This window comes from Mobula hypostoma, chromosome 6 (assembly GCF_963921235.1).
Source record: "Mobula hypostoma chromosome 6, sMobHyp1.1, whole genome shotgun sequence".
NCBI lineage: Eukaryota > Metazoa > Chordata > Chondrichthyes > Myliobatiformes > Myliobatidae > Mobula > Mobula hypostoma.
In genome coordinates, this window is record NC_086102.1 from 151,994,178 (window position 1) to 152,055,125 (window position 60,948).

General features: G+C 42.8%; 2 protein-coding genes across 2 annotated transcripts; both read left to right on the forward strand.

The window, feature by feature from the left end:
• The first annotated feature begins 18,019 nt into the window (after window positions 1-18,019).
• On the forward strand, window positions 18,020-60,498 carry nemp2 (nuclear envelope integral membrane protein 2). Its single transcript, XM_063051983.1, has 9 exons — window positions 18,020-18,195; window positions 24,257-24,360; window positions 28,098-28,332; window positions 34,882-34,954; window positions 35,418-35,508; window positions 49,097-49,199; window positions 49,356-49,581; window positions 53,142-53,312; window positions 56,937-60,498. Exons 1-9 carry the CDS (start codon window positions 18,099-18,101, stop codon window positions 57,130-57,132), a joined length of 1,296 nt encoding a protein of 431 aa, XP_062908053.1. The 5' UTR covers window positions 18,020-18,098; the 3' UTR covers window positions 57,133-60,498.
• Window positions 36,018-43,185, forward strand: LOC134347755 (zonadhesin-like). Its single transcript, XM_063050161.1, has 2 exons — window positions 36,018-36,121; window positions 42,297-43,185. Exons 1-2 carry the CDS (start codon window positions 36,018-36,020, stop codon window positions 43,183-43,185), a joined length of 993 nt encoding a protein of 330 aa, XP_062906231.1.
• Window positions 60,499-60,948: the final 450 nt, after the last annotated feature.

Consider the following 60,948-nt stretch of genomic DNA (forward strand, 5'->3'; position numbering starts at 1 on the left):
CTGCTCCCCTGAATCTTGAACCTATATCCCTAGATATAGTCTCACCTACCAGTGGAAACAACTTTTCTGCCTCTATCTTATCTATCCCTTTCATAATTTTATGTTTCCATAAGATCTCCTCTCATTCTTCTGAATTCCAGCAAGTATAGTCCCAGATGACTCAATCTCTCCTCAGTCTAACCCGCTCATCTCTGGAATCAACTTGGTGAACCTCCTCTGCACTGCCTCCAAAACCAGTACATCCTTCATCAAGTAAGGAGACCAGAACTGCACACAGTACTCCAGGTGCAACCTCACCAGTACCCTGTACAGTTGCAGCCTAACCTCCCTGCTCTTAAATTCAATCCCTTTAGCAATGAAGGCCAACATTCCATTTGCCTTCTTGATAGCCTGCTGCACCTGCAAACCAACCTTTCCTGATTCATGCACAAGCACTCTCAAGTCCCTCTGCACAGCAGCATGCTGCAATTTTTTACCATTTAAATAATAATCTGCTCTTTCAGTTTTCCTTCTGAAGTGGATGACCTCGCACTTACCAACATTGTACTCTATCCACCAGACCCTTGCCCACTCACATAACCAATCTATATCTCTCTGCAGACTCTCCGTATCTTCAGGCTCACAAGTTTGTTCAACAGTGCCTTTTTAGTGATAGCTATTGTACCAAGGTCCTCACCTCCCATCACATCCATAACATCTTTCTTTGGCATGTTGGATGCATCCTCCATTGTGAAGACCGGCACAAAATAGTCATTCAAAGCCTCGGCAATTTCCTCTTTACCCAATATCAATTCCCCCTTCCTGTCTTCCAAGAGACCTACATTCACTTTAGCCACCCTTTTCCGCTTTATATAATTATAAAAACTTTTACTATCCATTTTTTACTTTGTGCTAGTTTCTTTTCATAATCTAGCTTCCCTATTTTTATTGCTCGCTTAGTGGTACTTTGTTGCTTTTTAATATTTTCCTAATCTTCCAGTTTCCCACTACTCTTGGCAACTTTGCATGAGCTTTTAGTTTGATGCCTTCTTTTATTTCCTTAGTTATCCAAGGCTGGCTCTCCTCACCCTTACTATCCTTGCTTTTAACTGGAATATACTTTTGTTGAGCACCATGAAAAATCTCTTTGAAAGTCTTCCACTGTTCCTGAACTGTCCCTTCAAACCCAGTTCTCCCACACCAATCCTTGAGCCACGCATTTAACCCTCTGATCTTCTTGACCCTATGCTAATTTGCATGTGGCTCAGGTAGTAATCTGGAGATTACTACCTTTTTGGTTCTGTTCTTTAATTTAGTCCCTAGCTGCTCAAATTCTGTCAGCAGAATCTCTTTCCTAGTTCTACCTATGTCGCTGGCACCCACATGGACCACGACAACTGGATCTTTCCCCTCCCACTGCAAATTTATCTGCAGATCAGATAAGATATCCTGAACCCTGGCAGCAGACAGGCAACACAGTCTTCGGTACACTCTATCCTTGCAACAGAGAACTCTGTCTATTCCTCTGACTATACCATCCCCAATTACCATTATATTTCTCTTCTTTCCCCCCTCTTGAATGGATTCCTGAACTACGGTGCCATAGTTAGGTTGCTCATCCTTCCTGCAGCCCCCTCTGTTATCCACACAGGGAGCAAACATCTCAGACCTTTTGGACAAGCTGAGGTTCCTCCAGCACAGTCTCTTGGATCCCACTACCTGCCTCACTCGCAGTCACACCATCTTGTCCCTGACCACAGACCGAATTTGAGGCAGCTAATCTTATGGGTGTGACCACCTTTTAAGTTTCAAAAAGACTTGTCTGCCCCCTTATCTTGTAGCTGCATCCTCTTGTTTGAAATGGTCCCAGTGGTCTTATTATGTAACATCTCATGCTCCCATATGACTTTAAAAGTTTCAGAAAGATCACTTTTCATTCTATTAACCTCCAAAGAGTGTCATATTATTTAGAAAGATAAAGTGGCACATGAATAGATACTTAAATGCACTTTTGATTATTTTGGATGCAATTATCATATTAAAGAAAAAATGATTGAAACTATATTGAAACAATTAATTATAATTGGAAAACTCTTCCACTCAATTTACTCTCTTTCTTGTTGGATATGACATTATGGCTTGATAGAGATAATTCAAAAACTCTGGCGCACTTGGATTTCGATAGGCACATTCATCCAGTTCCCTCGATAAAAGCTGATATTCAACATAAGCAGAGCGAGAATCAGTGGGAAAATGACAAATGGATTCATAGTTGGTGAATAAAAGCCTGAAATGGTGGGAGAGGGATTGACATCAAATTGGAACATTGTTAGCACTGTGGTGTTATAAGTAAATTTCTTCATAAATAAACTGCAGCACAGTAATTAATTTCTAGATGATGCTGGGGTGGTAGATTCTGAACACAAAAAGGTTGAGGAGGATTAAAAAATACACTGAAATCAGGCAGGTAAAATTCAAAATTGAAAAATCCCAAAAACTTATTAGGAAGGGAAAATATCCTGAGAAATTTTTAAGTTCAAGTTTATTATCATGGGCATGCATAACCATAAATTAGATTTTGAAGCAGTAGCACAGTACATTACAAATATAAGTTAAAATAAATTACATACAACTTAAATGATAAAATAAAGCAACCACACACAAAATGATGGAGTAGCACAGTGGTCCAGGCAACATCAAAACAGTCCAAACTGAGTCCTGTATTTCGTGTGTGGTTTTGGATTTCCAGCAGCTGGAGATTTTCTCATGTTTACGACAAAATAACCTTGTATTGTTCTGGCTGATTCAGTCTGGTTTGGCCATTGAGACTGGTGAAATTGTACAGAGAAGAGGAACTAAAATGACAGGGATTGGAGGGGTTGAATTTCCAAAGTGATTATGCAAGAAGGGCATGCCTTCTTTCTTGGCTAATTTTATGCTTCTACAGGAACCAGATAATATTAACTACAAATACTGTACATCCACAGAATTGCATGCTTGAAGATGATAAATACAAAAGTAACCCATGGAAGCATTGTTCTTGGTATTAAGTCATCTGCGACAGTAGGATGGTGGTTGGGAGTCAGTAATTACAAAGTCATTCTCTATAATTTTTGGCTGGATAAGATGAGGTGAAAATAGGAAAAGAACTGTCTTAATGAGACATTGTTTACATTCTCCCAATTTTCGCCTTCATTCCGATAACCCTCTCTTTTGCTGTAATCCACAGTACAATAACCACCTATTGTCACTCCACCCAACAGCCTTCACCAGTCCTATTATTTTCAGACTTGCCAGCCTCTTCTATAGTCATAGAATTGTACAGCACAGAAACAGGCCTTTTGGCCCTTCTAGTCCTTGTTGAACCACTTAAGCTGCCTACTTCCATTGACCTGCACTGGGACCAGAGCCGTCCATACCCCTACCATCCCTGTACCTATCCAAACTTCTCTTAAGCATAGAAATCGAGCTCACATGCACCACAGCTCATTCCACTCTCTCATGACCCTCTGAGAGAAGAAGTTTCCCCTCATGTTCCCCTTAAACTTTTCTCCTTTTACCCTTAAGCCATGACCTCTGCTTGTAGTCCCAACCAAATTCAGTGGAAAAAGGCTGCTTGCATTTACCCTATCTATACCCCTCATACTTTTGTATACTCCTATCAAATCTCCTCTCAATCTTCTACATTCCAAGGAATAAAGTCCTAACCTATTCAATCCGTTCAATCTCAGGTCCTCCAGACCCGGCAACATCCTTATAAATGTTCCTTGTACTATTTCCAACCTTATTTACATCTTTCCTGGTAGGTAGGTGATCAAAACTGCACACAATACTCCAAATTCGGCCTCACCAATGTCCATGCCACATCTCTTCTCGCTTTTGCCCCGACCTTCTCCCCACACTGCCAAATCTAAGGTGCATCCCATTGCTGGCCGCTTTCCCAACTGATGACCAGCTGGTTGATCTGATTGGCTGCTGGATAGGGAACAGAAGAATAAAGATCATTTTTTAATATCAGACAGCCACGTCCACTTCCAGATTTTTTGTCTCCTGTCACAGACCCCCACTTTTTCCCATTCTTCTGTAACAGGGACATTATTTTGGCGATAGAGTGGACAGGCTTTCTAAGTACTTGATGGAAGCAAAGTGCTTCACCCAAATGTAAAATAGGTTTCTTACAAAATACATATCTTGCAATAGATATCTTGGTGAGGTATAACATTTTTTTTAAAGGATCTTCCACTTTCATGCAATGGTTATACATTCCACTTCTGGGCTTCGCTTTCCCTTATAACTAACTGAAAGAGATTGGCTGTCATAAATGTTCAACAACTTCATATGACTGCCAGGATAATGGAGTCAATTCTTATATTCCTTAATATTGTGGAAACAAATTAAGCGAACAAGCAAAAACATGGTTGAGTAGTCTAGTTTCTCAGCCAGCAAAAAGCTGACTTGCTAAAAGGTCAAATCAGCTTAAGAGGTTTATCTTGAGCAGAAGTATGTTCAGTAAAAAGTACACCCACTGGATTTGCTTTTCCCTGTAAGTTAAGAACACCCACATTGCCTTCCACAAAATGTCACTAATGAGGCCATATGATTTTATATCAGATCAGTGGTTGAGTCATGATTGAGTTAAACTATACCAATTTTAATATCAGATATAAATGTACTTCCATCTATTACGTAGGGGTGCATAAAAATAGGGGAACAATGTGGAAATGTTAAGTGGGATTTAAGGATCATTCATGACCTTATTGAATTCTGAATAGTTTCACTTTAATCCTATCAGATATGTTTATATAATATTCAGTACTATTCTATTTGATTGATTAAACTGATCTGTAGACAAATTGGAATAGATTAAAAATAAAAGAAGTGAGGTAAATATGAAACTTAGTGTTAGGTCAAAGTGAAAGCTTGCAGAACTTTTTTTTACATCAAAAGAGTAACAACTCCTGGCTATGATGGTACTGTATTCTGCTAATGACCTGGTCAGTCATCAGTATGCCAGCACGGGGAGCACTAATGCAAAGGCTGCAGTAAGAGAAAGGTCACCAGATATTGTGCCATCGTCACATTGACTGATACAACCAAGTATATGGTACTCGGCACAAAGACTGAGGAGCTGAGAGAAAAGGAAAGGTGATGACGTGACAGCTTTCATTTCAAGGTTACTGTAATCTCTCAGCTTCAGGTGAAAGTATGTCGCCACAGAGCAAAGAACTGGTCTTCTGATATTTATTAAATTCTTAGTCAGAATTCGGCACAACCTGCAGACATTCCGTTGTACTTGTACTGAGGGCAGACAAAGGAAGACATCAGACTAATAGTCCACTGTCCAACATAATTCCCATATACTTGGATTTCCTAAGTATTCAAAGATCTAGCTATCTGTCTTTATAACACTAAATGACCAAGTACTCTTAGGCCTTGCAGTAGAGAATTCCAAACGTTCTCAATATAAACATTCCTCTCCATCGCAATCATAAATTGTCAGCCCCTTCTCCTGGTGCAATTGGTCATAACAGCATGCTGTTACTGGATTTAGCTTACAAGTCAGTAGAAAGGCAAATGGACTACAATCTGGCCACCAGCTTGTTTTGGATTTTTTCTTTGGTCAAGCAAAACTAGAAATCCCAGGTAAGCTGTGCTTTGAGTGGCCAACAGTTGGCAATTCACCAAAAAACACTGGCTGACAGTCAACCTGATTTGGATCAGTCCGATCTGTAAAGGCCAACTATTTCAAACCACATGTTGGAGCTATACAAGGCACTGCCAGTAGTTTTACTTTCAAGGCATTATGGAGGGCACTGACCAATTCAGAATCAGATTAAATATCACTGGCATATGTTGTGAAATTTGTTAACTTAGAGGCAGCAGTACAATGTAATACATGATAATATAGAAAAAATAAATAAGTAACTCGATTGTAATAAATATATATGTATCTTGCTGAGCCTCTGGCAATGATCTTTGATCCATCAATGGGGACGGGGGAGGTTCCGGAGATTGGAGGGTTGCTGATGTTGTTCCGTTATTCAAGAAAGGGAGTAGAGATAGCCCAGGAAATTGTAGACCAGTGAGTCTTACTTCAGTGGTTGGTAAGTTGATAGAGAAAATCCTGAGAGGCAGGATTTATGAACATTTGGAGAGGCATAATATGATTAGGAATAGTCAGCATTTTTGGAGGATGTGACTAAACATATTGATGATGGTAGAGCAGTACATGTAAAGTATATGGATTTCAGCAAAGCATTTGACAAGGTATCCCACGCAAGGCTTATTGAGAAAGTAAGGAGGCATGGGATCCAAGGGGACATTGCTCTGTGGATCCAGAAGGCAAAGAGTGGTTGTAGGCAGGTCATGTTCTGCGTGGAGGTTGGTCACCAGTGGTGTGCCTCAGGAATCTGTTCTAGGACCCCTACTCTTCATGATTTTTATAAATGAACTTCTTAAAGAAGTGGAGGGTTGGGTTAGTAAATTTGCTGATGACACAAAGGTTGGAGGGATTGTTGATATGTGGAGGGCTGTCAGAGGTTACAGCGGGACATTAATAGGATGCAAAACTGGGCTGAGAAGTGGCAGATGGAGTTCGACCCAGATAAGTGTGAAGTGGTTCTTTTTGGTAGGTCAAATATTATGGCAGAATATAGTATTAATGTTAAGACTCTCGGCAGTGTGGAGGATCAGAAGGATCTTGGGGTCAGAGTCCATAGGTTGCAGGTTGGCTCTGTGGTTAAGAAGGCATACGGTGTATTGGCCTTCATCAATCGTGGAATTGAATTTAGGAGCCCAGAGGTAATGTTGCAGCTACATAGGATCCTAGCCAGACCCCACTTGGAGTGTTGTGCTCATTCTGGTCACCTCACTACAGGAAGGATGTGGAAACCATAGAAAGTGTGCAAAGGAGATTTACAAGGATGTTGTCTGGATTGGGGAGCATCCCTTATGAGAATAGGCTGAGTGAACTCGGCCTTTTTTCCTTGGAGCGATGGAGGATGAGAGGTGACCTGATAGAGGTGTCTAAGATGATGAGAGGCATTAATCGTGTGGATAGTCAGAGGCTTTTTCCCAGGGCTGGAATGGCTAGCATGAGAGGGCACAGTTTTAAGGTACTTGGAAGTAGGTACAGAGAAGATGTCAGGGTTAAGTTTTTTATGCAGAGAGTGATGAATGCATGGAATGGGCTGCCGGCGATGGTGGTGGAGGCGGATACGATAGGGTCTTTTAAGAGACTCCTGGATAGGTACATGGAGCTCAGAAAAATAGAGGGCTATGGGTAACCCTAGGTGATTTCTAAGGTAAGGACATGTTTGTCACAGCATTGTGGGCCGAAGGGCCTGTATTGTTCTATAGGTTTTCCGTGTTTCTTTGTCTATGTTCTATATTAAATATTTCAATGTCCACTTGGGAATCATTTGGCAGAGGGGAGGGAACGGTTGCTGAATCACTGAGTGTGTGCCTTCAGGTTTCTGTACCTCCTTCCTGCTGGTAACAGGTACAGTTGTCTTGGGTGATGAGGATCCTTAATAATGGATGCCACCTTTCTGAGGCACCACTTCTTGGTGTCTTGGATACTACAGAGGCTAGTACCCAAGAGAGAGATGATTAATTTTACAACTTTTTGTAGCTTTTTTTGATCCTGTGCAGTGCCTCCACCCCCATACCAGACAGTGATGGAGCCTGTCAGAACACTCTCCACAGTACGTCTGTAGAAGTTTATGTGTTTTAGCTGACAAACCAAATCTCCTCAAACTCCTAATGAAATATAGCTGCTGTCTTGCCTTCTCAATAGCTGCATTGATATGTTAGGACAGGTTAGATCATCAGATCTATTTGTACCAATGCACCATAGGAAACATCCTATCTGAATGCATCACAGTTTGGTATGGCAATTATCTTGTCTAATGCCAGAAGAAGTTGCAGACAGTTGTGAACACAACCCAGTCTATCAGGAAAACCAACCTTCCCTCATGACTGTCTATACGTCCCGCTGCCAACATAAACAAGCAACCAACATAATCAAGGATACCTCCCACCTGATCATTCCCTCTTCTATTACACAGCTACTTTGAATGAAACTGGAAAAGGTCCCCAGGCTTGATGGGGAAATTATCTTTTCCCAGTTATTGAACTGCACTATGGATGCAATTCCTGATTTGCTCCCCAAAGCCCGTCATGAAGGTGGGTGGGATCCTGTCAAAGGCTTTCACCTGGTCCAAGCTGACCAGGAAAGCTTCAATTGCCCTGTCTTACATGGTGATGGTGTTTATGAGCAGTGTATGGCCATCAGAAATTTTCCTGCTAAGTACAACGCATGTTCGGTCCAGATGGATCACCTTGTTCTACAGCAGACTTGATCCAATTGGTGGTGACTTGGATAGGATCCTGTAATCCACATAAGACAGTGATATGTCTCCAATTTCTGTCTTCTCCTGATTCTCAGTGAGGGGGCCTCATGAATTCTGGCACGCTGCCAGCTAAAAGCTTAACGTTGTACACTTCCAGCAAGTCTGGGCCCATCCCGTCCAAATCAGCCATTAAGCTGTTGCTTATGGAAGCTTTACTCATATCAAGGGTCACCTACTCCCAGATCAGAGGCTGTTATCTAGGACCTTTGTAATAGAGGACAGGAAGTTCCACTTTAGCCTGTGTCATAAAGATCAGCACAGAAGGATTTACAGATCCTCAGTACGTCTGTCTGTGAGGATGTTGTGGAGCTGTTCTTTTCCTTAAGACTATGAATCATAGAACACCCTGTGAACCTTTTAGATGAAAAGTAATGCGAGCACATCTTATCCTGCACCATAAGGATGACTATGGATTAGAAGAACATCTTTGATTATTCTGATGCAGAGAGACTGGTTTGCTGACTCTTTACCCCTTAGAGTTCCTTTTTCACCTCCTCCTACTGCTCTTCACTGCAGAAGGAGAAGACTCTGTATGTTCCCCTGGACACGGTACTATTCCCTCTGACTTTGCCTTTGCACCATTCGTCACTGTGGATGACTCTAGCAGTGCGCCAAAGGTCTATGAGTGTCATGGAGCAGGAGCGAGTGCCATTGCAACACTCACAACACGCTGGAAGAACTCAGCAGGTCAGGCAGCATCTGTGGAAAAGATCGGTCGACGTTTCGGGTGATCAGTGATCAGTGAAGTGAGTGCCATTGCCATTACAAAGGAAGAAGTGCTAGGCAAACTCAATGATCTTTAGGTGGATAAGTCACGTGGACCAGATGAACTACATCCCACAGTCCTGAGAGAGGTTGCTGAAGAGATAACAGATGTATCGGCCATGGTCATTCAAGAATCACTTGATTCTGGCATGGTCCTGGAGGACTGGAAGAGTCCAAATGTCACTCCACTCTTTAAGAAGTGAGGAAGCAAAAAGAAAGGAAATTATAGGCCAGTTAGCCTAACCTCAGTAGCTGGGAAAGTGTTGCAGTCTATTATTAAGGATGAGGTTTCAGGGTACTTGGAGACTAATGATAAAATAAGAATCAGAATCAGGTTTATTATCACTGGCACGTGATGTGAAATTTGTTAACTTAGCAGCAGCAGTTCAATGCAATACATAATCTAGCAGAGAAAAAAAATTATAAATAAAGTAAATCAATTACATATACATGAAAAGATTAAAATATGAGCAAAAACAGAAATATATTTTTAAAAAGTGAGGTAGTGTCCAAAGATTCAATGTCCATTTAGGAATCGGATGGCAGAGGGGAAGAAACTGTTCCTGAATCGCTGAGTGTGTGCCTTCAGGCTTCTGTACCTCCTACCTGATGGTAACAGTGAGAAAAGGGCATGCCCAGGGTGCTGGATGTCCTTAATAATGGACACTGCCTTTCTGAGACACCACTCCCTAAAGATGTCCTGGGTACTTTGTAGGCTGGTACCCAAGGTGGAGCTGACTAGATTTACAACCATCTGCAGCTTCTTTCAGTCCTGTGCAGTAGCCCCTCCATATCAGACAGTGATGCAGCCTGTCAGAATGCCTTCCACGGTACAACTATAGAGGTTTTTGAGTGTATTTGTTGACGTGCCAAATCTCTTCAAACTCCTAATAAAGTATAGATGCTGTCTTGCCTTCTTTATAACTTTATACATTGATATGTTGGGGCCAGGTTAGATCCTCAGAGATCTTGACACTCAGGAACTCACTCTCTCCACTTCTGATCCCTCTAAGAGGATTGGTATGTGTTCCTTCATTTTACCCTTCCTGAACTCCACAATCAGCTCTTTTGTCTTACTGACATTGAGTGCCAGGTTGTTGCTGCGGCACCATTCCACCAGTTGGCATATCTCACTCCTGTACGCTCTCTCGTCACCACCTGAGATTCTGCCAACAATGGTTATATTGTCAGCAAATTTATAGATGTCAAAATCAAAGTCAGTATTGCTCCTGTAAAGAAAAATCTTGCTTGACAAATCTGTTAGAGTTCTTTGAGGAAGTAACAAGCAGGGTGGACAAAGGAGAGGCAGTGGATGTCATTTACTTGATTTTCAGAAGGTGTTTGACAAGGTGCCACATATGAGGCTACCTTAACAAGATAGGATCCTACGGCGTTACAAGAAAGATACTGGCAAGGATAGAGGAGTGGCTGACAGGCGGGAGGCAGTGAGTGGAATAAAAGGGGCCTTTTCTGGTTGGCTGCCAATGATTAGAGGTGCTCCTCAGGAGTCAGTATTGGTACTGCTACTTTTCACATTGTTTGTCAATAATTTGAATAATGGAATTGATGGCTTTGTGGCAAAAATGGCAGATGATATGAAGATAGGTGGAGGGGTAGGTAGTTCTGAGGTAGCAATGTGATTGCAGCAGGACTTAAGACAAATTGACAGATTTTTCCAAAAAAGTGGCGGATGGAATACAGTGTTGGGAAATGTATGATAATGTGTTTTGGTAAAAGGAACAATAATGCAGACTATTATCTAAACAGGGAGAAGGTTTGAACATCAGAAGTGCAGAGGCACCTAGGAGTCCTTGTACAAGACTCCCAGAAGGTTAATTTATAGGTTGAGTCTGTAGTAAAGAAGGCAAATGCAATGTTGATATTTATTTCAAGGAGAATGGCATTTAAAAGCCAGACAATAATGCTGAGGCTTTATAAGACACTAGTCAGGCCGCACTTGGAGTATTGTCAACAGTTTTGGGGCCCCATATCTCAGAAAGGATGTGCTGTCATTGGAGAGAGTCCAGAGGATGATTCCAGGAATGAAGGGGTTAACACATGAGGTGTGTTTGGCAGCTTTGGGCCTGTACTCACTGGAACTTAGAAGAATACGGGGGTGGGGGTGGGGGTGGGGGGATCTCCTTGAAACCTACCGAAAGTTGAAAGGACTAGATAGGGTCGTTGTGGAGAGAATGTTTCCTATGGTGGCAGTATCCAGAACTAGAGGGCACTGCCTCAAAATTGAGGGGTGACCTTTTAGAACAGAGGAATTTTTTTAGCCAGAGAGTAGTGAATCTGTGGAATGCTTTGCTATAGACTGCGGTGGTGGCCAAGTCCGTGGGTATATTTAAGGTAGAAGTTGATAATTTACTGATCGGTCAGGGCATCTATGACAAAAAGGCAGGTGTATGGGGTTGAGTGGGATCCAGGATCAGTCATGTTGGAATGGCGGAGCAGACTCGATGGGCTGAATGGCCTAATTCTGCTCCCATGTCTTATGGTCTTCTTTACAGAACCACATAGAGCACAAAGAGCTATCTGATATTCTCCTTAATTACTTCCCACCTGTTCATCAGGAAGACAAGGAGGGGCTGCTCATCTCTCCAACAACATAGTTTCTTTAGTTCTGGACAACATTCAGGGATTCATGTTTGAGTTTGACTGAATATGCTACAGTTTATCACTGACTTCATCAAGGCCTCTGTGGATGAGTGTATGCCTTTGAGAACATATTGTTGGCAGAATCTGAGATTGTGACAAGGAGGAGTACAGAAGCGAGATAGATCAGCTGGTTGAGTGGTGACACAGAAACAACCTTGCACTCAATGTCAGTAAAACCAAAGAATGGATTGTGGACTTCAGGAAAGGGAAGTCGAGGGAACACACACCAGTCCTTATCGAGGGTTCAGAAGTGAAAAGGGTGAGCTGTTTCAAGTTCCTGGGTCTCAATGTCTCTACAGATCTATCCTGGACCCAACATTGATGCAATTACAAAGAAGACGTCACAGTGGCTATAGTTCATTAGGAGCTTGAGGAGAATTGGTACATCACCAAATATACTTGCAAATTTCTACAGATGTACCATGGAGAGCATTCGAATTGGTTGCATCCCATTTGATACAGATGGACCACTGCACAGGATCGGAAAAAGCTGCAGAAAGTTGTAAATTCAGACAGCTCCATCATGGGCACTAGCCTCCCCAGCACCCAACACACCTTTGAAAGGTGATGCCTCAAAAAGATAGCATCCATCATTAAGGACCCCTCATCACCCAGGGCATGCTACCATGAAGGAGGTGGTACAGGAGCTTGAAGACACACATTCAATACTTCAGGATCAGTTTCTTTCCCTACATCTTTTGACCCATCCTTTTTTAAAAAGTGGCATGACATTTGCTGTCTTCTAATCCACCGGGACCTGCCCAGAGTCTAGAGAATTTTGGTAAATGATTACCAACGTATCTACTATAACCTCTGCCAATTCCCTCAGCACCCTGGGATGCATCCCATCAGGACCAGGGGACTTAACTACCTTCAGGCCCTCTAGTTTGCTCATCACTATCTCTTTAGTGACAGTTATTTTATCAAGGTCCTCACCTCCCACTTAATCCATAACATTATTCTTTGGCATATTAGACGTGCCCTCCACCAAGAAGACCGACACAAAATGGTCATTCAATGCCTCAGCCATTTCATTATCACCCAATTTCCCCTTCTCGTCTTCCAAGGGACCTACGTTGACTTTAGTCATCCTCTTCCGCTTTATATATTTATAAAAACTTTTCCTATCTGTTTTTATATTTTGTGCTAATTTACTTTCATACTCTATCTTCTCTTTCCTTATTTCTTCTTTAGTTGTTCTTTGCTGCTTTTTAAAGTTTTCCCAATCCTCCAGTCTCCCACTACTCCTTGCTACTTTGTACACGAGCTTTTAATTTGATGCTATCTTTTATTTCCTTAGTTATCCAAGGCTGGCTCTCCCGACACTTACTGTCCTTACTTTTGACTGGAATATACTTTTGTTGAGCACTGTGAAAAATCTCTTTGAAAGCATTCCACTGTTCCTCAACTGTCCTACTAAATAGCCGGTGCTCCCAATCCACATTAGCCAACTCCTCCCTCATCCTGTTGTAGTCTCCCTTGTTCAAGCATAATACACTAGTTCTAGATCTATTTCATCCTCCACCTGTATGCAAAATTCAATCATACTATGATCACTCTTTCCATGAGGATCCCTGACTACAAAATCGTTAATCTTATCTGTCTCATTGCAAAGGACTAGATCTAAGATAGCATTTTCTCTTGTAGGTTCACTAACATGCTGCTCAAGAAAGCCATCATGGATGCATTCTACGAAGTCCTCCTCAAGACTTCCTTGACCAACCTGATTCACCCAATCTATGTGGAAGTTAAAATCCCCCATGACAACTGCCATTCCGTTCTTACAAGCCTCAGTTATTTCTTGGTTAATCGCCTCTGCCACTGCAATATTTTTATTAGGTGGCCTATAGACAACTCCCACCAGTGATTTTTTTCCCTTTACTATTCTTATTCTCTACCCAGATGGACTCAACACTTTGCTCCGTAGATCTTATATCGTTTCTCACAATCACCCTGATCTCATCCTTAATTAAGAGTGCCACCCCACCTCCTTTGCCTTCCTGCCTATCCTTCATTATTACCTGATACCTTTGGATATTTAATTCCTAGTCATCTCCACCTTGCAACCAGGTTTCGGTAATGGCCACTAAATCACATGCCTTGGTACTGATCTGTGCCACAAGTTCACTAATCTTGTTTCTAATACCACAGGCATTTAGATAAAGTACCCTTATACTTATTGTCCTTTTAGAATCTAGTGAGTTAAGCAATTTTTGCTTTTACTTTTATGCACTCTTCTCTTACTTTTTTCTTCACTAACTCTAGCTTTGGTCTCTCTATCACTCCCCTCTTCTTTTCTGTGTGGGTTCCCATCCCCCTGCCATTTTCATTTAAAACCTCCCCAACAGCACTAGCAAACAATCTCCCTAGGACATTGATCCCAGCCCTGCCCAGATGTAGACCGTCTGGATGGTACTGGTCTCACCACCCCCAGAAGCAGTTCCAATGCCCCAAGAATCTGAAACCCTCCCTCCTGCACTACTGCTCAAACCACATATTCATTGTAGCTATCCTGCTATTCCAACTCTGGCTAGCACGTGGCACCAGTAATAATCCTGAGATTATTACCTTTGAGGTCCTACTCTTTAATTTATCTCCTAGCTCCCTAAATTCAGCTTGTAGGCCCTCATCCTGCTTTCTTCCTATATTGCTAATACCTACATGCACCACGACAGCTGGCTGCTCACCCTCCCCTTTCAGAATGCCCTGCAACCCCTCCGAGACATCTCTGACCCTTGCACCCAGGAGGCAACACACCATACGGGAAGTCCCGTTTGTGGCCACAGAAACTTCTCTCTATTCCCCTTACCATGGAATCTCCTACCACAACAGCTGGTTTTCTTGCTCTCATGCGCAGCAGAGCCACCCACGGTGCCATGATCCTGGCTACTGCTGCCTTCACCTGATGAGCCATCTCCCCCAACAGACTCCAAAGCGGTATCTCTGCTTTGGAGGGAGATGATTGCAGGAGACTTCTGTACTACCTTCCTGCGACTACCCATTCTCTACCTTTCCTTGGATCCTTAAACTGTGGTGTGACCAACTTACATTCCCAATGAGCGCAAATTCCAAATGCGGCAGAGGAAATATCTCATTGAGTCTGAACCCGTGAACGTCAGTCCCTAACCCCCATATCCAGTAAATCCATTTTCCCAATCTCCATGGTGCTAAAACACTTTAAAAGTTATAACTGGATTACTTTATTCGGTGATAAGTCAAGCATGGTCAATAAATTCCAGGTCTTGATGGTGCTACTTCTGTCTCACTGCTGCCTGGAGAAAGAGCTTGTTGGCACCAGTATATTCAACACACAAAACTAATGGGAGTCTGAGAGAAAATAGAAGAGAGGGAGAAGGAGGGAAAATTGGGGAGAAAACACGGGGAAGGGCGGAGGAATATTTGTGGGGGTGAGAGGAGGTAACCGGACTAGGAAGGAGAGGGGACGGTAAAACCAGAGGGAGTTAGGGGAAGGAACTATTAGGGGCTGGGGAGAAATCAAGAGTACAGAAATATCAGTAAAGGCAATACAAAACTGATGGTGGGAAGAGTAATAAAGATAGGAGAGAGTGACGGTGGCGGGGGGGTGGCAGAGAGAGGGAGTGGCGGGAATGAGAGGGAGGACGCGGGGGAGGTGAGCAGGAGCGGGTGGGGGTGGAGGACGCGAGGGAGGTGGGGGACACGGGGGAGGTGAGGAGTGGGTGAGGGTGGAGGACGCGGGGGAGGTGAGGAAGGTGAGGAGTGGGTGGGGGTGGAGGACGCGGGGGAGGTAAGGAGGGGGTGGGGAACGCGGGGGAGGTGAGGAGTGGGTGGGGGTGGAGGACGCGGGGGAGGTGGGGGACGTGGGGGAGGTGAGGAGGGGGTGGGGGACGCGGGGAGGTGAGGAGTGGGTGGGGGTGGAGGACGCGGGGGAGGTGAGGTGGGGGTGGGGGACGCGGGGGAGGTGAGGAGTGGGTGGGGGTGGAGGACGCGGGGGAGGTGAGGAGGGGGTGGGGGACGTGGGGAGGTGAGGAGTGGGTGGGGGTGGAGGACGCGGGGGAGGTGAGGAGTGGGTGGGGGTGGAGGACGCGGGGGAGGTGAGGAGTGGGTGGGGGTGGAGGACGCGGGAGAGGTGAGGAGTGGGTGGGGGTGGAGGACGTGGGGGAGGTGAGGAGTGGGTGGAGGTGGGGGACGCAGGGGAGGTGAGGAGGGGGTGGGGGACGCGGGGGAGGTGAGGAGTGGGTGGGGGTGGAGGACGCGGGGGAGGTGAGGAGTGGGTGGGGGTGGAGGACGCGGGGGATGCGGGGGAGGTGAGGAGGGGGTGGGGGACGCGGTGGAGGTGAGGAGTGGGTGGGGGTGGAGGACGCGGGGGAGGTAGGGGACGCGGGGGAGGTGAGGGTGGGGGACGGGGACGCGGAGGAGGTGAGGAGTGGGTGGGGGTGGAGGATGCGGGGGAGGTGAGGAGTGGGTGGAGGTGGAGGACGCGGGGGAGGTGAGGAGTGGGTGGAGGTGGGGGACGCGGGGGAGGTGAGGAGGGGGTGGGGGACGCGGGGGAGGTGAGGAGGGGGTGGGGGACGCGGGGGAGGTGAGGAGTGGGTGGAGGTGGGGGAGGTGAGGAGGGGGTGGGGGACGTGGGGGAGGTGAGGAGGGGGTGGGGGACGCGGGGGAGGTGAGGAGTGGGTGGGGGTGGAGGACGCGGGGGAGGTGAGGAGGGGGTGGGGGTGGGGGACGGGGACGCGGAGGAGGTGAGGAGTGGGTGGGGGTGGAGGACGCGGGGGAGGTGAGGAGTGGGTGGAGGTGGAGGACGCGGGGGAGGTGAGGAGTGGGTGGAGGTGGGGGACGCGGGGAAGGTGAGGAGTGGGTGGGGGTGGAGGACGCGGGGGAGGTGAGGAGGGGGTGGGGGTGGGGGTGGAGGACGCGGGGGAGGTGAGGAGTGGGTGGAGGTGGGGGACGCGGGGGAGGTGAGGAGGGGGTGGGGGTGGGGGTGGAGGACGCGGGGGAGGTGAGGAGTGGGTGGGGTGGAGGACGCGGGGGAGGTGAGGAGTGGGTGGGGTGGAGGACGCGGGGGAGGTGAGGAGGGGGTGGGGGTGGGGGACGGGGACGCGGGGGAGGTGAGGAGTGGGTGGGGTGGAGGACGCGGGGGAGGTGAGGAGGGGGTGGGGGTGGGGGACGCGGGGGAGGTGAGGAGGGGGTGGAGGTGGGGGACGCGGGGGAGGTGAGGAGGGGGTGGAGGACGCGGGGGAGGTGAGGAGTGGGTGGAGGTGGGGGACGCGGGGGAGGTGAGGAGGGGGTGGGGTGGAGGACGCGGGGGAGGTGAGGTGGGGGTGGGGGTGGAGGACGCGGGGGAGGTGAGGAGTGGGTGGGGTGGAGGACGCGGGGGAGGTGAGGAGGGGGTGGGGTGGGGGACGGGGACGCGGAGGAGGTGAGGAGTGGGTGGGGGTGGAGGACGCGGGGGAGGTGAGGAGTGGGTGGAGGTGGAGGACGCGGGGGAGGTGAGGAGTGGGTGGAGGTGGGGGACGCGGGGGAGGTGAGGAGTGGGTGGGGGTGGAGGACGCGGGGGAGGTGAGGAGGGGGTGGGGGTGGGGGTGGAGGACGCGGGGGAGGTGAGGAGTGGGTGGAGGTGGGGGACGCGGGGGAGGTGAGGAGGGGGTGGGGGTGGGGGTGGAGGACGCGGGGGAGGTGAGGAGTGGGTGGGGTGGAGGACGCGGGGGAGGTGAGGAGTGGGTGGGGTGGAGGACGCGGGGGAGGTGAGGAGGGGGTGGGGGTGGGGGACGGGGACGCGGGGGAGGTGAGGAGTGGGTGGGGTGGAGGACGCGGGGGAGGTGAGGAGGGGGTGGGGGGGGGGACGCGGGGGAGGTGAGGAGGGGGTGGAGGTGGGGGACGCGGGGGAGGTGAGGAGGGGGTGGAGGACGCGGGGGAGGTGAGGAGTGGGTGGAGGTGGGGGACGCGGGGGAGGTGAGGAGGGGGTGGGGTGGAGGACGCGGGGGAGGTGAGGTGGGGGTGGGGGTGGAGGACGCGGGGGAGGTGAGGAGTGGGTGGGGTGGAGGACGCGGGGGAGGTGAGGAGGGGGTGGGGTGGGGGACGGGGACGCGGGGGAGGTGAGGAGTGGGTGGCGGGGGAGGTGGGCAGGAGCGGGTGGGGAGGACGGAATTTTGAGAAGGGGAAGGGGAAGGGAGATGGAATTAACGCGGAAGAGGAAGACCGGATCCCGCGAGTGCGTGCGGAAGCCGCGCTCTTTTGGACGCAGAGCGCGAACTAGAAGCGTGTCCGCTCGCGCTTTCTCTCCGTGTCACCGCGGACAAAATGCAGCGGCTCGGCAATATCCTCGCCGTGTTACTGTGTGCTGCCTTCGCCCACCGGCAGGCCGGCGCGGAAAAAGAAAGAGGCAAATTGATCCCAGGTAAATCCCAGTTTCACTGCCGCTCGAAGCTCTTTCCCGCTCCAGGACTGCATGACTTCTGCGCCTTGCAGACTGCACAGATCAGCGACTGATTCACTACGAGCAGCAATTTCGTGTGGACTGAGGACAGGAGAGCTGCAGCTGCTAACTACACACAAGTCATTTACAGTCCTCCAAAGCCCTGACATCCACGCAACAGCAGCCAGTGTCCCCTCTCCAAATACCCTCCCCCTTCATGGCTGCGAATGCTGCACATCACAACTTCGCATAATCTGTTCCGCGTTCAATTATCTTTCTAGAGATTTTTATTGTTTTATATATTAGTGATTTTGAAAACATAGTTGCAGGAACTGAATTTAATCGAGCCTTTCACATTTTGACCTAGCACATTCCTATTACTATTTTCTCTTCTTTTATTCTGCATTTTCCAACGTCCTGTGTGATAGGAATATGTTGTAAACAGGCCCCTCTAAATGTAAGTTTCTTGCATATATACCAGCACAAGCTGAGGTACGTAGTGTGATTTGTTTCTGCTTTTGCATAATGGGTGTTAGGCTTTTCTTAGTTAAGGTTGAAGGATTTTGCATGTTTTGCACTTCCAGGAAATAATTCTTTTGCCATTTTTGTATAATTGGCTACGTCATTGGAGCGACTGGGCTTGTATACTCTGGAATTTAGAAGGCTGAGAGGGGATCTTATTGAAACATATAAGATTATTAAGGGATTGGACATGCTGGAGGCAGGAAGCATGTTCCCGCTGATAGGTGAGTCCAGGACCAGAGGCCACAGTTTAAGAATAAGGGGTAGGCCATTTAGAACGGAGTCGAGGAAAAACTTTTTCACCCAGAGACTGGTGGATATATGGAATGCTCTGCCCCAGAAGGCTGTGGAGGCCAGGTCTCTGGATACTTTCAAGAAAGAGATGGATAGAGCTCTTAAAGATAGCGGAATCAAAGGTTATGGGGATAAGGCAGGAACTGGATACTGATTGTGGATGATCAGCGATGATCACAGTGAATGGCGGTGCTGGCTGGAAGGGCCGAATGGCCTACTCCTGCACCTGTTGTCTATTGTCATCATAGTTTAAAATTTGTACTTCTTGCTTTAGATTCCCATCAATTTATTTTTGCATATGTTTGATCTGTGATTCTGTAAGCATGGGAGTACAATTACAGATGCTTCCAGTTCAATCCTTTCATGTTCACTTTCTGTAGTCAGATAATTGTTGATCGAAGTGCAAAAGAAAGCAGTGCATTTAGGAGTGGAGAAAATATAAAACTAGTTCATTTATTTTTACGTTTAATAAAGTTCAGACAATATTTATCAGGTAGGAATTGGCCAGGCCTAAAAAAAAATCTCTCCATAGTTCAGCATTGTTCTTATTACTGTACTTAAAGACAACACAGGATGGGAAGACAATTGCTACATTGGTTTACTGTTCTGAAGCTGGGGTGATAATATTGCAACATTTGCAGACATTTAGTGAGACTGTACATAACCTGAGTGTTTGATGGTCAGAAAAGTGGAAACAATTCTTTATGTAGTTGATTACAATGTTCAAAATAATATCATGATGCTTTTCAGGTTATTGAAAGTTTTCATTTCTACTGCAGAAAATATAAGCACAAGAATTTCGGCAAATGCGGGAAGTTTTGAACAATACACATACAAAATGCTGGAGTAACTCAGAATGTCAGGCATCCTCTATAGAAGGGAATGAACAGTCAATGTTTCAGGCGGAAGCCCTTCATCAGGACTGGGAATGAAGGGGATAGAAGCCAGAATAAGGAGGTGGGGAGGGAAAGAATAGTTTTACTATTTTCTAAGTATAGGCCCTGTTGTTGTTCGTCCTTCGTAGTCGAAGATGACCATGGCTTCAAAGTCAAATGGGAGATTGGTGGCTGTGGGTCCGGAGGTGACTGATGAGGCCAATCCGGGCCCTGAAGGCTCGCCCACATGTGGGACACAAGCGGGTGGGTGCTGTCGTGGCAGTGGATGCTGCTCGGGCCTTGCACACAGCACGCTTTCGTTGTGCCTCGATGATGCGCCTGACTTCAGCTGCACGGGCTCCTGTGGTGATCTTGCTGCGCCAAGCTGGACGGTCGAGGGCAAGCACCTCCCACGTGTTGATGTCGACACCCAGGCCTTTGAGGGACGCTTTGAGGCAGTCTTTGTAACGTTTCTTCTGCCCCCTGACTGAGTGCTTGCCCTGACACAGTTCTCCGTACAGCAGCTGCTTAGGCAATCGGCTGTCTGGCATTCTGACCACATGTCCAGCCCACCTGGCTTGGGCTTTCAGCAGGAGGGTGTAGACGCTGCAGAGCCCAGCTCGTTCCAGGATTTCCGTGTCGGGGACTTTGTCCTGTCACCTGATGTGGAGGAGTCTGCGGAGACAGCTCAGGTGAAAGTGGTTGAGCTGTTTGGCGTGTCTGCTGTAGACAGTCCAGGTCTCGCTGGCGTAAAGGAGGGTGGTAAGGACCACTGCACAGTAGACCTTCAGCTTGGTGGTAAGGCTGAGTCCTCTCCGCTCCCAGACGTTCTCACGGAGTCTCCCAAAGGCGGCGCTGGCTTTGGCAATCCTGTTGTTGACCTCAGCGTCTATGTTCACTGCGCGAGAGAGTATGCTGCCCAGGTAGGTGAAGTTGTCGGCTGCCTGGAGGTTCTGGCCCTTCACCGTGATGCGCAGCTCCTGGTATGGCTTTCCTGGGGCAGGCTGGTACATAACTTCAGTCTTTTTGGTGCTGATAGTGAGACCGAAGTTGTCGTAGGCTTGTGAGAAGCAGTCCATTTCACGCTGCATCTCCTGCTCTGTGCTGGCGTTGAGTGCACAGTCATCAGCAAACAAGAAGTCTCTGATGACAGTCTCTTGCATCTTTGTAACTGCCTGCAGGTGCCTAAGGTTGAAAAACCTGCCGTCAGTCCTGTACCTGACGTGGATTCCTTCTTCATAGTTATGGAAAGCATCTGTCAGCATGGCAGAGAATACCATACTGAACAGAGTCGGGGCAAGAACGCAGCCTTGTTTGACGCCATTTGTCACTGGGAAGGCCTCCGACTCGTCAATCCAGAACTTTCACCATCATACCGTCGTGGAACTGCCGGATGATTGTGATGAACTTGCTGGAGCAGCCAAACTTCTCCATGATCTTCCACAAGCCTTCTCTGCTGACCGTATCGAAAGCCTTGGTTAGATCGACAAAGGTCACAAAGAGGTCGCTGTGTTGCTCCTGGCATTTTTCCTGGAGTTGGCGTGCAGCAAAAATCATGTCCGCGGTCCCATGTTCAGCACGGAAGCCGCACTGGCTTTCTGGGAGCAGACCTTGCTCAAGATGTTGGAGATGTTACATGGGTTCTGAATACCTAAATTATGGACATCCCTTACATAAAATGAGCTGCCATAAATATTATTAAATTCAAACAAAACTAGTCTTGGAAAAATCTGCTTGCATGAAATCTCCCCAGGGTTATAAGGCACCATTGCCTCTTCAGGACACAGGTTACCAGTTATATGTGAGAGGCCACTTGAGAGTTGCTCTGTAAACTGTACAATAATATTGCAGAAACACTTTCAGTACGCTGGATGAACTCAGCAGGTCGTGCAGCATCAGTTAGAAACGATGAGTCGACGTTTCGGGCGGGAACCCTTCATCAGGACTGAAGAATGAAAGATGGGGAAGGATTTGAAGAATCCTTGTAGCTTCAGTTGAAAGACCAGTAATTTGAAAGACGAAGGGGTGGGGAGGGGAAGCATTGACATCATAGCCCTGAAAATAATGGGCAGTAGAAGAAGGAGGCGGAACCATGAGGGAGCTGGGGGAGGAGGTAGAGTGAAATAGGGATAGAGGAAGGGAGGGGGAGGGAATTACCGAAAGTTGGAGAATTCTGTGTTCATACCAAGGGGCTGGAGACTACCTAGACGGTATATGAGGTGTTGCTCCTCCAGCCTGAGTTTAGCCTCATCATGGCAGTAGAGGAGGCCATGTTGGGACATATCTGAATGGGAATGGGAAGCAGAGTTGGAGTGGGTGGCTACTGGGAGATCCTGGCTGTTGTGGTGGACGGAGTGGAGGTGCTCGACGAAGCGGTTCCCAAATCTGCGTCGGGTGCTCCCGGTGCGGCCTCCTCTACGTCGGTGAAACTCGACGCAGATTGGGGGATCGCTTCGTCGAGCACCTCCACTCCGTCCGCCACAACAGACAGGATCTCCCAGTAGCCACCCACTTCAACTCTGCTTCCCATTCCCATTCAGATATGTCCATACATGGCCTCCTCTACTGCCATAATGAGGCTAAACTCAGGTTGGAGCAGCAACACCTCATATACCGTCTAGGTAGTCTCCAGCCCCTTGGTATGAACATAGAATTCTCCAACTTCCGCTAATTCCCTCCCCCTCCCTTCCTCTATCCCTATTTCACTCTACCCCCTCCCCCAGCTCCCTCATGGTTCCGCCTCCTTCTTCTACTACCCATTGTTTTCAGGGCTATGACGTCAATGCTTCCCCTCCCCCACCCCTTTGCCTTTCACATTACTGGTCTTTCAACTGAAGCTACAAGCATTCTTCAAATCCTTCCCCATCTTTCATTCTTCAGTCCTGACGAAGGGTTCCGGCCCGAAACGTCGACTCATCGTTTCTAACTGATGCTGCATGACCTGCTGAGTTCATCCTGCGTACTGAAAGTGTTTCTGCTTTGATCACAGCATCTGCAGATTATTTTGTGTTTACAATAATATTGCAATCAGAAATGTTAAATTGCATGACACTTCAGACCCTTTGAAACCATAAAGACAATAAATGTTCTCCTCAATTGACCCTCATCAATAACATTCATTTGAAATACTGTGGAGTTATTGTGTGATTTGGTGTATTTTCCAAATGATGGATAAAATAGTCTTGTAAACATGGAACCTATTTGTAACTGGGGATGGCCCATTTGAAGATCGAAGGACCTATATGATTCTTGACGGATTTCTGTTCTGCAGACTAATATGGAGTATTTTTAGGTCGGAGAAAGTCATACTCTTTAAGTAGACATAGGGAATGTTTTTGAGGCTGATCTCCCAGTATGCAGTTTTGGAAGGCTTGAAATCCATTGGTGGGTACCACCCCCATTACGTGCTCTGTTGAACCCAGGAAACTGAAAATCATTCCAGTCAGAAGTGTGGGTAGTACCAATTGCTTAGTTGGTGTAAAACATTGTTGGGTTATAATTAAGGAAGAATAAGAATGGTGGCCAATGGAATCAAGCTAGAGCTTTTGAATATTGTTTGGTTGTGCAAGCTTGTCAAGCAGAAAATAAAAGAAATTTAGACTTCTTTTCTCTTTGGATGATTTGGAGGATTTGAATCAAAGAAATTATGAAAATCAGACAAGAACTGCAGATACTAAAAACCTTGAATGAAAGCAGGAAAAGCTGTAAAATAAGGCCTACAAGGCAATACTGTATCTGCAGGAAGAACAATTGAGTTTAAGCTTCAAGTCAGAGGCCATTTGTCAGAATAGAGAAAGAGAAAAGAGTTGTAGTTTTAAGCTGTAGAAAAGGAGAGATAGTAGACAGGGCAAAGAGATTATCTGTGATGGGTTTAGGCCAGCGTTATTATGTGGATGGGTTGGCAATAAGGTAATTAGGGGTGACAAGTAGTGTGATATGATGCAAATAGCAGGGCAGGGTATGCTAATGGAGAGGGAGAAAAATACAAGCCAGTGTCACATGTGAATATTAGCTAATTTTTTTTCTCTCTTTCCTGTTTTCTGCTGAAGGGTCTTCATTCTGAAATGTTAACTCCTTTACTCTTTCCACAGATGCTGCCTGATCTGCTGAGTATTCAGAGAATTTTCTGCTTTTGAGTGACTAAAATTAAACTTTGCTCAGTAGCACTAAGCTTATAAGTGTGTACATTTGAACATTAATCCAAGATCTCATCAAAAGTGGCCTTAACATTTTATATGTGCTCAAAAAGGAATGGAGGAATATAATGGCACAGTATTTCAACTTTAATTTTGTTGCTTATCGTTGAAGATTTATCAGGAATATATAATATTTCATTATGTCTTCCTTTGCAGTAATAGTAAATGAAGGACATGCATATTCTGCCAATAAAATGGAGCTCTTTTGTTATGAATTTACTCAAAAGCCTATGCTCACTGATTATTGGTCTGCTGTGGAGGTAAGATATAATATGATTTTCAACACAGAAAGACTGGAATAAACCTGATCAATTCATTTTGACTTAAAGGGAAAGCATTTTGTACTTTGGGTGTTTTGTTCAAATAAGTTACAGAATTATTTGTTCATGATGATTCAACAAAAATAAACAGATAGATAGATGGACAGGCAGGAAATGGGAATTAGTGTTAGAAGCTGATATAGTTAAAACTTGTAATGGAAGATTCGGGATTTGAATTTATTTACCATGGGTATAGCAAAATATACAGTTAAAATGTGTCGTTTGTGAACAACCAAGGATGTACTGGGGGCTGTCCAAATGTGTCACTACCCATTCTGGCACAAACATGGCATGCCCACAATCCCATCAGATCAACACAGAACACAACAAACAACAAAAGATTGAATGACATCCCTGCTGGCATTCTTGGGACAGCTAAGCATCTCACCTTTTGAGTCTGCATATTGTTCAGTTCCCACCGCAGAGATCCAATCACAATGTTTAGACTTGCACTTCCATGCAATGTGAAAGAATACAACACTATTATGGTTCCGGACAAGATTTAGATTCTCCATCTCCTTTAAACTCAAAGCACTTTCTACTTTATTGTCACCAAACAATTGATACTAGAAGATACAATCATCACAGCGATATTTGATTCTGCACTTCCCACTCCCTAGATTACAAATCAATAGTAAATATTAAAAAATTTAAATTATAAACCATAAATAGAAAAATGGAAAGTAAGTTAGTGCAAAAAAAACGAGAGGCAGGTCCGGATATTTGGAGGATACGGCCCAGATCCGGGTCAGGATCTGTCCAGCAGTCTCATCACAGTTGGAAAGAAGCTGTTCCCAAATCTGGCCATACTGGAAATATGCAGCGAGTAAGGCAGATCGTTAGAGAGAGGAAAGAGTTTAACATTTTGAATTGATGACTTTTCTTCGGAAATATGACAGCAGCTCTGTCTCATTGTCAAATTGAAGTAAAATATCTTACTCTTCAAAGAAAAAAACAGGGAAATTAATTTGTTCTGCCTAATATTGTGTTCTTTAACCTTTTGTCCTGCAATGTAACCAGAAGACATGGGAGCAGAATTAGACCATTTGGCCCATCGAGTATACTCCACCATTCAATCTTGACTGATCTATCATCCTCCTCAACCCCATTCTCCTACCTTCTCCCCTTAACCCTTTACACCCTTGCTAACCAAGAATCTGTCAACCTCTGTTTTAAATATACTCAATGAACTAGCTTCCACAGCCATCTGTGGCAATGAATTGCACAGATTCATCAACCTATGGCTAAAGAAATGCATCATCTTTGGTCTAAAGTGTGTCCCTGTATTCTGAGGCTGCACCCTCTGGTCCTAGACTCCCCCACCAAGGAAATATCCTCTCCATGTCTATTTTATCCTTTAAGTAATCAATGAGTTTCAATGAAGATCCCCCCTCATTCTTCTAAACTCCGGTAAGTACAGGCTCAGAGCCACAAACGCTCCTCATACATTAATCCTTTCATTCCTGGGGTCATCCTTGTGAATCTCCTCTGGTCCCTCTCCAATGCTAGCACATCCTTTCTTAGGTAAGGGGCCCAAAGCTGCTCACAATACCTCAATTTTGTTCTGACCAATGCCTTATAAAGCCTCAGCATGACATCCTTTCTTTTATATTCTAGTATTCTCAAAATGAATGCTAATATTGCATTTGCCTTGCTTGCCACCAACTTAATCTGCAAGTTAACCTTCAGGGAATCCTGTGTGTGGACTCCCAAGTAATTTTACACCTCTGATTTCTGAATTTTATCCCCATTTATAAAATAGCCACTCCTTTATTCCTTCTACCAAAGCGCATGATCATACACTTCCCTATGCTTTATTCCATCTGCCCCTTCTTTGCCCATACTCCTAATATAAGTCCTTCTGCAGACTCGTTGTTTCCTCAACAGTACATGTTCCTCCACCTATCTTGGTATCCACTTGTATACCGACTACCCCACCCTCTGCCCTATCACTCTGGTTCCCATCCCCTGGCCAAATTAGCTTAAATCCTCCCGAATAGTTCTAGAAAATCTACCCACAAGGATATTGGTCCTCCTCGGTTTCAGGTATAACCCATCCTTTTTGCACAGGTCATACCGTTCCCAGAAGAGATCCCAATGATCCAGAAATCTGTAACTGCCTCTGGCACCAATTCTTTAGCCACTCATTCATCTGCCAAATCATCCTGTTCTTGCCCTCACTGGAATGTGGCACAGAAGGCAATCTAGAATTTATTTCCCTTGATGTCCTGTGGCCATAATTGGCAAGGCCAGTATTTAATAACTACCTCTAATTACTCCTGAGAAGATGGAGTTGAACAACAACAATCCATCCAATGCAAATACTTGCATGTGTTGTTGGGATAAAAACGTTCCAGAAATTAAAGCCAGTATCAAAGAACCAATACCACTTGTTTAGATTGCCTCACTTGTTATCACTTGGCATTTCAATCACATAATGCATCCAGCACAAATCAAGATTTCCTGAAGCCAGTGTTTCCTAGGATACTTAAGCAGAATGCAGCTGTGGAACCAGTATTCAATTCTGGTTCCAAACATAGTTAAAGCTATGAGGTATTTCTGATTAATAAATGTCTTCAAACTTTCCCGTAGTTTCTGAAAAGTAGACTATATTGTATGATTTTTAAGTAGTGACTTTTATGTAGATGGCTTAGAAGAGAGAAGAGTGAATTTCTGATATTGTAATGGAGCTCATAAATTTAAGAATGATTTATTTTTCATTAGAAACATAGAAAACCTACTGCCCAAAGCTGTGCCAAACATGTCCTTACCTTAGAAATTACCTGGGGTTACCCATAGCCCTCTATTTTCCTAAGCTCCAGGAGTCTCTAAAAAGACCCTATTGTATCCGCCTCCACCGCCATCGCCGGCAGCCCATTCCATGCACTCACCACTCTCTGTGTGAAAAAACTTACCCCTGATATCTCCTCTGTACCTACTTCCAAGCACCTTAAAAATGAGCCCTCTTGTGCTAGTTATTTTAGCCCTGGGAAGAAGCCCTTGACTATCTACACAATCAATGCCTCAAAATTCCTATGTATATCTAAACAACAGGACACTGGTTTAATCATGGGAATCTAATACGGGAAATATTTCATTTGCTGATCAATGCATCAAATGGAATTTCAGGTAGACAAAATAAGTATGCTGGAGCTACGTAGTTAAGAGCAGCTGAATATTTAATAGTAAAGTATTGTAGTTCAGATTTGGCTGATTCGGACATACTACAAGACCTTCCTTAGAGTCACAATATAATTATATTGTGACCATGGCAGCAGTTGCAATTCTGGGAAATATTCAGAACAGTAACCACATTTTGAAAGAATGTTGTTGGGTTTGAACCTCCTAAGGTTGTAAATGGTGCAAACTAACTGCGTGTTGAATTGTTCATTCACCATTTCCTACTTTCATGGACTTGCTGTATGCTTCAAACACAAACAAAAGTAAAAATTTTCATTGAAATGACTAAAGATACCTTGAAGATTTGTTTTGAAAATTCAAGACTGGAAATGGTTGATCATTTCAGTTTTTTTGTTTATTCTTAGACATGCAAAAATTAGTTATATTTGATTATTTTCATTCAGCATTGTGATAAGTGTTATTAGAATGTTTCACTTTGGGAGAGAGAAGCTCGAGAAACATTTGGCCTCTCAACTATTTTGTTTTCTGTTTTATAGATTAAAATCCACTGTTCGAAGCCATTGCACCTTACATATCCTGCAGCAGAAAACTTTTCTAATACATCTGAAACTCTGTTAGACTTCATTGTGCACTTCTACAATGCCGCATCATCGGCAGAGAGACTGGCTTCGGAATTCAACATAAGTGTTGAACGCTTTGATAGAAAGACTTGTTTCAAAATAAACCCAGTGAATTCTCATTCAATGTATGGCATTACTGTAACAAAGCAATGTAAGTTCAAAAAATTACTCACCTCTCGCTTATTCTGTTTTCAATGTTGTGTGTCATTCTTCCATATGTTTAAAACTTATTTTGAAAAGTAATAAAACTGTGGGGGCTGAAGCCAGAAGAACTCAGTGTTCCATGCAGCATCTGTGGAGGTAAAGGGATTTTTATTGAGTCAAGATCATGTGCCAGGACTGACAATGTGGAGAAGAGTTTGCTAATACAAGGAAGAGGTATAAACAAGAGAAAATCTGCAGATGCTGGAAATCAAAACAATATGCACAAAATGCTAGAGGAACTCAGCAGGTCTGGCAGCATCTATGCAAAATAGTAAATGGTTGATGTTTTGGGCTGAAACCTTTCAGCAGGACTGGGAAAAGAGGGTGGGGGAGGGGAGGAAGAAGTAAAAGGTGGCAGGAGATAGGTGAAACCAGGAAAGGGGGAAAGGTGAAGTAAAGAGCTGGGAAGTTGATTGGTGAAAAAGATAAAGGGCTGGAGAAGGGAGAATCTGATAGGAGAGTGTAGAAGACCACAGAAGAAAGGGAAGGGAGAGGAGCACAGAGGGAGGTGATGGGTAAGTAAGGGATAAAGGTGAGAGAGGGAAATGGGAATGGTGAAGTGGGGGAGGGGGCAATTGCCAGAAATTCATGAAATCAATGTTCATGCCATCAGGTTGGAAGAGCAACAACTTACATTCGATCTGGGTAGCGTCCAACCTGATGACATGAACATTGATTTCTCAAACTTCAAGGAAGTGGTATGATAGGTGGAAGCAGTTGAAGAAGGGGGTGAAGGGCACATGGAGCCAGGTAATGAATCAAGGTAACTGGGGTGAGGGAGGGGGATACTGATAAATGTGATCAAAGGGATGAGGAACCTTGGTGGACCTACTGCCTTTCCCCTCCTTTTAGTTTGATTCATTACAGTTCTCTACCTGGCTCAATCTTTTTCTCATCCCCATACATGTTTCTTTTCTCTTGGCTTATCTTTCCTATCCCCTCCCTATCTGTTATTATAAGCGCATAATCTCTCCAACATCTGGTTCCACTTATCACCTTCCAGACCCTGTCTCCAACTTCCTCCTCCTCTTTCCTTACCCTGTTCCATCTGCACCCCAATTTGATTTTTCTTTTCCATATATTTCTACCTATCTCCTGCCAGCCTCAGTCACAAAAAGCTCCCTCCCACTCACTTGGTAACATGCCCCTCATCCCCCCACCTCCTCTGTTTCCGCCCATAATCGACTGACCTCTGCGTCAGCACCCCCCCCCACTTCATCACACGGGCCATCTTCCCTCTACCCTCTCAGTCCCGTTGGAGGGAATCGACTCGAAGCATTCACTTGTGCCTCCACAGATACTGCTTGACCTGTTAAAATCCTTGAGCAGTTGGTTTTTGCTCTGGATTTGGTCAAATAGAAATGCTGGAGGAAATCGAGCAGCTAGGTAGCATCTGTGAAACAAGGAACTAATTAGTGTTTCAGGTCAAGGAACTTTCAAAAGTGAGATAAACAAGTTAGTCTATATTATAGAGAAGGCAGGGAGAGTAACTGAAGGGCCAAAGAGGGTGTATGTAATTGTGGATGATGTAGCCACTGAATGGGCAGTTCAGTTCCTTTGTCTGTTCAATGTGTTACGTATCTTGCGATGTCTGGGTAATGTTCTGTAGCCTGGCCAACTAGGTGGTGCTGAGGAGGACAGAATGTACAAACGGATGAAAAAGGAGACAGGAATGGCAAGTGCAAATAGCCAGTCTTGGTGCAAGCAGAAAGACCAAGTTATCTGAAGTTGACCAGTCCTTGTGCCCGGATGAAAAATGAGGTGTTATTCCTCAAGCTTTGTTTGGGTCTTATTGTAACAGCGCTGGCAGCCTCAGCAAGAGATCGGATGTAAATTCAAAATGGCAAAAAGCAGAAGCTCAGGGTCATTCATCTGGACTGAATTCAGGTATACAGCAAAATGATCACCCAATCGGTGTTTGGTTTCTCTGATTATAGAGGAGGCCACATAGTGAACATCAAATATAGGAGACCGGATGAGAAGAAATGCAACTGTATCACTGTATTGCTTGGTTTGATTATTGAAGTCCCTGGATGGTAGGAATGGAAAAGGTGAATGGATAGATTAGAATCAAGTTTATTATTACTGACCTGTTGTGAAATGTGTTGATTTGTGGCAGCAGTACAGTGCAAGGCATAAAAACAGAAAAATTACTATATACCTGTACTGTATTACAATAATGATTAGAATAGATTACATCTCTGGTTGTAATGGTGATGCTGTGGGGCAGGAAATGTTGGGTGGGGATGGAAAATGGGCATTTGAGTCATGAAGTCCCTGCCTGCAAACTACAGACGGGTTGAAAGAGAAAGGTGTAACTCATAGTGGGATTGTGTCGGAACTACTGAAGATTGCAAAGGATAATATGCTGAATGCAAAGGGTGATGGGGCAGAGGGTGCATACTGGGGGATTCTCTTTGGTTTGTCCGGGGGGGGGGCGGGGGAAGAACAGGAAAGAGCAGCTTAATGGGGAATGCAAGGAAAGCAGGAGAAACCTCCATCCCCTATTGCAGAAGAGAAGCTATGTTTCAGGAAGAAGAATAACATTCCAAGGCATCAGAGCTGAAGGTCTCATCAATGGATAAAATGCAAAAGGGATAAAGAAACTGTAGGAAAAGCAATAGTGTCCTTGTAGGAGGTAGGGTGAGAGAATATGTAGTTAAAGATGCAATGGGCGTCTGGTGTTGTAAAAAGTGTTTGGAGTTAATCTATCTCCTGAAGTGGGTAAATGTGAAAGTAGGGAAAAAGTTGGCAGCAGAAGTATTAAAATCTCAGTTCTGTATCACTAGGATATGACAATAATGCAGTCGTCAATGCATGAGAGAAATAGTTGCAGTTGTTGTTGGTTCCATACAAGCTTGTTATAAGGTTTGTTCTGGATATCCAACAAAAAGGCAGGCACGGGTAGGGTCCATGTGAGTTCCCATTGCTACGCCTTTAATCTGTACAATTTTAAGGGAGGATGTTGGGTGCAAGGATAAGTTCTGTCACTTGGTGGAGGGAAACTAGCTGGTCCTCCATTTAAGCTAGAATGGAGGCTCTCAGCACTTCCTGATAAGGAATGGAGGTACAAAGGGATTGAACATCCATGGCCAAGATGAACCAGTTGGGACTGGAGAATTGGAAGTTGTCAAAATGGCAGAGGGCAATTTACCTTTATTCCAAATACTCCAAGGGTTATTTAGAATAACTTGCTTCCTCCCTGAATTCTGATACAGGGTTTTGGAACTGAAACATTGATTGGTTTCTCTTCCCACCACTGTTTCCTGACTGGCTGAGTTATTCCAGCATTTCTATTTTGGCTCCAAACTTTATCTTTGATTAACATTGTACAATTGGCCGAGATGAATTTGGGAGGAGTTATTTACTGAGAATTTTTACTGTTAACATTTCATCTTTTTCTTTACTACAACTGAGCATATGATTTCTCATCATGCAGACTAAAATAATTAAGTGTTGCAAAAATGAATAACAATAAGGCATTTCCCTCCCATCAAAGGCACAAAATTACCCACCCACCCCAACCCACTTTGTTGATTTTTTTTGTATTGCTGTCACAATTTGCAAAAGAAGTCTAGAGCTAAGCAAAATAAAGCTCTGACAGTTGGCTCCCTCAGGACTTTCACAATTATCGCAACAGCCAGCTTTTCCAAAGACTGGATATTATTCCTAATAATTCACCAACACATTTTAATTCACTTTTTTCACGGTAGTGTTGTAGTGTGACATGGTAGTATGTTAAATTTTCCAGGGAACCAGGGGGATTTAAAGTGATTGCTAGAAATAAGCATGATTTTCGAGGGAGTATTGGAATGGACCCCAGTGGGTTTGAATGAAGCCTCAGGATGAGGCCCATTGAGCTTAAGAGGACTGTCGGAAACTGTGCCCTGATGAATTGAAAAGGAGTGCTGGAAATGAGACTGTGGTGAGCTTAAAAGCAGACTGGGAAACAGTACTTGTAGAATGAGATGTCAGGCCAAATGAATTTCTGAACAGTAGGATATCAGATAATCAGTTTTTGTTTTAAAATGTAGTATCTTTAGGACACCATTTGCATGCATACCACATAATAGAACTGGATGTCTGTTTTTAATGTCATGACTAATTCTTACTGCTTTTATGAATGTACTTGTAATGTATAATGCTAATGTTGTCTGAGTTTAGAGATATTAATTAGAGCAGCTTTAATGCAATTGAGTTTTCTTTCTGATCTTTAATAATGCAACCTAATTCTCATTAGCCTGTTCTTCAAAATACTGCCTTCTGTGACTTGCAATATTTTCAGAATTATCAGTTTGTTGCTATGCGTTTACTGCAATACCAGAGAAGATGGTCACATTTTCCTTTGTGAATATAATGGCAGGCTACAATGGAAGCTGTATTTTACTGTTCAATGCTTATACAGTACAGAATCCTTATTTTGTATGCTGTAAAACGATATGAAGTATAAGAACATCATAAAGATTATGTATAGGTGTCAGCATTGGATTTAGGTGCTCCCACAAGTCTGTAAGTTCAAATTTCTAACAACTCAGTAACCTTGCTAAAGCTCATTCAGTTAGAATTATTATCCGATGTAAGGAATGCTTTATTCAAATTGCAGAATTTATACTGAGAATTTTAGTGTATTGACAACATGCACGAAATGCTGGAGCAGCTGAGCAGGACAGGCAGTATCTATGGACAAGTGTACAGTCACGTTTCAGGCTGAGACCCTTTAGCAGGACTCAGGATGTTGCCATAAGCAAAGTATTTTTAAAATAAGAAAGCTTACTAATGCCCTAGTTGTGGCTTATAACATTGAAGTACAGCTTGCTCACATTCCAGAAATAGCCTGATGCATTAACTTGTCCCCTTTTGGCCCCATCCCCCTCCTCCCTCCCATCCCCCTCTGCCCCCTCCCCCTCTCCTCCTCCCCTCATCCCCCCTCCATCTTACCATATAGGCAGAATAGACAAAGGAGAGAAAGTGGATGTTGTTTATTTGGATTTTCAGAAGGCCCTTGACAAGGTGCCGCAAATGAGGCTGCCATGGTGTTATGGCAGTGGTGCCAGAATGGATGGAAGATTGGCTGACTGGCAGGAGGCGAGGAGTGGGAGTAAAGAGGAGCCTTTTCTGATTGGCTGCCATTGACTACTGGTGTGCAATAGGGTTTGGTGTTGGGACCACTTCTTTTCACGTTGTATGTCAATGATTTGGTTGAAGGAATCAATGAATTTGTTGCCATGTTCGTGGGTGGAAGGGCCGGTAGTGTTGAAGATGCAGAATGGGCAAAGAAGTGGCAGATTGAATATTATGTAGGGAAGTGTATGGTCATGCAATTTTGCAGAAGGAATAAAGGCATGGACTATTTTGTAAATGGGGAGAAAATTCAAAACTCAGAGGTGCATATGACCTTAGGAGTGCTTGGGCAGGATTTCCTAAAGGTTAAATTGCAGGCTGAGTCAGTGATAAGGAAGGTAAATGCATTTCTAGAGGACTAGAATACAAAAGCAAGGATGTAATACTAAGGCTTTATCAGGCATTAGTCAGACCTCACTTGGAATATTGTGAGCACTTTAGGTTCCTTATCTAAGAAAGGGTTAGATGGCATTGGAGAGAATCCAGAGGACGTTCTCAAGAATGATCTCAGAAATGAAAGAGTTATCATATGATGAGCATTTGATGGCTCTGGGCATCGACTCACTGGAGCTTAAAAGAATGGGGAGTGGTGAAGGAAGCAGTGGAATCTCATTACAACCTGTCGAATATTGAAAAGTCAGGGTGGAGTGGATGTGGATAGGATTTTCCAATGGGGGGAGTCTAAGACCAGAGGGCACAGCCTCAGAATTGTGGGACGTCCATTTAGAACAGAGATGAGGAAAAATTTCTTCAGCTAGAGGTTGGTGAATCTATAGAATTTTTTTGCCACAGATGGCTGTGCATGCCAAGTCATTGGGTGTATTTAAGATGGAGATTGATAGGTTCTTGATTAATCAGGGCATCAAAGGTTATGGGGAGAAGGCAAGCAAATGGGGTTTTGAGCAATAATAAATCAGCCATAATGAAATGGCAGAGCAGACTTGATGGGCCAAATGGCCTAATTCTGCTCCTAGGTCTTATAGTCTTATGTGGATCAAATTATGTTTTTCAAGAAAAAAATCAGTTTTATGTTCACTTATAGTTTAATACAATTTGACAGAAGTCTGAGGAATGTACTGGTGCTACCGTTGTTGCGTTTGTATCTCTATGCATCCATCAGATTTTCCTCAGTTCCCATCCAAGTCTAGTATCAATTTCATCGTCCCTCCCACCCCCCAACCACCCAACCTCTGTTCCAGAGTTCCTTATGATATAAAAAGAGCATTGTAACTCTAATGGGAGAAATGGAAAAAGTAGTATTGTATTGGGTTAACTCCACAAAGGTTGAGAGTCATTGTCAGCTGCACTTATATTTAAAGGGAGATAACTATGTATAACAATTTGATTTCATTGTTATTTAAAATGTTTGTTACAGCATTTGCACCAAATCTGTTTATTCTGTTTGTGACTGGAATTATCCTGTTCGTTTTTGCAAGACCCATTAGCAGGTATTGTAATTGTAATTGTATCTGCGTTGTTTCATACTCAAGTATAATCTTTATGCAGCATAAAAACCTGCACAGTTTATTGAATTAATCACCCTTTAATTTATTCTGATTGAAATTCCATGTTACAAAAATTAAGATGGAAGCTAAAACAAAAATGATATTTCTAATATAATTACCGTATGCATTTTGCAAATCCCAGAACATGAGCTAATAAGAAGCTCAGAGCCAATTTAACAGGCATTTTAAAACAACTTAAGATTTTTTTGATATTGCCTATTGCTCTCTGTAACTATTTTATATGTCTCACAGTGACTGCAAATATTTAATTATTTTATGCATTACAAAATTGGAGTAAAGTTTTCCTTTTGTATTAAGTAATTTGTTATGATATAAATAGTTTTACAATTTATAGCACATGGCTACTGTTTCTGACAATGATGATGTCATCTCCCACCTCTTGCAGGAGTGAACTGTTTTATTACTGTGGTGGAGTTGCTTTAGGAATCTTTGCAGTATTAGTCCTTATCGTCCTGGTTTGTAGAAGGTGGATGCAAGTAAGGAATATTTTTTATTTTTAAGAACAGTGGATTTGTGTTAATTGGGACACACTGGAGCCAGTACATTTTGGCCCAATTAAGCGGCTGCCCCAATTAGCCAAAGTTTCATAGAAATAGTTAAAAAGTATTAAAAAAAAGGACAAACTATCATTTAACTGAGTAGCAAATTAAATATTTAAATGGAATACAGAACAAATTAGAACACGACTAATATTACTTACTGGTGGTTGTCTGTTGTATTCGACAATGACAGGAAACCCGTGCAGGAGAGTTTTAAAGTGGAAAAGAGTTGCACTGGACAGTTACACTGTCTTGTCCTCGGAATCTGGGTCCAGTGATACGAGTACGTATCACAACTGGGGTCTTGCTTGGTTGCAATGAATGACCATGATTTCTGTGCCTCGTCATGCCTTTCGCTCTCTACAGAGTGTTGCAGAACCGCCTTCCCGGCCATTGGATCTCATCCACCCAGTCTGCCAGAGCTGACTTTGCGTGCTGGGACAGGCATGACCCTAACTGAGACTCGCCAGCTACCTAGTTTAGCCCGCCCGTTGAAGTGGTTACCAGGGTGTGGCCATTGTCACATGCAGACAGCTATTTGGAGCCACAGGTGAGAGATGAGTGTCTGGTATCGACATTCAAGATGATTGTCGATACCTTCAACATCTTTGTAGCTCCTGTCTTGTTGAAATAGTGAAATTGTTTCATTCTCATTCCTGGCTGTTTCAGGCATTTCCACGCCTGAATACTTGAAACTTCAGTGTGCAAAACCATTCTGAATTGTCTCAGTGCTTATTGCTTGCCAAAATTAGTTACAAAAATAGCAGCTTTTTGAACACAAACACACGGAACGGATGCTATTTTAAAACTGTTTGCTCTAAGCACGGTGTAGTGTCCAATTGTCGCACAAGTGCACGTGACCGATGCTAGTTAAGAAGTGTTTGGCAATAGTCTCTTGTCCCAATTAAACGAAGGAAATCCCGGCTATTTTCTTGTTTAGTTTTTTGTTTTTTAAGCGTTGTCCCATATAAGCAGCTTCCCCAATTAACTGGAAACCACTGTATTTGAGTTTTGAATATAAATGATAATAGTATTCAAATTGCATCATTTGCTTATACTTGGTGTATTTCTTCCTGTAAGTATTATTTTTCTCATGTTATCGGTAAATGAAATAGAAGCTGGACAGAGTCAATATGCATTCAGTAAGATACAGGTGTCCCCCGCTTTTTGAACGTTCGCTTTACGAAACCTCGCTGTTACGAAAGACCTACATTAGTTACCTGTTTTCGCTAACAGAAGGTGTTTCCACTGTTACGAAAAAAGGCAGCGCGCGATAAAAAGCAGTGCACGCCCCGAGCAGCCAAGCTCCTCCCCTGAAACGGCATTCTAGCCAGCATTGCTTAAACACGTGCCTGTGAGCAGCCATTAGCAAGGTGAGTTCTAAGGTGTCAGAAAAGCCTGAAAGAGCTCATAAGGGTGTTACACTTAGCGTAAAACTAGACATAATTAAGCGTTTCGATCGTGGTGAACCAAGTAAGGACAAAGTGAGTTTGGCTTGTGGAAGTTGACGCAGATGATGTTGAAGAGGTTTTGGCATCCCATGACCAAGTACTGATAGATGAAGAGCTGATACAATTAGAAGAGGAAAGGATAACAATCGAAACCGAATGCAGTAGCGAACGGACCGAAAGTGAAGTCGTCCAGGAACTGAACGTGAAGAAGTTGACCTGCCTGCCCTGATGGAAACAGACGACGATGAGATGACACCCCAATGTCCTACCTCCCCAACCCCCGGGCCGTGGACTGATACATTGCCGCAGAAAATGCAGCGGTAGCCGGGACGCACCCAGCACATCTTTAAGAAAAAAGCCGAAATAAACAAGCTAATTAATTAGGTGCCGTCTGGCACGTAAATGTTGGCCCAGATCAGAGGTGATTGCTGATTGCGTCGCCTCTGATCTGGGCCGACATATATGTGCTGGGCAGCACCTAATTAATTAGCTTGTTTATTTCAGCTTTTTTCTGAAAGATGTGCTGGGTGCGTCCCGGCTACTGCTGCATTCTTCGCGGATCGGTATCGGTAGGCGGCCTGGAGATTGGGGACCACTGCACCACCCCAACCTCCGACGACTCAGCCTAACACACCATCATCAGTGTGCTTGGTGCTGTCTTCTCGATTCCCGTAAGTGATATTACACAGTACATACGTTATTTCTACTTTATATAGGCTGTGTATTTTTATGCGTTATTTGGTATGATTTGGCAGTTTCATAGCTTAAAGGTTACTGGAAAGAGTGTTTCTGCCGAGAGCGCTTGCGTGAGATTTTCGCTACGGAGAACAGTGTGGCAATGATTGTGGGAAAGTACTGTATTTCTACTTTATATAGGCTGTGTATTTATCATATCATTCCTGCTTTTACTATATGTTACTGTTATTTTAGGTTTTATGTGTTATTTGACATGATTTGGTAGGTTATTTTTTGGGTCTGTGATCACTCACAAATTTTCCCCATAAAAATAAATGGTAATTGCTTCTTCGCTTTACGACATTCTGGCTTATGAACCGTTTCCTCACAGTTGCCTCACAGGTGGATAGGGTAGTTAAGAAAGCTTATGGGGTGTTAGCTTTCATAAGTCGAGGGATAGAGTTTAAGAGTCACGATGTAATGATGCAGCTCTATAAAACTCTGGTTAGGCCACACTTGGAGTATTGTGTCCAGTTCTGGTCACCTCACTATAGGAAAGATGTGGAAGCATTGGAAAGGGTACAGAGGAGATTTACCAGGATGCTGCCTGGTTTAGAAAGTATCAATTATGATCAGAGATTAAGGGAGCTAGGGCTTTACTCTTTGGAGAGAAGGAGGATGAGAGGAGACATGATAGAGGTGTACAAGATAATAAGAGGAATAGATAGAGTGGATAGCCAGCGCCTCTTCCCCAGGGCACCACTGCTCAACAGAAGAGGACATGGCTTTAAGGTAAGGGGTGGGAAGTTCAAGGGGGATATTAGAGGAAGGTTTTTTACTCAGAGAGTGGTTGGTGCGTGGAATGCACTACCTGACTCAGTGGTGGAGGCAGATACACTAGTGAAGTTTAAGAGACTACTAGACAGGTATATGGAGGAATCTAAGGTGGGGGCTTATATGGGAGGCAGGGTTTGAGGGTCGGCACAACATTGTGGACCGAAGGGCCTGTACTATTCTATGTTCTATGTTCATAGGAACGCTGTACCTTCGGATGGTGGGGGAAACATGTAATGGCAAAATTTATACACCATACCTTTTGGCATGGTAATATTGTGTTGGAATTACCAGACTAATAATCAGAAGTCCTGGACTAATACTACAGAAAAATAAGTTTAAATCTTGCTTTAGCAGCTAAGTAATTGAGAATAAAACTAAAAACTCCATAGTGACAGCAATACGATTGCTAGATTGTTTGGAAAAACTCCACACTGGGATAGACGCTAATGATGGCCTCTGAAGTGGCCACTTGCTATTGAAGCGAAATAAGGATAATACTGGGTGGACCACCCAAGACAGATACTATAGATGGCTGGGGAATCTTGAGATATCAGATTAAAGCAAAGAAGTGGCAATGAGGTGATGTTCAGTCCTGATCTTAAAAAATGGCCTACCACTGCTGTTCTTACAATGTGCTGCAGGAGCTCGGCAATTGAGGCCGCATCTATGGACGGAAATAAATAGTCAATGTCTTGGGCCAAGACCCTTCATCAGGACTTGATGAAGGGTCTCGGCCCAAAATGTCGACTGTTTATTTCTTTCCATAGATGCTGTCTGACCTGCTGAGCTCCTCTAATGCATTGTGAGTATTGCTCTAGATTTCTAGTATCTGCAGTACCTCTTGTATCCCACTATTCTTATGTTTTAGTGTTGCAAGCACAGGGCCAGAAACATCTTTTATTCTCCATCTCTTGCCCACCTATTCAGTTGTGAGGCCATCTTAGATAAGCTTTTCATCCAGTTAAAGATGAGAATTCCAGTTTTAAGAGAGCAATGGATCTGAAGTGACATCAGACTTGAAAAGATATTCTGCTGTCGGGGATGTTTGCAGTTAAATTTTGTAAGATGCATTCTTCCACGGGTCCTTGAGAAGTTCTCGATAAATTGCGTCAATGGGAAATGCAGAAGCGGTTGCCAGGGGAAGCATCAGTTACACCAGAATGAAGCGGGGTACTGCACATGTGTGACCAACTGCTAAAACAGCTTGCAATGAAGAGTTAATTGACTCTGCTATCAATAGATTGAATTAAAGTGCTGCAGCCTGCCACGTCGAGGTCTTGAACAATTAATCAGTTAAATGATGGGGATTTCCAGAATGTTCTCATCCTTAACAAACTTTGTTCAGCCAACTCAGCTGCATAGCATGTCATACCATAGAAACAGATGAGCCAAAGGAAATGGAACCAAACAGTGTTCCAGCGATAGGACTGAAGAAGTGCAATCTAGGAATTGTTGCAATCTCATGTCCACAAAAATGTAAAATTCAAATCAGCTCATTATGTCCTGTCAGACTACTTTCAATCCTCAGCAACAAGAATGGTTGTTGCTGACAGAGCTATGAACACTAACCTGCCTAGTTTAGCTTTGCCAAGACCAGGACTCGGGTCCAGAGTTTATCTAAACCTTGGCTCAAAAGTGGTCCAAAGCGCTGATTTCCAGATTTGAGGTAATAGTGACTGCATCATGGTGCACATGGTGCGCTGGTAAAACTCAAGTCAATAGGCATCAAAGAGAAATAAAAAATAAATAGTTCCTGGTTGGAGCTACAGCTTGCATAAAGGAAGGTGGCTGAGGTTTCTCAAGGTCAATTATACAGTCACTAGGAGATTATTGCAGATTCCTGTGCTTTCTTTCAATTCATCATAGCCCAAGATTCTCCCTCTCCCTTTCAAATCAGAGTTCCTGTATTTCTGTTCACTAATGGGTTCCCTGGAAAATGTACTATAATGCAATGTAATATCTTAAAAAGAATTAAAACGGTTTCAGTATTAATAGGAATAACAATCAGTATTCCAAAAATCTGCCTGTCCAACACCACTAAGGTTGTATGACAGATTACTGTATTTTATTGCATTAGACTCACTTTCAAAGACTCTACAAGTCTTGTTCTCAGTATTTATTTCTAATTATTTTTGCTTGAATTTGTATTTACACATGGCCTTTTGTACATTGTTTGTCAATCTTTGTGTGTAGTTTTTCACTGATACTTCTGTCTTTCTTTGTTCTACTTTGAATGCCTGCAAGAAAATGAATCCCAGGGTAGCAAACGGTGACATATATGTATTTTGATAATAAATTTACTCTGAGCTTTGAATTAGCTCACAGAGATGTATTAGGCTGATATCAGAAATGGCAAGTTGTCACCTGAGGAAAGGTTGATGCAGGTCAAGTTCATGTCCACTGGAGTTTCGAATGAGAAGGGATTTAATTGAAACATAAAAGTTGCTGAAGAATCTCGACACAATGGTTCTGAAAAGGTTGATTCTTCTTGAGGTGAATGAAAATCTAGAGCTAACTGTTTAAAATTTTTTCTTTCTCTGTCTCTCGCTCTCTCATTTTCCCTTTCTTGCCTTCTTTCACATACCAGCAAACTCTTTCTTGTGTTTTATTATTCATAATAACAGTAAAGTACAAAATCATTTTTAAGTTACTTGTAATGACTATTAACTGGACAGATTGGAAATGTTTGTCCTTTCATTGTGCAGGAGGAAATGCTATAAGGTGAAAGGTGATAGTTTTGCTGGGGTAATAGTTAAGGCATCACACTTGCATGGAAATGGGTGTTGAACAGATTGGTAGCTGCAGTGATAACTGATGAGTGGAGAGCCAAGACTTAGCTCATTAGAAATTTGAAGCTGCTATTTTAACTAAGTTGACTTCCGAGTCATTTTCAGGGATAGCCACGAGGTAGGAAGGATGTGGGCGGTGAGTCTAATGTTGAATATGTTCTATGATCAGATGAAATCAAAAAGTATCTGAGTATTTTGATCTATTTTTGTGTGCACATCTGTTGAGCAAAATGGAACAGAAGTTGTCAATCAGGCTCTTGAACCTTTTGTTTGATGTGAAACTAGCTGAAGGTTGATTTACATGACTTCAGTACCCTAGTAAATCTATTAATTTCAGTTATATGTTTCTATCCATTTTTAATGCTTTTATTTTGTGTCGGTCTAGATTTCCAGAATATTTGATTTTCTTATGTCTCCTTTTTATCCAGTAACTTAGCTTTGAGATCTCATTGAGGAAAGAGTACCTGATTCCCAAATCCCTTTGTGTGAAGCGGTACTTCCTATCAGCATTTTTGGCTTGATAATCTGTTGATTACATGAAAATAAAATGTCATTGATGGGGAGGAGAAAGTTGGGACCGAAACTTACTGAAGGCAGTCAACCAGAGATCTTGCTTTGGGGCAACTGACCTCTTGTTGTAAGGTTATGTCCATTATCTTTGGTCATCCCAACAAGTAGACAACTTCCTATCTGTTTAATATATGGGAGGATAATTATCTATTGTTGTATTGAAATGTGACAAATGTTTTTGGTAAAACACATAAGCTATACGTGTTCTTTCAAGTGAGATAAAGCGGACTGTGTCAGAGTGAAATGGACATTATTCCACTTTGTTCTATCATCAGTGGCGGTTTAAAAAAAATTCCAATCACTTGCAGATTATTTAGAGTCTGTACATGCATATTACACCCAAATTTTTGATATATTTGAATATTTTCTGTGTATTGGTATATGTTTAATTCATCACTGTCAGAATTGGATTTTTTTTACCCCAAACTGGTGATTTCCAATGGGGGCAGTCCCACCCCTCAAGCGATCGGTTACAGGTCCCAAGGGATCGGTTACAGGTCCCAAGGGAACGGTTACAGGTCCCAAGCGAACAATTACCGGTCCCAAGTGAACGGTTACAGGTCCCAAGGGAACAGTTACAGGTCCCAAGGGAACAATTACCAGTCCCAAGCGAACGGTTACAGGTCCCAAGGGAACAGTTACAGGTCCCAAGGGAACAATTACAGGTCCCAAGCGAATGGTTACAGGTCCCAAGTGAACGGTTACAGGTCCCAAGGGAACAGTTACAGGTCCCAAGGGAACAATTACCAGTCCCAAGCGAACGGTTACAGGTCCCAAGGGAACAGTTACAGGTCCCAAGGGAACAGTTACAGGTCCCAAGGGAACAATTACAGGTCCCAAGCGAATGGTTACAGGTCCCAAGTGAACGGTTACAGGTCCCAAGCGAACGGTTACAGGTCCCAAGCGAACGGTTACAGGTCCCAAGGGAACAGTTACAGGTCCCAAGCGAACGGTTACAGGTCCCAAGGGAACAATTACAGGTCCCAAGCGAATGGTTACAGGTCCCAAGTGAACGGTTACAGGTCCCAAGCGAACGGTTACAGGTCCCAAGCGAACGGTTACAGGTCCCAAGGGAACAGTTACAGGTCCCAAGCGAACGGTTACAGGTCCCAAGGGAACAATTACAGGTCCCAAGCGAATGGTTACAGGTCCCAAGTGAATGGTTACAGGTCCCAAGCGAACGGTTACAGGTCCCAAGGGAACAGTTACAGGTCCCAAGCGAACGGTTACTGGTCCCAAATGAACGGTTACAGGTTCCAAGGGAACAGTTACAGGTCCCAAGGGGGCATTAGGCTAAATAGAAGTCATTGGGAGACGTTCAAGAATCCTGGGGGGAGAGGGTGGTAAGCAACACCCTGACTTGAGGCATGAGACCTGACTGACTGTTAGTAGAGCAGGCACTTCCAAAAAAAAGATTGTGGCACTGGAACACAGGAAGAACTATAGTTGTGCAGGTGATGAGCATTCATCGTCACAGCGTGTCTGAAACTTGGCAATCTCATCCAACCTTACCAGCCAAACAGACATTATTGGGGATGCATAAATTAGCTACAGGGTGCCCAACAGTTCCCCTTGACTCAAGGCATAGAACAAGTTCATGCAATTTAACAGTTGGTAAGTCAAGTATACCCTCTCAACTTTCTCTACAGATCAGAAAACAAGTTGCTCAACTGTACCGCTACCATCATTCCATCTGTGACAACTCACTGCCGTCATCAACATCCGATGGGCATTCCTAGTTTGTGTTAATTTTTTATTTTAATTTAGCCTTGTTAATATGTACGGCACCACCTCTATGAGTCCGAAGGTGGTGAAGCCTTAAATTCTAATCCTAAGAAACTACAGAAAATGCGTCAGTGCAATGTTACATACTGGAGTATAGTTTTATTCCATTTCCATCAAAACAGCGACGCCTCATTTGTCTTATTTGAAATACTGTACTGTCTAATTGAGCAATGAAACTATCAAGATTGCAGGAACACTTCTGTAAAGGGCACCCTGATATTATTCAGTTCCAGAAGATGGAAGAAGCATTTGAAAAGTATCGCACGCTCGACTCATTTGCCAAGAAAGCTAAAAATGACCTTGATAGTGTTCTGATTGCTTCTTATAACATTTCTAAGATGTTTGCAAAGTATAGAAAATCTCATACAATTGGTGAAAGATTAATAATGCCTGCTGTATCGGAAGTGCTCACCACTGTTCTCAGAATGAATAACAGTATTTTAAAATCAATTCCCCTGAGTAAAAACTGTAGCTCATCGTGTTGACGAAATGAGTGAAGACATTGAGTACCAACTATGCATAGAGCTACAAAAAAACAGAATTTGGGATACAAGCAACACACATCAAAGTTGCTGGTGAACGCAGCAGGCCAGGCAGCATCTATAGGAAGAGGCGCAGTCGACGTTTCAGGCCGAGACCCTTCGTCAGGACTAACTGAAGGAAGAGTGAGTAAGGGATTTGAAAGCTGGAGGGGGAGGGGGAGATGCAAAATGATAGGAGAAGACAGGAGGGGGAGGGATAGAGCCGAGAGCTGGACAGGTGATAGGCAAAAGGGGATACGAGAGGATCATGGGACAGGAGGTCCGGGAAGAAAGACGGGGGGGGGTGACCCAGAGGATGGGCAAGAGGTATATTCAGAGGGACAGAGGGAGAAAAAGGAGAGTGAGAGAAAGAATGTGTGCATAAAAATGAGTAACAGCTGGGGTACGAGGGGGAGGTGGGGCCTAGCGGAAGTTAGAGAAGTCAATGTTCATGCCATCAGGTTGGAGGCTACCCAGACGGAATATAAGGTGTTATATAAGGTGTGAACACCTTATATTCCGTCTGGGTAGCCTCCAACCTGATGGCATGAACATTGACTTCTCTAACTTCCGCTAGGCCCCACCTCCCCCTCGTACCCCAGCTGTTACTCATTTTTATGCACACATTCTTTCTCTCACTCTCCTTTTTCTCCCTCTGTCCCTCTGAATATACCTCTTGCCCATCCTCTGGGTCACCCCCCCCCTTGTCTTTCTTCCTGGACCTCCTGTCCCATGATCCTCTCGTATCCCCTTTTGCCTATCACCTGTCCAGCTCTCAGCTCCATCCCTCCCCCTCCTGTCTTCTCCTATCATTTTGCATCTCCCCCTCCCCCTCCAGCTTTCAAATCCCTTACTCACTCTTCCTTCAGTTAGTCCTGACGAAGGGTCTCGGCCTGAAACGTCGACTGCGCCTCTTCCTATAGATGCTGCCTGGCCTGCTGCGTTCACCAGCAACTTTGATGTGTGTTGCTTGAATTTCCAGCATCTGCAGAATTCCTGTTGTTAGAATTTGGGATACAACTGGATGAGTCAACTGCAGGACAATGAGGTATGTATGATTTATCAAAAATGGAAAAGTTTATGAAGAGATTCTCTTTTGTAAGAAGTTAAAAACAAATATCAATGGAGAATCAATCTATGATGAGCTCAAAATGTATATTGAGGATAAAAGTATTCTGATTAGGAACATGATTTCTTATGCAACAGATGGAGCAGCATATATGCCAGGTCACCGTGCTGGTTCAGTGGCATTTATGAGAAAAGAAATTCCAAGTCTGTTTGTAATCCATTGTATAATTCATCATCAACATGTTGCAGCCAAAAACCTCAGCCAATGACTTTTTCAAGCATGACTCTTGTAATATCTGCTATCAACAAAATTAAAGCTCATTCATTAAATAGCAGATATTTTGCCAGTTATGCCATGATAACGATGAAGAGTTTGAATGCTTGCTTCTTCACACTGAAGTGCGTTGGCTGTCAAAAAGCTGCTGCTTAAAACATTTCTTTGATCTTTTTGACATTGTGGTTGAATTTTTCCTAAGCTCGCCAAAGTTGACAGGCTTGGGAAACAAGATTGAAGGTTTATGTGGAGGTGTGGCTTACCTAACCAATCTGTATGACAAAATTAACTTCCTGAATATGAAACTGCAGGGTGAGAATTTAAATTTAATCCAGGCAAAAAGTGCTGTGCCCACTTTTATTGGAAAGTTGGAAATATATAAGCAAAACAATGGGAGAGAAACGTTCTCACAGTTTTCCTGTGTGGAATGTATGGCACTCTCTTTTGCAGATGGGAACTTGCAAGAGTACTGCTTACACCTGCAGTCAATGAAGAAGGATTTTCAAAATTGATTCAAGGATTCGAATGATCTGGAAATCCCAGACTGGAAAGTTAACCCATTTCTTTGCAAGGTGGAAGAACAGGAAGAAAGATTGCAAGAAGAAATTATCGAAATTCAGAATGACGAAAAAGCAAAAATGCTTTTCAAAAACATTGGCTTTTGTGGTATGTGACTACACTGTCATATGAAGTTTCCTGGACTTTGGAGAAGATCCAAACTGCTGTTCATTGCATTTCCATTCTCCTACCTTTTTGAAAGGGGCTTCAGTGCAGTGAAACACTTACTCAGAAAAAACAGAAATCGCTTGGACGTTGTTACATGTGAGGACTTGAGGCTTTTGCTGTTACAACTTGAACCAGATAGTTCAACTCTTGCTAAAAACTATCAAGCTCAAGGATCACATTGATATTGAAGCTGCTGTACAGCATACAGGTACTGTGTAAGCTAGGTTTAAAGACAAATAAAAATTTAATGCGGAATTGATTTTCTCATGGTAGCATATGGTAGACATGTTTTCACACTGTGGGGGTGCCGGGAAGTATATTGTTCCTAAGAGGTCATTGGCAAGTACGATGGTGCCCCAGGGGGCTGCTGACAAGTATGAAAGTGCTTTAGGGGGCATTGGGCTAAAAAAGATTGGACAACACTGCCTTGGACCATCTTATTGATCGTTTATGTAACTCATTCATTCATAGCTTGTCGCACCAGACAGCCAGCCACTCCAGTGTTGTTTGGTTGATGTTGAGCAGGTCAGTGTCAGGTTTATCAGGTGAGAGTGGGCAGTTGCGCAGAACGTGTTCAATGTTCTGCACCCTTTCACCACATTCACAGGATTCGCTGGTCTTTAAATCCCACTTCACCATATTGTCTCCCGTCCTATAAACTCCCGCTCTCGCTCTGTTGAGAGTGCACCTCTTCCGTCTGTCAAGCAGTGCCCCGTCTGGCAACATTTCTGTGGGGTCTTGCACTGTATTGTTTGGTGGGGTTCTGTCTTCTGTTTGTTGTCGGAGGTCAATCCTGTATGTTTGGGGGGATGTTCCATGCGGTAGTTCCTCCACTGTAGCAAAGCTTTTCCTTGATTTTAGGCGTTTGGAAACTGGCACATGATGATGTAATGGGTGCCGTGGATCCGAGTTCTGTTTACCTTTTTCAATTTTTGTTGTAGTGTGTCTTTGGATCTCTGGAGGAGCAATGCCTGCAAGTCTGTCAATGATGTTAGTGGGTGTGGGGCGCAGTGTGCCCGTGATTATTCAGCAGGCTTCGTTAAGCAACGGGTCAATGGGCTGATCTGCCCCACACAGCTGCACAGTATTCTGCAGTGGCAGTGGCAGTGTCGTAGCTGATGAGGTTTACCCGAGGCGCCATTGTTGCTTATTTATGTAACTGAACAACCATGGGGTTAAAACTTGTATTGTCCTCTTCAAATGTTAAATACCAGTTATAAATTTCATACAGACAGTCAGACAGTGCCATCTGAAACCAAAAGAAGTATTCTGAAGAAACAAAATAAGATTATTTAAAGACAAACATGTTTCATAGCACACACGTTAGTTTCTTCAATCAACCAGAAAGTCTACCTTCTTTGGGGTTTTGATTCTGTGCTCGGAATATTTTCTATGCAAATATTTTCCTGTCAATCATGGTACCAAAAGTGCTATTTCCTTTCAGCATTTCCTGCTTGATTATCTGTTGTTTTCATGAAATTAAAATGTCATTGATAGGGAGGGGAAAGTTGTGACCAAAACTGACTGAAGGAGGTCAACTAGAGATTTTGCTTGCTCATCCTTGGTTTTACAAATAAAAAGGTACAATCTTACAATTCTGCTCAATAAATTATTCATTCAAGCAACATTTTTGTAAATACATTCAATGGACACTTTATTAGGTACATCTTTACACCTGCTCATTATTACAGTATGCAATCAGACAATTATATGGCAGTAACTCAAAGCATAAAAGCATGCACACAAAGTCAAGAGGTCCAGATAGTCTGAAGAAACATCAAAATGGGGAAGAAATGTGATCTAAGTGACTTTGACTGTGGAATGATTGTTGGTTCCAGAGCGGGTGGTTTGAGTATTGCAGAAACTGCTGATCTCCTGGGATTTTCACACACAACAGTCTCTAAGAGTTTACTGAGAATGGTGCAAAAAAAAAAAATCCGGTGAGCAGCAGTTCTGTGGGCGAAAGTGCCTTGTTAATGAGAAAAGTCAGAGTAGAATGGCCCAACTGGTTCAAGCTGACAGGAAGGTGACAGTAACCCATATAACCACGTGTTACAGCAGTGATGTGCAGTAGAGCACATCTGATGCCCAACACGTCGAGCCTTGAAGTGGGTGAGCTACAGCAGCAGAAGACCACAAAAATACACTCAGTGGCCACTTTATTAGGTACAGGGAGGTACCGAATAGAGTGACCTTCAAGTATATATTACAGGCTGCAAGCATGATCGAAATGAAATGCGTTTTGAAACTGAGAATGAAATGCATGACCCCTGGAAGCTATTTACTTTATCTGTATGCAGTATTTTATATTTATGTCAGTGTACCAGTTTGCTTTCAATTATTTATGTGCTTACTTCCTTGATGTTCAGCTAATGTAGGAATCATTTTGATAAAGTTTTTGAGACATTGGAACTTGAGAGATATTCAAAGAAATTAAAAAACAGATTTCAGGGACATGAAAGCTGCATGCTGGATATATTGTACGCACATATCAAATCAGAAGAATCCTGAAGGGAGCAAAGAGGAGAGGAATAATCTGAGGGAACATGAAAAGATGAGAGTGATATTGAAGCCACAGCATTCCCAATGTTATTACAATTCCTGTAGAATTCTTTTATCAGTAATTAATTTTAAAAGGATTTTAAATGTAATTAACATAGAGTGCCATTAGCTTATTTATAATCCTAACTGTGACTTGCTCTCTGTTCTGTATGGGAGAGAATGAATGTGTATGTGAGGTAACGATACTATAGGTGATATAGTGGCACATCAGCTGTTCCATTCTCATAAGTGTCATTCATTTAATATAATGTTTTATCTCTTCTATAGACCAGGACATTCGTGTTTCTAATGATCGGAAGTGGGTCAGTTTCATTATCTGTGATTTATTTAGGTGTCTTACACCTATCCCAGTATCAGCACCACCTTTATGGTAAGCAAAATTATAGTATTTTTGATTATCAAAGATCATCTGTTCATTTTCTTTGGAATTGATGGTGACTTTTACAGTGTTTACTCTGTCAAACACTTATTAGAGAGAAAAATTTGTCAGTGTCTTATTTCATTTTCTTTTTTACCCCTGAAACAGGTTATATTCTTGTGCTTGGTTGTCTAAGCTATATTATTTGCTATAACCATGGGCCGTTGTCAGATGAACGTAGCATAATTCTGCTTATGTGGACTTTACAGTTGGCAGCATCACTGATGATATACCTCGGTGTTACATTCAGTCAATGTGCTTACACTGCCATAGTTATTCTGTTATGTGCATGCAACTTCCACCATGCAGTTAATTTGATCTGCTGCATTTGCAGGTTAGTATTTGGCTTTATTGTACAAGAGATATTGCAAATAACTTCATTCTAATAATAGAAAAGTTTCAGATTTTACTATTTATAGTTCTAGGATTTTATTTATTTATTTATGTTGATAAGTAATTAAGCTCTCATTTTTCCCCTCTCTATAATTTACTCTGCTGCTCCAGTGGAATTAACACTCAGTATTGAAGAGACAGAGGTGTTATTTGGTAATCTTGTTAATGTGGCCAATTTTATACATTCCTGTTTTAGTACCTTAGGCTTTTGAATTTATTCTTTTAATCAAATTAGCCAAAATGAACTAATCATTATTTAAGTTTAATTCCTGTGCAGAAACTTGGTATTGATGCACCAAGTAATCCTGGGTTGGATCTCTGTTTAATTTCAGATCCTTGGGGTTCTTTCAGGAGTCAGAAATGATGAGTAGTCTTAATTCTAATATTTAAACTCATTTGGAAGTACAAACAATCAAACAAATACTGAGCAAACTAAATAAAGAGCTGAGAAACGATGCCAAGAGGTGAATGGGTCTGAAGACAAAAGGAATAAAGATGCAAGCAAAAGGTGGCACCTCTGAAGAGTTCATCACTTTTATAGCTAAGATAAGAAAATCCTTAGATGGGAATAACTAGCTATTTGGCTACATAATTAAACCAAGTACATCACATTGATAATGTGCTAATACTTAGCTTGTGAAAAAGAAAGGTGATAATCCCTTACTAGCTCTTTCTTCAGTTAGTCCTGACGAAGGGTCTCGGCCTGAAACGTCGACTGTACCTCTTCCTAGAGATGCTGCCTGGCCTGCTGCGTTTACCAGCAACTTTGATGTGGGTTGCTTGAATTTCCAGCATCTGCAGAATTCCTCGTGTTTGCGTGATAAATCATTAGTTTAACTGCTATACCACTTTTTGCCAGTGAATTGGGATGAACCAGCACATACTGTGAAAAAGACACAAGTTTGTCTAAAAAGTACAAATTTTATAAGAAGTATTATTTTAAAAAAAACAGTGGTTTCCAACACCAGGAATATTGAAGAGAGTTTTCATAAAATTTCAGTGCTTGTACGATTTTACTGCAATATTCCTGTATAAGTTCACAAATATAAAGTAGTTTTTATGGTGTAAAGCACTTAATTGCCAAGTAAGTACTTTTGAAATATAGTCAATTGCATTGTAGGAACATAGCAGCCAGCTTGTGCAGAGCAAGCTCTGCAAACAGTAAGGAGATAATAACAATATAGATGTAATTTATTGAAATTATTTGAGGTTTTTTTTAATATAATACTGAGGATTATTTTGCTGCTTCTCTTCAGAATGTTATTTAGGATCATTTATTTTTGGCTGGAAAAGCAAAATGGGCCTTGGATTATTCATGTCAAAGGTTGAAAAATGGAAAATTGTGAAAATATATCTGGGCAGATTACATATTGTTTAGCATGACCAATAAATAACTCATTTTTCTGGACTCAAGATTACTGTGGTCTTGCACCTACCCATCTCTACCGAGTACAGCACATAGTACAAGGCCTCCAGCCCATAATGTTGTGCTGAACTAATGAAGTTAATGACACCTAACTCCTCCTGGCTGCATGTAGTCCATACCCCTCCATTCTCTGCATATTCGGGTGCCTGCCAAGAGTCTATCAAATGCCTCTATTGTATTTGCCTCCTCCACCACTACCCCTGGCAGCAGGTTCTAGGCACCCACCACTCTCTATGGTGAAAAAGAAAACTTTCCTCGCACATCTCCTTTGAACTACCCCTCACCTACCTTAAGCTCAATGCCCTCTAGGATTAGACATTGCGACCCTGGGGAAAAGATGCTGGTTAACTACTCGACCTATGCCTCTCAGAATCCGATAAACTTCCATCAGTTTGCTGCTGCCACTGCAATAGTTTTGCCCCAGAAACGCTTTTAAGTAATGCAGCCTGCAGCTGATGGTATGTGCTTTTTAAGTAGTCAGGGTGTGTGTCTAGGTACGGCTCAGAAGACAGTGCTTTCTCCAAACCTCATTACTTATTGCATGTTTCTGACCTCACTCGATCTTCCTCCCTGCCACCAACCCCTCACCCCAGCAAATAAAATGGCCGCAAAAAACCCTATGCGGAGACCACCACCGTTGTAGAGAAGATTTTGTTTTGCTTTAAAACCAAAGAACAAAGAAAAACTACATGCGTAATTTAAATAGAATCGATATTTAACTGATGCCTGCTTGTCAGCACACTACTCTCCCTAAGGCTGGCTATCTTGCTAGCTTCAATCCTTTTTCCTATATCCTAAACTGGTATTTTATTCTGTTAGCCACTGCAATGTCATCCATTCTTGGGCAAAATTTTAATAGAGAGAACTTGACAGCGTCAGTGTTTCCTATTTCAGTATACGTCACTCCACCATTGGAAGGCATTTTACCCAGAAGGCAAGCCGTGTAAAAACATAACAACTCTGTGGTCTGGTAGACTTGAATGATGACCTTGCTGAGCAGTTGGAAAGGCCGCAGTGTTTCCTGTAGACCTATATGTGAACGTGTGACTCTGCATTACTTTTTCCTTATGTAGAATAGGTTGGTAATTCTACACAATCATGATGAAGGTTTATAATAATGAATTTTTCACATGTTCTAATGGGTGCATCTGCGCCTTCATTAGTGAGATGCATCTACTTATACAATAAAAGCTGCATTTACAGGTTCTGCCACAAGACTTCTACGTAAGAAATGAAGATGTATATTTGATAAGCCATATAGCATGGGAACAGGTCCACTGAGTCTCTATCAACCATCACCATAATCCCATTTCATTTTCACCACGTTCTCAACATGATCATCCACTCTACCACTCATGACCACAGAAGGAGCAACTTACAGCAGCCAGTTAATTAGCGATCTGAAAGTATTTGCAATGTGGGTGGAAGCCAGGACGTCACCACATAGACAGGACCCGAGGTCGGGACTGAATCTGGATCCTGTCTGGTGCTGTGAGAATTATACTCCCCCACCAAATGATTCAACCTACAGATGAGTATTTGCTATCACAGCTCACCTCCTTGTTTTAAGTAATTTTAATCTTCTAAAAAATGAAGTTACTTTAAAATTATCTATCTAGAGCTTTCTAGCCAGGAGTTTGATATACAGCATAATACATCATATGAGCCCATGTTCACTTGCAACAATTTAATTGCTTGGTAGTGAATCTAATTTAAAGTATCTTTCCCCCTGCATTTGTATCTTAAATTCGATACTCTATGCTACTCAAAGACTTGCCTAGCCAGGATTCAAAGCTAACATTTTTGCAGGAAAAATAGTGGTGAAAAAACTACAGGTCGCTGAACAAATTGGACGAAAACAAAACCACATCTTGTCACTGTTATCAGAATTGCAGTAAACAGTAGAGCTTCAGCATGTTAAATGGAATATTCTGAACAAGACTGACAGGTGATCAAGAACCTTGGGCTCTAGTTAGAATTACAAAGCACAAAATTAGATGTGTACTTTACCTTCAATGTTTACCTGAAGCAGGGAGGTTTTCCTGAAAAAATGGGGACTTTGTTTTTAATTACAGGAAAATCAAACAGCTCATTAAAAAGCCACGGGTTTATTTCATTACTGAAGAGGAGTATAGGGAACAGACTGAACTGGAAACCAAAAAGGCTCTCGAGGAGCTCCGCAGATGTTGCAGGAGTAAGGACTTTCCTGCATGGGAAATAGTATCAAAAATCAAATTCCCAAAAAGGTAGGTGGGACGGTATCATTGTCACTGACCCTCATTCTCTCATTCTATTGCCATTCAGTGTTCATTGTTATATACAAATTGTGGTGAAGATTGAGGTGATCTCTTTCCCATACTGAGTAAAGGGGACCAACAGTCTGTTTGGGGCAGTGCTCTGATGCTCTGATGAGTTGTAGTTAGGCTTCCTCTGGCCTCTGTAATCTCGGTATATCAGAAACATTTGCCATTACTCTGTGTGTGTTTCATCATTGAGGCTTACATATGAAGAGTGGGATGTGACCGATACATATCTGTAATATGTATTCACCAGGGAGTAAATATATTCAAAAGAGAAGAGATGAAAAATTAGATGGCTTTATTGGGGGGCAGGGAACTTATCTTTTTTAATGCTAGAGGAAAGAATACAACATTGTCGAAAGTGTTTTGAATACCCTAAATTGTTCACAGGATGTAGCATTCCTGCATAAAGGGCCATATTTATTACCATTATTAATTGCCCTTGAACTAAGTGGTGTCTCAGCATTTCAAAATCAGCTAAACGGTGGCAGGACTGGAGACATACAACGTGCAGACTAAGGAAGGTCAGCTGCTCGGGCAGGATCCAGGCTAACGTTACAGAAGCACAAAGTGGGTGAAGGTAATAGATCAGTGAACTTGGTCGACATTTAAAAAACACATAAATAGAAGCAAGAACAGGTAGTATCATAAGTATTGGTTAAAGCACATTAGAGAATCAGATTGAATCCTTTAAAGTGTTTTAACTATTTATTCCTTTATCCACTTTGTCCTTGTGCAAAATCGCCCTGCTCGGGCCTCCTCTATTTTGTTGTTCCAAGTCTATTTTTCTGCCCGCTCCTCAGTTTCCTTGATTATCTTAGTGTTTAAAAATGTCTCAGCCTCAGTATGGGATGAAGCTAACAATCATGCATCAGTCCTCTGCAGTTAAGCATCTCTTTTGTGTCTAAATATCTGATTCTTTATCCTGTGAATAATTGTTATTTCTAGATTCTATCTTGGAAAAAAACAGCCTGTCGACATTTAGTCTGTCAGCATTGCCACAGTACACCCTGTCTTTTCATCTGGGCCTACAATACCTACATTGTTTTATCAAGTAGATTTAATTAATTTTCCTGGCTGGTATTTATCCCTCCACAAGTATCATCAGAAAGAAACTTTACAGGTTCTTGGTAATTATTAGATATTTATGTTTATATATTATGCTACTTTTAATTTCTGAATAGTGACTGCAAAACAAAGTTATTTACCAGCAAAGCTCTTGAGTTTCCTTGAAACCAAAAACAGATTTGATGAGTTATTTTTAAAATATGTTTTGCTCTCTAACAGTTTTTCAACCTAACTTAGTGGTTTTACTGTCTCTAGTACATGTGTTCTTAATACCTTCCCTTCAGTTAAATTTTCCGTAAATTGTAATTTGAAGGGAAATAAATTAAAAGTATTTACACATCCAGAACAGGAGATGTTTGCTGAGGTTTTTACCTTTATATTTCTTGTCCCAGGACATTGATGACATATTCGCTGTGAATCATTAATTTGAAACAAATTTCAGAACCATTCAAATTGTAGTCTGTTACTTAAAACTTGTGAAGCAACTGACTCATATTTTGTGTGATTTCTGTATAAGTAAAACGCTTTTCTGTGGCAAATGACTTGCAAAAGTACTGTTACAAAATTGTTTTTGACAAATTATTTCATATTAGTGATGCAGAATATTGCAAGTGATTTTTGTTTACATATGCCTGTGCCTTGTATTAACCACCTCATTCCCAACAATAAGATTGTAAGGGGAATTGCTGCTTTGATAGAATTGATCGTAACTGGTGTTGCTCTTCAATTCACTGGGATCATGCTGGAATTGAGTGTACCTTTCCTGTGTCATTTTGTTTTCCTTAACTAGTAGTTTCTTGCTTAATCACTCAAGAAAATCTAAATTGAAAATCCCAGGTTTAGAAACATAGAAACATAGAAACATAGAAAATAGGTGCAGGAGTAGGCCATTCGGCCCTTCGAGCCTGCACCGCCATTTATTATGATCATGGCTGATCATCCAACTCAGAACCCAGCCTTCCCTCCATACCCCCTGACCCCTGTAGCCACAAGGGCCATATCTAACTTCCTTTTAAACATAGCTAATGAACTGGCCTCAACAGTTTGCTGTGGCAGAGAATTCCACAGATTCACCACTCTCTGTGTGAAGAAGTTTTTCCTAACCTCGGTCCTAAAAGGCTTCCCCTCTATCCTCAAACTGTGACCCCTCGTTCTAGACCTCCCCAACATCGGGAACAATCTTCCCGCATCTAGCCTGTCCAATCCCTTTAGGATCTTATACGTTTCAATCAGATCCCCCCTCAATCTTCTAAATTCCAACGAGTACAAGCCCAGTTCATCCAGTCTTTCTTCATATGAAAGACCTGCCATCCCAGGAATCAATCTGGTGAACCTTCTTTGTACTCCCTCTATGGCAAAGATGTCTTTCCTCAGATTAGGGGACCAAAACTGCACACAATACTCCAGGTGTGGTCTCACCAAGGCCTTGTACAACTGCAGTAGTACCTCCCTGCTCCTGTACTCGAATCCTCTCGCTATAAATGCCAGCATACCGTTCGCCTTTTTCACCGCCTGCTGTACCTGCATGCCCACTTTCAATGACTGGTGTATAATGACACCCAGGTCTCGTTGCACCTCCCCTTTTCCTAATCGGCCACCATTCAGATAATAATCTGTTTTCCTATTTTTGCCACCAAAGTGGATAACTTCACATTTATCCACATTAAATTGCATCTGCCATGAGTTTGCCCACTCACCCAACCTATCCAAGTCACCCTGCATCCTCTTAGCATCCTCCTCACTGCTAACACTGCCACCCAGCTTTGTGTCATCCACAAACTTGGAGATGCTGCATTTAATTCCCTCATCCAAGTCATTAATATATATTGTAAACAACTGGGGTCTCAGCACTGAGCCTTGCGGTACCCCACTAGTCACCGCCTGCCATTCTGAAAAGGTCCCGTTTATTCCCACTCTTTGCTTCCTGTCTGCTAACCAATTCTCCACCCACACCAATACCTTACCCCCAATACCGTGTGCTTTAAGTTTGCACACTAATCTCCTGTGTGGGACCTCGTCAAAAGCCTTTTGAAAATCCAAATATACCACATCCACTGGTTCTCCCCTATCCACTCTACTAGTTACATCCTCAAAAAATTCTATGAGATTCGTCAGACATGATTTTCCTTTCACAAATCCATGCTGACTTTGTCCGATCATTTCACCGCTTTCCAAATGTGCTGTTATCACATCCTTGATAACTGACTCCAGCAGTTTCCCCACCACCGACGTTAGGCTAACCGGCCTATAATTCCCCGGTTTCTCTCTCCCTCCTTTTTTAAAAAGTGGGGTTACATTAGCCACCCTCCAATCCTCAGGAACTAGTCCAGAATCTAACAAGTTTTGAAAAATTATCACTAATGCATCCACTATTTCTTGGGCCACTTCCTTAAGCACTCTGGGATGCAGACCATCTGGCCCTGGGGAATTTAAAACTCTAACAGTGGATCCACTGGGTAAATGTATTTTTTTGTTCACTTTCTCTGTTCTTCTCATTTTCAGAATGGCGGACTTTATCCTGGGAGCTTCACACCTCACACACGAGGAAGTGTGGAATCATGAACAACATTATGGAATTGGGGGAGCCTTTTTGGAAGCCCAGCTCTTTGCTACGGAGGAAGATAATAGCTTTGTTTCACAGAATGGTGAAGTGATGGATACAGATGAAGATCATGAAGTCAGTGGTATAGTGAATTAACTCTTGCTTCACTTGCATCCTCAATAGGTTTTTTGAACCATCATTCTGAACAGGGATTGACTAATGCATCAAATAATGTACATAGAAGTATCTGGTTTTGATATTTCTTACACTGGGATGCACAAAAGAAAGGCAAACTGACCAAGGATACAAGCTGATCAGTGAATATGTAAGTTCTAATTCAGTTTGTATTTTTCTTCTGACAAAAAAATTTGCACTAATGTATGTGGTTCTGGTGAGAGGGACCTTTTAGCTTTGAAGTTGCAATGTTTTTTGTCAACTTAGTGACGTGCGGAACAGAAATTCCAGGCCTCAGTCAGGTTACAGACTTTTATATGCACAATTATCTGTTTTCTTTTTTTTTAATTGCTGAAAATATATATCTGTAATTCACGAGCAAATGAATAAGCGGATCTTTCTTCAAACCCATTGAAAGATAACCGGTTTGTCACATGTATCTTGTTGAATTCTGAGGTCTTGGAGACACCAATTCAGTTCACCTAGTGTGATCTGTGACGGCACTTTACTTAATGTAACTAAGAATGCTATCTCTAGAAGAATATTGGTTGAAGGTTGGATAATGAAAACTTTAGTTGTCAGCCATCAAATTGCAAGCACTACTCAGTGATTAAGGACTTCACCATGCACAACCCAGAAGGACTGTTGCTGTGTTTTGCTGCAGTGAGAACCTCTTCCTCTCAGCACATTTGATGAGAAAACAAGGAAGACTATTTTTCTATTAATTCTGCTACCAACCTCCAGGCCAATAATTGTTGACCTGCATTGCTGCATTGCATACAATCATGTTGGTGCCAAAGTTGGTGGAATAAACTGAACTCCTTCATGGATAAAGTGATTGAGGTTTAGAAGCCATATTCAGAAATCATCAAGTATGATTTAAAAATATATCTCTGGGTTATAACTGTTCCCTTCTCTGTACTGCTTTAATATTTTTGAAGTAGAGTTTAGAAATAAATGGGATTGTTATGATATTTAAATATGGGGATTAATCATGTACTTGAGCAGATGTCTGCAATCCAAACATTCTGTAAAGCACATTGTATTCCTGCTGTACTTCACAATATGGTGTGAAAACAAGAGAATATGTAAGATGAAAAAAGAAGGCAATTTGCCAGCAAGGTACATCATCTAAATAGATTGCAATTTCAAACTGGAATTTGGCATTAAATTTGAATTTTTGGACAAAATTTGTTCATGGTGTGTATGTTTTAATATGCAAACAACAGGAATTCTGCAGATGCTGGAAATTCAAGCAACACACATCAAAGTTGCTGGTGAACGCAGCAGGCCAAGCAGCATCTATAGGAAGAGGCGCAGTCGACGTTTCAGGCCGAGACCCCTTCGTCATGTTTTAATATGATTCATTTAGAAACATTAGTTTTTATTTCACACCCAGTTTAGGTAAAATGAATGGTCTGTTTTTATTTTGATTGTTATAGAAGCAGCAGGTATAGGTTAATTTTTATATCATAGTGCTCTGATTAAAAAAACTGAGCTTGAAAAAAATCATTGGTAGGAGTTGGTTAGATCAAAATAATGTTCCACTAGATTGATAAGAAAATCAAGCAAGGATTATGTTGTTAAAAAGTATTTTGTTATCTAGAACAAGAGGCCAAAATAAAGGTTAAGCCATTAAGGGTTGAGATGAGACATTTCCTTTTACACATGAAGGACAAAGAAAACTTGGTAGATAGCCATCCACGCTGATGGAGCTTTTACTAGATTTCAGAAAATCAAAATGTATACATAAAATGAAATGGATTAATCATCTGGATATTTCTTGAACAAATGTTGTTCAAAAATGCAAATTGAATGCTGAGTTCCAGTTTGAAATTGCAATCCATTTACAGTGGCATGCAAAAGTTTGGGCATCCCTGGTCAAAATCTCTGTTATTGTGAATAGTTAAGTGAGTAGAAGATGAACTGATCTCCAAAAGTCATAAAATCAAAGATGAAATATTCTTTTCAACATTTTAAGCAAGATTAGTGTATTATTTTTGTTTTGTACAATTTTAGAGTGAAAAAAGGAAAGGAGCACCATGCAAAAGTTTTGGCACCCCAAGAGATTTGAGCTCTGAGATAACTTTTACCAAGGTCTCAGACCTTAATTAGCTTGTTAGGGCTATGGCTTGTTCACAGTCATCATTAGGAAAGGCCAGGTGATGCAAATTTCAAAGCTTTATAAATACTCTGACTCCTCAAACCTTGTCCTAACGATCAGCAGCCATGGGCTCCTCTAAGCAGCTGCCTAGCACTCTGAAAATTAAAATAAATGATGCCCACAAAGCAGGAGAAGGCTATAAGAAGATAGCAAAGTGTTTTCAGGTAGCCGTTTCCTCAGTTCATAATGTAATTAAGAAATGGCAGTTAACAGGAACAGTGGAGGTCAAGTTGAGGTCTGGAAGACCAAGAAAACTTTCCAAGAGAACTGCTCATAGGATTGCTAGAGAGGCAAATCAAAACCCCCTTTTGACTGCAAAAGACCTTCAGGAAGATTTAGCGGACTCTGGAGTGGTGGTGCACTGTTCTACTGTGCAGCAACACCTGCACAAATATGACCTTCAGGGAAGAGTCATCAGAAGAAAACCTTTCCTGCGTCTTCACCACAAAATTCAGCGTCAGAAGTTTGCAAAGGAACATCTAAACAAGCCTGATGCATTTTGGAAACAAGTCCTGTGGACCGATGAAGTTAAAATAGAACTTTTTGGCTGCAATGAGCAAAGGTATGTTTGGAGAAAAAAGGGTGCAGAATGTCATGAAAAGAACACCTCTCCAACTGTTAAGCACAGGGGTGGATCGATCATGCTTTGGGCTTGTGTTGCAGCCAGTGGCACGGGGAACATTTACTGGTAGCAAATTCTGGAAGCAAACATCACACTGCCTGTAAAAAAGCTGAAGATGAAAAGAGGATGGCTTCTACAACAGGATAATGATCCTAAACACACCTCAAAATCCACAATGGACTACCTCAAGAGGCGCAAGCTGAAGGTTTTGCCATGGCCCTCACAGTCCCCTGACCTAAACATCATCGAAAATCTGTGGATAGACCTCAAAAGAGCAGTGCATGCAAGATGGTCCAAGAATCTCACAGAACTAGAAGCCTTTTGCAAGAATGGGCAAAAATTCCCCAAACAAGAATTGAAAGACTCTTAGCTTGTAAACGCTTTTTGTAGCCAGCTGTGATACTTGCCAAAGGGGGTGTTACTAAGTACTGACCATGCAGGGTGCCCAAACTTTTGCTTCGGGTCCTTTTCCTTTTTTGTTATTTTGAAACTGTAAAAGATGGAAATAAAAAAGTAATCTTGCTTAAAATATTAAAGAAATGTGTCATCTTTAACTTTATGCCTTTTGGAAGTCAGGTCATCTTTTACTCACTTAGCTATTCACAGTAACAGAAGTTTTGACCAGGGTGCCCAAACTTTTGCATACCACTGTATACTAAGTATCTCGCTGGCAATTTGCCTTTTTTCTCTCTGGAGAAATTGCTTTCACACCATGTCTGGAATACAGCATAATCATTGGATTCAAGTCATTTATTTTGCAGATTAAACTCATACAAAAGAAAATTCTTCTTTATTTGTTTCCCTCAAAGGCAGACATGAGAATTAGGAGCAGATAATGGCCTGTGCGGGTCTCATGGCTACTCCACCATCCATCGAGATTGTGGCTATCTTCTACCTTGGCTCTGCTATCCTGCACAAGCTCATGTCCCTTAATATCCAAATCTGTCATTCTCTGTTTTGAATAAATTCAGTGGCTGAGTCTCCATAGACCTCTGGGTTGGACCAACATACT

Excerpts from the sequence above, each read along its gene's own strand:
- nemp2 (XM_063051983.1), top strand. The coding sequence starts at position 18,099 with ATGCAGCGGCTCGGCAATATCCTCGCCGTGTTACTGTGTGCTGCCTTC. Across the intron at positions 18,196-24,256 it reads AAGAGGCAAATTGATCCCAG|TAATAGTAAATGAAGGACAT; the intron begins GTAAATCCCAGT and ends CTTCCTTTGCAG. Across the intron at positions 28,333-34,881 it reads CATTACTGTAACAAAGCAAT|CATTTGCACCAAATCTGTTT; the intron begins GTAAGTTCAAAA and ends TGTTTGTTACAG.
- LOC134347755 (XM_063050161.1), top strand. The coding sequence starts at position 36,018 with ATGACCCTAACTGAGACTCGCCAGCTACCTAGTTTAGCCCGCCCGTTG. Across the intron at positions 36,122-42,296 it reads ACAGCTATTTGGAGCCACAG|AATTGGATTTTTTTTACCCC; the intron begins GTGAGAGATGAG and ends CATCACTGTCAG.